Below are 70194 nucleotides of genomic sequence, written 5' to 3' on the forward strand. Positions count from 1 at the left end.
TCACAGCCACACATGCATGCCAAACTGTGGGGTCAGGGTTTGACAAAAAGGGCAGGCTGGATAAACAAGGATTGAGCCGGACTGTCTGAACAAATAACAAGCATGGCTATGGATGCCATGTGCTGAAATGCCCTCCCTCCCCTCCCCCCCCCCCCTCTCTCTCTCTCTCTCTCTTAAAGCCACCTCGAGCTCACGTTGAGTGATGATCCAGCAGCCGAGGAAACTCGGGAGAAATGAGCGGCGGAAAGAGCGGCGGTCTAGTCTCCCCTGTAAACGTTTCATATGTACTTCAATGACGTTGTAAATTTGTAAAAACATGAAATGATATATTTTGTATTTATAGAAAGTAAACACTTTTCCTTGTCTGCCAGTGTACTTTACTTTTGCACTGTAAGAATGCCACGTACTGTAGATCTAGACATGCTCCTTTCAAAAAATATATAATTTCTGGTTTTGAATTACGTTGTTTTTGAATGGATTAAAAGAACATTTCAGTCTTTTTCAGAAGCTGTTTTTGTTTTAGCCCACTGTAAAAAAAAAAAGAAACATGTGCTGAGACTCAGTAGAATGTGTGCAGATATAATCAACTAATCAAATGCTTTGATTTCAATTTCCTTGTTCAATGGGAAAAACTGTGTATTTCTTTACTTTTCCCCTTCCTTATGTTGAGTATTCTTTACTGATTAAATAATATGGTGTTACTTTCTTTGATAACAGAACAATCGTGCTGTTTTCTCTGGGGGGGGGGGGGGGGGGGGTCTTGTCGCACCTGGACATCTGTTGCCTCAGACAGTAAAATAAATCATTGTCATTCCGAATGGAATCAGACTGTAAACCCCTCTCTCCGAAATACAAGGCTGTGAGTTTCATACCGGAGACGATTGGACACACCTCGCCTGTTATGTATTCCGATACGTTCTGAAATATTTCACATCCAAGTGTCTGGTGACTGGACAAACTGGTGCCAACCTGCAAGAAATGCTTCCTCACACATGTCCACCAACATCGCCTCCGAGTGCCAAACAAAACAAGGAGCCTCCTTTTTATTAGCCTGTAGTTGGAGAGGGCCTCGGTTAAATCAACACAGGAGTCGTCTGTCGCCGAGGAGGTCCGCGCTGTTGCGATAATTGTGAAAAATGTCTCGGCCTCTTTGGCGAAGGGAAAAACCGGGGTGTTCTGGGTTTTTTTTTTTTTGCCGTAGTGTTGCTTACTACTCGGTGCAGTGCTGCCAAGTTGTTGGAGGGCCCCCCCCCCCTGAGGAACAGGCATGGCTGAAACTGAACCTTTCTCTGCGGTGATGTCATGAAGCAGATGGGTGTGTTGGAGAAAGTTGATCCTCTTGCCTCGGAGCGAAGGCTTCGGGGCAGGAGAGCATTGCACGCACATACAGCACAGTACTGTGCATTCCTATTGTTACTGCAACGCTTTACGGGGGAGGTGGGGGGGGCATAATCACTATATTGAGCTGCATCTCTCTAGGTCTACAGAGTAGTTACTGACATGAACACGTGGCAGCCAGCCGTACTGTCAGCGCAGCTCGTGGCCTCTTGGACAAGTTGCTGTTTTGTCTTTCTTGCATCTTTATCTGGGGATGAAGAAACGTAATAACAGGCAGGTAAGAGGTGGAAACTGATCCTCTGAGAAGGGGGTGGGGAGAGAAAAAACAAAACATAAATCTTCCCTCTTACACCCCGTCTGCCTCCACCCTCCTCCCCTCTCTCCCTCTCTCTCTCTCTGCTCAGATGATTGGGGGGGGGGGGGGGGGGGGGGGGGGGGAATGCGGGTGAGTCAGCGGAGCGGCGCTGGGCCTTCGCCCGGTGACAGACAGTCTCCTGTGAGCTGCTCACTTCAAAGCGCCGCCGAAACCTGACTAGCTCCTTGTAAACAGTGCCGCCTGGCCCGAAGGCCCACTTCCTGCGCTTAACTCAACTTAATGGCCGGCTTGTTTGGCTTTGCACCGGAGCGGAGAGACGAGTGAAGAGCGAGAGGATGAAGACAAGCGGCTTTGGGGTGGGGTTTGGAGGGGGGGTAGAGAGAGGGAGATTTTAGTCTTTTTTGATGGGGTGAGGGTTTGGAGAGCGTGATGGAAAGTTTGGTTTTATTCGGTTGCTTTTGTCTTCCTCCAAGGGGGGAAAACAACAAAGAAAGAAAAGAGAAGGAGAATCCAAATGAGGAGACGTGTGTGTGTGTGTGTGATTTTTGTGAATATTTCACTTGAAACCTTGGACTCAGACCGTTGAAACTAAGTGGAATCAGATGCTCTGCATTCAACTCTTGCCAGGAAAAACAGAGCTTTTCACAAAGTCATTTTCTCACGGAAAATCTTGACGTGTGTTGTGGAAAACTTTTTTTTTTTTTACAGCCTTTACCTGGTGGCCTTTTCTATTACATGCAGAGATGAAAAAAACAAAAACAGTATGAAACTGTTAACTGTGCAACGAGGTGGTGCCTGTCTAGAGTAAATCCTTTCCCCTCTTTAATGTCGGTGCCCAGTTTTTCAGTGGCAGCCGTCTCCCCTGTTGTTGATCTCACATCTTAAATCTCGCATGCAGCCGTTTCCTGCTTGCTCGAAGGCAAGAAGGGACAAGCCGAGGATCGCGGCGGGGGGGGGGGGGGGGGGGTAAGACAGGAAGAATGCTCCTGGAGTTGATATTATGATGTCGCTCCTGCAGGGAGGAAGGCCTTGGCATGTCAGAAGAGGATCATGTTGTTAGTCACCAAGTGCCAGTGTTCTCCCTGCTGCTGTGAAACTATTTTTAAGTTTGTGTGAATGTACCGTGAACATTCTTTCTTTTTTTCTGGATAAGAATGACATCAGGCCTGTGAAGGGGCTCGCAAACGGACAAAGGAAATCAGGAACGAGGTAAAGAAAAAAGTGGGAAAAAGGAAAGAAAAAGCTATAGCCAGACATGAAGTAAGTCTGGTTCGAATCAAATCTTGGCACGAACTCAAGAAGAACTCTGAAGGCTAACACTGGATTAGTTGCAGTCATACATTATCCTAACCATAGGAGAGCAGCTGAGATTTTCCAGAGCACGTACTATAACTATCTGTCTCGCTCCCCCTCGAAATCTCAACAGGAAGTGCAATATGTTCTTTCTCCTCCTATCGTTGCTCTCAGAGTGGGATGGAGCGTAACAAGTTGGCAGGAGGCCGAAGGTTTAAATGTGCATTTCAGTCTCTGACTTTGATACGGGGGCCTCCAGCCACAGTCACCGGGAGGAGGTTGTCCTGCTCTCCTCCATGTATCGTGCGTCCACTAAAAATCCCCTTTTCTTTTTCTTTTTTTGTAACTTGTTGAATTCAGAGCCGTATCTTTTTCACAGCAAAAATGTTGAAGATAAAACACTGAATCCGAAGGATTTTATTGTTGTTCTAATATCACTACGGCGCCTCGTCCTCCTGGTCTCGTTAAGGCTTGCGTCGTGCCTTTACAAGATGTCCAGCTGCTCTTAAATCACCAAACACAGCCTTTCCTACCTCATTGCCCCACAAATCAGGCCAACGTGTGGGCCTTGCAGCGAAGAGCAAATACAGTAGGGATTGTGGAAGGCAGCTCAGCCCAACGAGCTTCCTAACTTCACATTCTCTGTGGCTCATTCTCATGCCTCGCGCACACCATTTGTCTGTTTTTTTTTTTCTATTGCTCATAAGTGCACAGGACCACTCAGGAGTTGCTTTGAGAAGTAAACAAACACTGGTGGGGCCTAAAACTCTGCGATGTTAGAGGGGGGTTTATTTGCCCAATTGTCCTTCAAAAAAAAGTGAGGGAGTGCCCCGGAGCCTCTCCAGCTGCTGAGCAGAGAGGTGCCGACAGCTGCGTGACAGATATTTTGGGAGCCTGCAGCACGCCTGGGATAATAATGGGCTTGATTGGGAGGAGCGCGCGTGGAGGGGAGGGAATGGTTACCGTGCATCCAGGACACCGCAGCGTGTACACAACCGTGCCACTCTCATAAACTTTCGGGGTTGATGGCACAAGTAGCCAATGACAACACGGGGAGGGATGAGGTGTCGGGGGTGTTCTAAAGCTCCTGGGTCATGGCCTTGTTTTTTCTAACGTTTTACAATTATTAAAAAAAGCCTGAGGATGGTTTATTAAGTTGCAAAGCTTGAGCTGAGCAGCCATCGAAACTAGACAAGCTTTTTTACCTGGTGGAATAATATTACCAGGGAATATTATCCTTCACAAGAGTCTGGTAGAACAATGTCTGTGGTTCTCAGACACGGAGCTACACAGAGATGGATCACCTTTCAGAGTGTGAATACACTGACGGCCCAGAGCGTTCTGTTTAATGCGTCGTGTTTCATCCTGGTCTTGTAATGAATACTTACAGTAAGTTTACTACTACTTAGTATGACTTTTATGCATTGACCATATCAGCCGATACAATGGCACCTTTGTGGACTTTTATTTTGAAACTCTTGGACCTGCAACCCGACCTGATCTCCTCACCTCCTGAACAGTGTCGCTGTATAATACTTCAACATTGTTTTTTTCGATGAGTAGGTGGGAGTAAGAGATTGTTATTTCTCCGAAAAACAATCAGCCAAAGGGAGTTTTGTTCCTGTGCAGCAGAGGCTAAAAACCAAAAAAAAGCCTCCCAATCCAACAGCTGTGCGAGTAATCACAGAGCTTTTAATTGACGAGTCAATCAACCCCCTACAGATGCACCACGAGGCAGGAAAAATAATTCTTTGATGTAATGCTGCGGCGCTCTCAACACCTGTATCTCCAGGTGAACGAGGTGTGTTGAACAGGGGACGGCGCAGTCTGTGGCTGTGTAGTGACTCTCCCCCGTGGGCCCCAGCGAGGCCTCCAGGCTTTTCGGCGATGACTTATCGAGTCGGCTCCTCTCTGGCGAGCGCCTCCCCCACCCCTGTTTTAATGGAGGCGCTCTCAACAGCACTTTCTGAGGAATTTACAGCCCCACTCCCGTCCAGGAGCGGGAGGGAAGCACACTGTGGCCTTGTCCCAACAGAGCCAGCAGTGGAAACGCACAGCCTCAGGCAAGGTGGCTGCAGAGCTCCCGTGTGAGGGCACGTGTGTGTGTGTGTGTGTGTGTGTGTGTGTGTGTGTGTGTGTGCCCATCTGTCTCTCCGTATCTTGTGTGTGTTCACTCGGCTCTATGTGCTTTCGAGAGCTTGCGTTCATGTGTGTAAAAAAAAAAACGAGCGAGTGGTTATAGGAGGGCTCCAGTTGGGTAGGTTCCCCTCTGTAATTTCACTCTCTGCGCGGCCTAATCGCTTCCATGTGGGCCCTCACCGACAGCAGAGCGGTGGAGGGGCCTCATCGCAAAGGTGGGAGTTGAACACATTGACTCACAAATGCACTCCCTCATGGAAAAAGGACTGCCAAGCCTGTTCACTAATGGAACAGAGGGCCAGGAGGTTATTTGGGGAGGTTTTTGGAAACAATATGCGGCTGGGTGTTACTTTGATTCTGTGTAATGTCGTGTTTTTTTAAGGGTTTTCAGAGTCGGAATGGGAAACTACTGTACATAACTGTTTTTTCATCGGCGTATCGAACCACAAATGTCTCAGTCCTGCATGCAAACAAGATAAAAATCTTAATATTCCAATCCCTAAGTGAAATAGCAGGAAGGCCAGCGGTCATTAGTGATTTCCTTTAGAGATATTCAGGAGTTCGGTGGTTTTCCTCTGTATCCTGTGTCTTTTGGCTCCCTCCACACATGGCCAGCTTTCGGCCTGGGATGCCCCAAGGACTGCTGGCTCAGAGGGTCACGGTCAATGTGTGAAACCAACAGAGCAGAAAACGACAGCACCATTTTGCACAACAGGGTCAGCATTTAAAGACACCTCTACGGAGCTCATTTGCTCCTTTCAGCGGCAGGAAAGAGAAACAACAAACAAAAAAAAGCTACCAGGAATCCCGATAGAAAGGATTGTATTTAAAAGGAAGTTATGTGCTTGTCGCCAAAGGTAAATACACAGACTGCGTAACGTGATCTGAACTGAGACGGAGCGCTGAAATCAAACATTTCATTCAAAGATCTGATCACAGTTATGGATGATGTTTATATTGTGATGGTGAACAACGCCCCCTGCTGCTTCGGCTCATTTACTGCTACAATACACACGCTTAAGAACACAGTTAAGCATGCAAAATAAACATGAAGATATGGTCCCTCTGCTTTGAAATATAAAGTTATTTCTGTGTTGGTTGTGACCTTGTGAGTTTTAGTTTGACAGTCTACTAGATCCTAAAACGAGGCCCTTTGCAGAAACACATCCTCTTTAGTGAGTGTTGGTATGGCCAGCAGGCCTCTCGGCACTACAGCCCGTGGCAATGTACGACTTTATTGTCCCGTCAGCCTGGGAGCTGCTGTGGGAGAAGTCAGGGGTCACTGGTCAGCTCAAGTGTTACATTTTTCACAGCGCAAAGCTTCATTACATTCACACCAGAGAGTTGCGTGTGTGTGTGTGTGTGTGTGTGTGTGTGTTTTACCGTATAAAGTCAGCACAGAATGTCAGCAAGTTCTTCAAGCCACAACTGAGGCGTGAGTAGAAGATGTATATGTGGTGCAGGGGTGGAAGGAGCATTGGTTACTGAAGCAACAGTAGCAATACAACAAGTAAAAGTCATGCGTACACATTTTGACTTCAATAAAAGTACAAAAGTATTACTATCAAAATTGTATATACAGTATATATACATACATATACATACATATGTATATATTTGTCCGTTATGAAGCACCAACTCGTACCTTTACTGCTGCAGGTAAGGTCACTTAACATGCCGCCTTCAAGCAAAAGCGTTGACAATTATTGGAGCACGTTGACAGTGCAGAGTGAAGCACATGAGAAATGTGACGAGCCCTTCTAGTTTGGCTGCACGTCTTTATGTTTTGCGTTGCAGATGCCAGTAGTTGTGGTCGGGTCGTCCATCAGGCTATTGGGAACAGCTGGGAACATCCCAGTGGTATAAGAGCACACGTCCTGTACCGCGGGGGAGAAACTCTGGTCCTTATGTGCTCCATGCTCACCATCTCTGTCCTTTCCTTTTACAATGCCACTCTCCTCTCATTTCCCCTTCGTTCATGCACCACATACACAAGCACCGCGGATTTACTGACTGTCACTGCTCATAACATTTCTAGCCGATTGTGTTATCGTCAAATAAATGAACCGTTGTGTCATCTCCCGTGATTTGATGTTGTTTTGAACCGGCCCAGAAACACTGTGTTATTAAGACGATAAGAGTTCACACAGAGTGACACATCTGGGGGGGAGCTGAGGAAGCAATGTCCTGCTTGCATGCACATAGTTGTCCTCCAGGTGGAGCCAGTGTCTTCATTCTTAATGTGAAGGACTGACTGGTGTAATCAGCTGAACATGCGCGGATCAATAATATCAATTGGTTTCTTGTTTGACTGCTTTATTCGCTAAACGGTTAACCACATTTTACTCTCTGTACTTTTAGATATGTCTTGATATCAGAGGCTGCTGTTTGTCGATGCCATTTAATATTGATGATGTCATAAATATTCGCATCATTCCATCGTAAACTTGTCATCGTAAACTTATTTCTCTGCCTTTTAGTTCCCCATTAGTGTTAGAGGATGATCTATGATGTTGCAATAGTCAGATAGAAGCATGTCATGTAAAATGAGGAGATGGCTAAAGGATCAGCATAGCTTTATTATTTTTATAACCAAAAGATAATGATGTGATACAAATAACACACAATGTATTGTTAAATTCCCCTTTTAATCTACTCTATTTATATATATTTATTATTTGATACGTTCTTTTGCGTCCACTTCCACTTTTTGTTTTATTCAAAGAATTGTGTAACAAGCTTAATGGTTTTGTACGTTTTGTATCTGCAACAACTTCCTCAAACAGGTCCAGAAACGTGCTCACATGTTTTTCACCAATCACAAATAATAGGCTGCCCAAACTATATCTAACTTTCTGAGTTGTATTGACGGCACCCAGTTTGCCTTGTGTACTGACGCAACATGTGATATACCTGCTCGGCATACAACAGCTTCAGATTATTTGTGACCTGTCTTAGTCCGATGATGCCAAATGAATCATCATTACCGTTTGTTTTGTTTTTCCAACGTAACTGTTTCATGTCCACTCACGTTGCACCAGCTTCCCTTTTAAAGCTCTACAAAAATTCCTCTCCCCGGACCGAATCCTTCCTTCAGGCCGCTGTGTCTATCTCCAGTCTACATCTACCCCCCCCCCCCCCCCCCCCTCATGTTTACATTGAGGAGTCATGGTAGAGCCGACCAAACTACCCACATGTAAACCACAGACTGGTAAAAGCTGCAGCATGCAAATGTGTCCTGTCCCCCCCCCCCCCCCCCCCCCCCCCACCTGCTCTACACTTCCTTGTGTGTAGTAAGTGGCCCCGCGCCTACATTTCATTAATTATGCTCCTACGGGCAAAAGGCTCTGAGGCAGAGATGCTTACGGCCTCTGCCAACTTTCTCTGGGTGTGTTTTCTTTCTAACACGAAGCTGACACAGCTTATTATAAGCTTTGAGTCACACCTAATCCTACAATGTGTCTCTTGTGATGTGCAGCACACATACTGTAATACTGTGATTTGGTTTTATAGGCTACTGTGAGACTCTCTAAATATCTTATTTGCTTCATTTGGAGGGCCCATTTTGCAGCCCTTGATGGAATCACTTCTACAGTGCGAGTGGTGTAAGGTGGCATGATTATTTTTGGATTATTTTGGAGCCTGTGGCTGCGTGGTGATCCCAAACGAGGCATGGCAAATGAGAAAAGAAAAGGGTATGAACTGTCTCATCCGCAGTTTTCACGCGAGCTTGGTTTTCTGTTGAGTAACTTATATCATGCTTTTCCATTTCACCAGTGAAGTTCTAGTGGATTCCAGTGGTTTCCACCCTTCTCTGGTTTCATTGTCATCTCAGGACACGTGACCTGATATTTAGCAGTGACAGGGCCGGGAACGCTTTCACGGCAGCAGTCACCGAAAACACGCTCCACAACTTCTGCTATTTTACAACAGCAACAGATTTGTACACGTTTGGCCAATAATACGCATTGGTATGCAAATCCACATCATCAAAATGCCCTCACAGTGGTGTGTCTGTGTGCGCGGCCTTTCGGTAAATGTTTGTTTTGGGAATTCTTCCCTCACAGAAACTAAAAACAAGCCCCTCACAGTGCTTTTTCTGTGTGATCACTGATGTGGAATCCAGGGATCACGCATGGGAAGAGATGTTATAATCACCTCAGTGGGCCTCGCTTGTGTTCAGCGAGGCTGATATTTCTCCCCTCACGAGTGCACATCCCATCATACTGGAACGCAGGTTGTGCGATCTGTTGGGTCGACACGACATCATGTTCATCATGAGAACAGCAGCAGGCCTCCCGCGAGACATCCCCTGGTTTCCATAGCAGCAGGTGGATCTGTTGAAGTGATGCTGCTACCCAGTCACATCGGATTTACGAGCCTGCCGCTCACAATCAGTGCTTTTTCTTTTTCCTCAATCCGCAGGCGTGAGCTGAACCGTTGTGTCACTGGTGTCACAAAGTTCAACTGCAGCATTGATAAGTGAGAGGGGGCAAACAGGGAAATCGATAAGCGGCAGCGCAATCGACAAACAACACACAATACGACCTTTGGCTGGGCGGGGAGATAAGTCCTTCCTCCCCCACCTTCCTCCCGCTCTCCCTCTTTCTGTCTTTCCTTGTTTATGTGTGTCTGTTATAGCCTCGGTAATAAAGACCGGCGTGTGAGCAATGTGGTCGGGGGGGGGGATCAGGCATCAGCGTGTCTTTTGGAGAGATAAGGAGGTGGCCGCCCCTGACCCGAGGAGGCCAAAGTAAAAGAGAAAGAACTGTGATGTAGGTGGAGTTAGAGCAGATCCGGGGGAGGGTGAGAAAAACTGAGTTGGAACATGTGCAGAGAAGTGTGAGCGAGAGGGCAGAGCTGCACTGGCTTTGCAGCGAGTGTGCTGGTTTTAACAGAGACGGAGACGCACCGCCGTGACAGAGGAAGGAAGTGTGATAACCAGCTTGAGAAATGACTGCGTGAATTAATCGTTGTTCCGTTCAGAGGCCTTTCCGGCGTCCTTGCACAGCAATGAACGGCGAGGGCAGCGACCGGCGTTATGTGTCAACCTTCAGGATGCACATCGGCCCACGCCGAGCACCGTCTGCACCGGGGGCTGGTGACACCAGAGGCAGATGTGCTCACACAGGTACGGTTAAGCGCTGCATGAGATCCAAGGGGTGTGTGTGTGTGTGTGTGTGTTGATGTTGTCAGGAGCTCCACTGGTGGCATTCATTATGGTTTTAATGTCAGTGCTCGAGTAGGCAAGCCTGAACATGGTGATGCCTCCTGATAATGTTTGAATTCACTGCATAAGAAACTTTGCTTTCATTTTTTTTTTTTTTTCAAAGAAACAGAGCACACACACTCTAAGTTTGTTGCTTTTAAAGTTGATATCTGGTGTTATGTTTGATCTGATTGTTTATTGTATTCAGGCCCCTTTATTTGCACATCACACTGAACATCATTCTGGCTCTAAAAGCTTAACAGTAAAACCTTTTGGAGGCTTTTGCCGTGAAACTGAAAGGGTTAGTTTTACAGGGTTACACACTCAGGTTTAATCTTTCGGATAGCTGCATGTCATTTAATGTCTGCCTAATAGAAATAGTTTCAGTGTAAATTGTGACCCAGCAGACATGATCTCACACACACACACACACACACACACACACACACATCTGTCGATCAGATGGCCATCTTGTACAGTAGTCAAAACATCAGGAACAGATAAAAACTTGGCCACGGTGCTGTAATGATTTCAAAGTCTCATGTTGAGCCGCAGCGCAACGTTTTTACAGAAACCTGTAAGCTTTTGGTTCAGCTGAGTTTTCACTGACTTGCTAATAAAAGCTTTCGAAAAAAAAAGGGGTGGAAGAGTGATGACGTGTGAAGGGTGTGATAATCCACCTCGCAGTGCGTGCAGCTCAAAGTAGTAAACATCTGGCTTCCCAGAGAATACTTGAGGATTGTAAATGCGGGCTAAAGGTCGATGGTAAAAACAGCCATTTGGTTAAACCAAAGCAATCTGTAAATGGCTTTATTACACACAGTCAGGTCTGCTCCACTTTCTCACAATGTGGAGTTAAGGCACTGTACTACACCTGACTGGCCTAATAGCAATAGTACCGGTGATAATGTCTGCATTAGGATTGCACGGAGGACAAGGGAAAGTAGTGGCAGCACAGCAATCAAAGACAAGAGTCAGAGCAGCTGTTACCAGGGTCATCAAATACACTCACTCAAAGTCGCACAAACAAAGCAGAAAATCTAGCTCAGTCAAGAGCCTCATTACCAAACTAGAACAAATATCTCCGCCCCGGGCCGCTAGCCGACTTATCGGTTCCAACTGTATCCAACACACTGGAGATCTTGGGGAGACTTCGCTCCTCTCTCAGCATCTCACAAGATCAGCTTCCCTGATTGTCTTTTGTTCACCTCCCTGATAAGGAGATCGGCTCCAGGTCTGTCTCTTTGGCTGGAATGTAGGTGCCTACCCCTCAGCCCCTTACAGTCAGCCTGCAGTGCTGATAATGTGTTTTGGATTTATTCAACCTTTACTGGATCAGGGGGGCGTGCAGTTCCAGGGAATATCCAGCACCAGGCTTCAAGCCAGCACCCAGCTCATGATGTCAATAATGCATGTAAAAACAAGACAGAAAACAAAGGCCCTCTTATCATGAATTATGTATTTTATATCATGGAGGATGGATGTCATTGATGTGGTTTTCTGGGCAATGATGACCCGAATTCATGTGACATTTAAGAGAAAAGAAAAAAAAAAAGGAAGGAAGTGGTGTGAGCTGTTCGGGTAGCTGAGAGGACGGAACATACTCGCGTACCATTTCATTTAGCACTTCTAGCAGGTGTTACTTCTTATTCAAGACAAGGCCGAAGACATCAGTGGGAGGATACAGAAGTTAAGTGCGTTTATTAATTTAAAAAGACAAGTTTCTGGTCAAACTTTGCATTGTAAATATATACTGAGGACAGAAATAAACAGGGGGTTGATATAAATGTGTTGCCCTTATTCCGTGCATCTGACTTCTTGGGTCATGGGTTTTGTTTCGTAGGTTTCCTTTTTTATTTTGAATTTCCCTGCCTCTTGTGTTCACTTCACTTCCCGCCTGTGTTATTGTCTGGTCCCGCCGATCATGTATACATCCCTCGTGTTTGTTTTCTAATGACCTTATCCTGTTTTGCCCGTTCCTTGTTTTCCTTGGATTCTTATTGTTACACATTGTTGGACTCCCCTGCTCTGCAAGTTTTAGTTTTGGACATCGTTTATTCAAATCACAGTCAAACATCCTTCTGCGTTTGGGTCCATCCCCTGCTACCATTTATGTCTAAACCCTGACTGACTTCTCACCTCTTTCCAGGGTCTGTTGAACTCTCCGCTCGTAAGCGCGTGGATCCCCCCGTCTTCGTAGAGCCACTGCAAGACTGCTGCGTGGACGAAGGAAATGACTTCACACTGCGGGGGGTTCTCGCCGGAAGTCAGCCCATCAAAGTGTCGTGGTTGCACAATGGTGAGATGGGACAATTAACACCGATACAGCACATTAGATAAACAGGTCCTTATCTGACCGATTAACCCTCTTGAACTCTTACATTTTGCAAACTAAATCAACGTCATGGGACGTTTCCCATGACCGTTCTGTTTGTGCTTCCCCAATGACATTTATGTTCCTCCTGTATGTTCTTATGTCATGTCACTTGTACATCAAATGGCAACTTTCTCGTTGTCTTTTGCTTAATTGTCTGCACATTTCTTCCGAACTCAGTCGGACTATTTGGTATTATTGGAGACTTTGGGATATTCTTTATTATTAAAAACACAAGTGTGGGTTTGACCAATGCCCGGCCAGACGACCAGCATTTGTACCGACGGATTCACAACAGGGTTTGAGAGGATATCTGTCTTCTTCTGTCAGCCCTTCCTCTCTCCCCTGGCTTTTCATGGCTCTTTCTTGCACATGACACCGGCGGGAGAGAGAGAGAGAGTGAGAGAGAGAGAGAGAGAGAGAGAGAGAGAGAGAGAGAGAGAGAGAGTTTCTAGTTTGCTTGTTTACTCCTATGGGCAGGTGAAGTGGCCCGTTTTGGGAATCCTTCCTTCAATGGCAGGGAGACGAGTTTTGTGGTGCGTGAGTGCTTGCCAGAAGACGCTGGCGCCTACACCTGTTTGGCGGAGAACAGCGCAGGAAAGACGTCCTGCTGCGCCGCCGTGTTCGTCAGAGGTGAGGGAGACACTGGGACACACACTCGTCATAAGTTTGATTACAACAAAGTCTGCTGCTAGTTTCAAACTCTGCCTCTTGCAAGTTGTAATACGATAGGAGTTTCATTTCGGATGCGTCTCTTCTCCTCTTCCTCTTTCTGACAACCGATCCAGACTTTGAAACTATCTGCGGCGTGCAGCATCGCGTCTCAAATGTCCCAACTTCTGCTTCCAAGAGCATTGTGGGGAATGGAAGGTCACCGCAGTCTACCAAAGGCGAGCTGCTGAAGTTCAAAGAATCTGTCTGTACTTCCCCAGCAGGCTCTAAGCTTAGCCCAGTCTCGGCTCCAAGAGGTAACCAGATAAATACTCATATCTCATATCGATACAAAGGATTTCATCATTCTTGATATTCTAGGAGTCGATATAGCGACACAATGCAGAGCAGCTTCCTTCCTTCCCTACACACCAGGAAATATCATAACACCATTGTTTTAACTTCTTCGGGACGTCCGTGTTGTATTTATACATCAATAGTTAACGCACCATTTCCCGTGTGTGTCTGATTGGTTGTCGGGCAACCCACTAGAGGTTCTCGGTCCCAAGTGAACACCATGTAGGGAGGTGCACAGTGCACAGGACAGTAAAACTGTAGACTGATAGCCGTAGAACAGAAGAGCAGAGCCCCGCCTCTATCCCACTAAAACCTACCTGCGCTTCACCTGTCTCTGCAGAAGTCATCCCAAAGAAGAGAGCCAACTCGAGGACAGGTGAGAACAACTTTTCTCCTCTCTGACAAATGACAAAGCTATGCACCTGTCTTTCTGTTTGTCATCATTCACTGCCATATTGTCTGACTTCTGCTTGTTCATTTTAATGCTATTTATTCATTAGAGTCCGTTTTTGTGTGTTTGAGTTGCTTCTGGCGCTGCTGTGGTTTGCCCGAGAGGAACTACACCTATTTTTTGGCCTTTGTTCTTGATATAATGTTGTCTGGCTCTAAGCTATTGTGCTCCACTATACTGGGGAACTTTACCTTAGGGTGTAGGCTGCAACAATAAAAGCATGAACAGCTTATATAATGTCTGAACTTCTGCTATGAGTGCACAGGATATGTAATACTGCTTTTTATGGTTTTATGAATTAGATATAAGTGATGTCTAGAGCTTGTGAGGCAATCATTTAGAATGCCCTTTTAAGAAGGTGAACAGTAAAGCCTATTTAAAAGTCAACTTTATCAGATTGTCTCTAGTCAAATTCCCCATCCTGATGCCACAGTATTTGACTACTGATAGCTTGAGGGTTGATATTGACTGCAGCTCTCATAAGGAATTTTCCATACTCATGTAAATGTATGGTAACGTTATACCACAAGAGTACAGTACAGACTTCAAATGTGTGTTTGTTCCTTTTTTTAAAGAACATTTGTCTAAGTAAATATCTGAGTGTGAAACCTTTTGAACTGAAATGCAACAGGTGAACTCGATTAACATTAACACACTTGAGTACACAAGAACTGGATGTACTTGTGTGGAGTAGGTCATCGATGTTTTGCTTGTGTTTACAGTTGAGACACTTGGTCTTCTGTACGCTACAATAATAAGGGTCTCGGGGGAAGTGACATACTTCCAGTCTTGGCGTACAGCACTAACTACCGATTATGTAATCCCACAGCACGAACTCTGTCTTTATCTCACACTCACACACTGGACAGTTTCCTTTCCAGTCTAACAGTTTCAGGCCTTAAACCGGACCGAGAGTCAAAACACTCAATTCTTTTTTTTTTAATTTAATTTGCAGGTGCAGCATTACATTTCGAAAACCCTCCACAGCACTTCGAGGTGAAGGTGGGACAAACTGCACGAGTGGCGTGTTTTTTCACCGGCATTCCTCCTGTAGTGTCGTGTTGGATCAGACACAAAGAACAGGTGTAATTTTAAGCCTAATCTACAAAGTATGCACTTTCTGCAATCTCATCTTTATTTCTCTCCGTATTAACCTGCCTGTATGTCTCTCTCTCTCTCTGCAGATAGTGGACGGTCCAGAGCTGTGGGCAGAAAGCACCGATAGGAGCAGCACACTGGTCATAACAAAGGCTAAACCACAGCACGCGGGCCGCTACGCTGTCGTAGTGAAGGACCGCAGGAGCTCGGCAGAACACACGCTCACCATCTCTGTCATAGGTAAGGCAACAACAACAACACACACTCTGCAGCATCTGGACCATGAAGAAGCAAGTTTGCGGTTACTTGAGTTCGTCATTCATTATCATCCTACCCAGAGAGGCCTCAGCCTCCGGCCTCCTGTCCCGTGGTCTCCCTCGTATCTCCCGACAGCCTCGTGCTGTCCTGGTCCGGCCCCTGTTACGACGGCGGCAGCGCCATCCTGGGTTACGTGGTCGAGGTAAAGAACCAAGGACGTGTTGGGTCTGGGGATTGGAGCGAGCTCACGTCCCAGTGTAAGAGCACCTCATACAGAGTGTGCTCCGGGCTGCAGCCTCATCGGGAATACTGTTTTAGAGTGAGGGCCTACAACGTAGTAGGAGCAAGTGAGCCAGGACCAGTGTCGCCAGTGGTCAGGATGGAGGAGAAAGGTGAGGCAACATGGGTTATTAAAACCACAAAGTCAGAGACAAATATAATGAGCCTTTATTTATTTTTTTGTAGGTGTAGAAAAACCCAAAGAAGAGGGCCCGCAGACGTATTCCTGTGTCACTATTGACTCTTCTCAAAAAGTCACAGATCACTACAGTTTGCAGGAGAGACTGGGAATGTGAGTATCTGTCAGGAACAAGCATGTTGTTCCAAGTAGCTTCAGAAAGCGGTTTCTTCAGAATTGCTGACGAACAAGCAAGCTTGACCTTTCCCGAGAGAACATCTTCCTTTCATCATTGTGGGTTGCATGTAAGAGGGGCAGTCTGCCAAGTGTCAAAAAGAGGGAGGATTCAAATTCATGCAAGTAGAGACACAGTTCTGCTCAATAAACAACAGATGTACACCAACGCAGGTTTGAGAACGCCAGCAACTTCAGTTAATAATGGCAAAAAAAACAATGTTACTTCATCTGTTACTTTGACAGATGGAGGATTAGAATCACAGGTGTCGGATGAAAGATTGTTTCACATTTGTTTCTTAAAGTCTCAGAGATAAGAAAAAACAAATACAAAGCTTGTCTCTTCATTAGGGGAAAGTTCGGCCTGGTTTACAAGCTCACCCACAAAGAGACGGGCCACGTTCGCGCAGGCAAGTTCTACAAAGGTCGACGTGCCAAGGAGCGGGAGGCTGCTCGTAAAGAGATAGAGTTGATGAACTACCTCCACCACCCCAAACTGGTTCAGTGTCTTGCGGCGTACGATCACAAGCCTGAGATGGTCATGGTCATGGAGTTGTGAGTATCCTGGTGGACGTGTGTTTGTGATCCTGCAGTTTCTGGTTGCATGCAAATAAATGCGATAACCATTTGAGGTCGCTGCGGCCCGTCTGTCTGCAGCATCGCGGGCGGGGAACTGTTTGAGCGTATCGTGGACGACAGCTTTGAGCACACCGAGACGGCCAGCGTGCGCTACATGCATCAGATGCTGGAGGGGCTCGCCTACATGCATCAGCAGAGCATTGTCCATCTGGACCTCAAACCTGAAAACATCGTGTGCGTTGACACCACTGGCACCTCCATAAAGATCATTGACTTCGGATTAGCCAGCAGGCTTGGTATGTGAAGTGAAACTCGCTTAGTATTTACTTGTCATTTCTAGCGAATGTTCCAGGAGTAAATTCGGCGATTTTCTGTTCAACAGATGGCAACACGCCTCTCAAGGTGATGCATGGGACTCCAGAGTTTGTGGCACCTGAAGTGATCAACTATGAGCCTGTGTTTTTTACCACTGACATGTGGAGCATAGGAGTCATCTGCTACATATTGTGAGTCTCACTGTCGCACCCGTAGCTCTTTCTATGTTAAAGGCGGATTTAGATTCCTTTTGGACTGAAACAAGTTAGCGGTTTCCAGTCTTTGTGCTAAGCTAAACTAGCCTGCTGCTGGTGGTAGTGGTTTCATTCATATATCATTTATCGCACAGGCATAAGATTGGTTCTCATGTAACGCTTAGCAAAAGAAATGATAAGTATTTCTCCCAAAATGTTGCACTATTCATTTAAAGATTTGTATTTGTGTGTGTCAAGCACATCCACATCTACTCTGAGAGACATATTTTTTCCTGTTGTGCTTCTTATCAGTCTGGATTGTTTTAGTTTTCGAGATATCTGTCATAGAGATGATCTGAAATATAATGGGACTAGTGTCCCTATAATAGACTGATAGGACTGTGCTGGTGGTAATAGTCATGATGGATCAACCGCCTGTTTGAATGTTGACTTGTAATGCCACCTAGTGGTTCCAGCTTGAAACGGTTAATATAATGACACTGCCGTCTCTCGTTCTCTGGTCTTCAGACTGAGTGGCGAGTCTCCATTCCAGGGTAACAACGACGCGGAGACCCTCGCTCTGGTCACAGCTGCCCAGTGGGAGTTTGATGAGGAGAGCTTTGAAGAGATTACAGACGAGGCCAAACATTTCATCAGCTCCCTGCTCAACAAAGACACCAGGTAATCTCATAAATGCACAGATGGCTCCAAGACACCATCTCCACTCAGGACCGACTATAACGCTCTGTGTTCCCCAGGCGCAGGATGTCCTGCGAGGAAGCACTTGCCCACCCTTGGATGGCATTGGAGTCTGGAGATCACGCCGCCACCAAGAGTCTGTCCAAGGAGAAGATGAAGAGGTTCTTAGCCAGGCAGAAGTGGAAGGTAACACCTCAGCGCGGTACTTTTATGTTTGTCTTTGAGTTTGAGGTGTTTTGTGCTTGATACTTTTTTGTCTTTTTTTGTGTCACATAGAAAGCAGGTAAGGCCTTGTTAGCCCTGAAGAGAATGGCTCTGCTGTCGAAAAGTGACAGTTCTGCCTCTGGATCCCCGACCAGCCCTGGAGAAGGTAAGACGCCAACTTTCTTCTATCATTTTCCTATCAGGAACCTTTCTTAGTTTTCTGGTTTAATGTTGCTGTATAGGGTTTATTCCCCCTCTTTCATCTCCTGCCTCCTTCCTCCCTGTCCCAGAGCCACCCCTGAGCCCGGAGGCAGAGCACGCCCTTCAGTCTCTGGAGCGCAAGATGCAGGGGCCGCCCAACTTTACCCAGAGCCTGGAGGACCAGACAGTCAATCAGGGATCCAGTGCTCGTCTCTCGTGTCACCTCACAGGTACACACGACTTCATTATGAATGTTTTGATACTGTCATTTCCCTGCAAAGACTTTAATTTGGCCTCCCGACGTGAACTTCCCCCAAAACCCCTTTGCTCTTCGTTCATTTGAAGAGGTTCTGCTTTATTAAACCTGCCCTCACCCCTCCATCTATCTTGGCAGGATACCCTGACCCAGAGGTTGTTTGGCTGTGCGGTGACGAGCCCGTGGTGGAGTCCCCCTCTGTGCAGATAGAGTACGAGGAAGATGGCTGCTGTGCTTTGGTCTTAGTCAAAGTTGGCCCAGAGGACGCCAACGTTTACACATGTAGAGCCAACAATGACCACGGGGAGGCTTTCTGCTCAGCCAAACTCGTGGTTCAAGCGTAGATCCGTTAGATCTTCGTGTGCAGAGATAAAACGGATAAACGTAGAGTTCTTGGGTGCCTTAAATAGTTGTATTGTACATTGTTGTTTCAATAAAAATGGGGATTAAACTGTACATGCTTCACTGTGGCTAGAAATATATAATACATGTATTATTGTACAAAATGTATGAACAGATGAATATTGTTACAGAGCTAGTACAAGCATGTATAAAAGTTGATATTTCTATATGGGACTACGGTATGCGTTGCAGAAAAATCCACAAATGTATCTCTTACTTTGGCTTGTGGGTGAATGATTTTAAAGCTTCCCTATAAATATTCCAGCTGGCAATATGAATGGACTGAGATATCTCTTATGAGGAGTAAATGTGCCAGAGATGACGCTGTTTGAATCACATGATGAAGATCTGACTTGTGATTTCTGATGTAGCTTTTGTTGCGTGAACTAAACAACGGTACAGCTATGGCGTTAACTTGAACATGCAATGCGTTGGCGAAATGTGCATCCAAGTGTCTCTGGATCTTCCTTCTACTAGTTGGCTGAAACTTGGGGACACAGGAGGCAATGAAACGATGTCTTGCTGACATTTGGGGGACTGTATTTGGAACGGGCCCCCGGTTGACGGTTGAATCTGTGAAACAGCAATACATTTTGCAGTGACAATTTCTATCAAGCCTTTTTTTTCTCCATTTAATTGTATCAAAATGTTTCCTTATCCTTTACAGAGATTTGTTTGGAATGCAAACCCATTTTCAAGGTAAATCATTTCTTATAAATATGAAATTGGGATTTTGTTTTTGTTCTTAATTTATGAATAAATCTTCCCTCGCAAACAAATATGTTAATTACAGTCATCAAGCGTTCTGTTATCCGTACGAACGCAAAAAACAACCTGTTAGCGGTTGCTAATTTGTTCACACACACACGAGAACAGCATGAAACATATAAGCACAAAAGTGCATGGAAATGCCCTGTTTAACATTGAGAAGTCCACCTCTGATGAGACACTAATGTCGTTTACAACATTTACTTTGACCATGATGTTTCGACTTTAAGAATTCAAGTAAAGAAATTCAAAATGAAGTCTTAAAAGTTGCTACAAGCAAAACGCTCAATTGTAGTTTGTTTGCAGCTCTACTGTGCGAGCGTGAAAGCCAGTTGGATGAAATCAGGCCTCAGGGTCATGCATGGTGTCATAGCCGTGTCATGTTTTATACATGGCAAACGCCAGTGTTATTGTTAGCAGCAGCGACAGCGATGCTGGTTTTCTTTCTTCACCTTGTGAGTCTGTGTGTGAGTCATTGTGACAAAATGTGATCCTGGAGATCACGCCTGTTCCAGGAGCAACCACAGGGGCGGTTTGGAGTACTTTGCCTGTTTATATTTATATGTCTGTCTGTGGACACATTTCTTCACCACGACAGCGTCGCCACTGAACAAGATGCTGTCATGAAACTACATACAGGAGTGTAATGGAGAGCAAATTGCCGAGTTTGAAGATGGCTCTACGGTCTACGGTATTATTCTGTATTTTCTATAGCATTTTTACCCTCACAACTAATAACCACACTGTAAGTAAGCTTGTTGAAATGATGAAATCCAAACATCATGAGAGGAAAATAGAGACAAAGGCATTGTGCCGACGAAGCTTGATATTTATTAGTGATACAACGTCTCAAACAAATTACTGCTACGTTTCCAGACACATCATTACACTGTCGTGTCAATCATTTTCACAGATTGCACATCCTAAGCTGCCAGTTAGCAGTATGAAGAAAGTGAGATATTACTTTTACTGCAAAAAGTATGAAGACTCTTGCAGATTATGCAGCAAAGAGCAGAAAACCAGTGAAGGTGTTGTAGTGACCGGCGTCATCATAGACCTTCCGGGTTGCCTGGAGCTCCACATACACGTTGTCTCCCACCTGGAGGGCGATGACTACGGCATTGCTGCCCATGTCATTGACGTCACTCTGTGCAACGTCCCAGACACATACCAGCAGTTCGGTGTTCTTCTTGAGGCACACAACAGAGTTGGCAACATGACTGTTGTGCATTGAGAATCGAAAGAAGTACGTCCCACTGACAAGTGCTGTGAAAATGCCTGCCAGAATAAAGAGACTGGTTTTAATTTCACGAACCCTCATATAGTCTCTCTCTCTCTCTCTCTCTCTCTCTCTCTCTCTCTCTCTCTCTCTCTCTCTCTAACACACACATACCTGTTGAAGGATTGTAGCCATTGCCAGTGTTGGAGAAGACCTTCTCATACTTAAGTGGGGTATTAGTGTTGAAAGGTCCAATGTCTCCAGAGCCAGATTCCCTGAGAGCTGCAGAAAAGGCCACCTGGGGTTTGCCTGAGAGCATCAAGTTACCTCAAACACATCAAAAGTAAGAATTTATGCAGGGAAGAATGACAACATATGAATATTACATCCCATAAAATCATGTTTTGTCTTTGTTAGCCTATACCTGCAGTCAGGCTCCGCAGCTCCAGGACTTCTCTCTCAGCGTTTAGCAACTTTGATTCCAGTAGTGTTATTTTCTCGGACATGTTTGCAACCTTCTCCCACACCGCTCCCAGGGTTTGACTTATGGAAGTGAGGGATAAGTTGTCGTCATTTTCCTGAGCTGCCACTTGACATACGCAGCAGCCGAACGCTAAAATCAGGACCGCAATCTTCTTCATCCTTGTGGTTTTGAGATCTGCGCCTCTCTGCAGTCTCTCTGTCAAACATCCCCCTTTTATACTTCACAAGACATTGTGCAAAACACCCATTTATAAATCACTGTTTAGTGATTTAAAAATGGGTATTTCCTAATACTGGTATAAACCTCTTTGAGTGAATATATTCATAGAGTTGGGGAACTTCGAACTTTGAACATTTGTTCGTATTTACTTTATTGTAAGGTAAACTTCACAAAGTGCTGTTGAACCTGATTAAACGGGGCATCGTGCAATATGTTAGCCTTAACTCTTAAATCAAACTGCACCCTGGTTATCAGGAAATTAAAAGATTTACAGAAAACAAGCACAGGAAACAATGTTTTTAAGGTTATCTTGATAAATATTAAAAGTCATTAAATATTCTTCTTCTGCTGTGTTTATTTGAAGACGTTACCTTTGAACTCAATGATTTGATACATGAAAACCATCACTCTCCTTCCCGTAGCTCCACCTCAAACACACCGTATGCCACGCTGCTAAAAATGTTACATCTTTAAATTGTATTCTTCTATATTGCCTGTGTATATTCCTGCCAGTTGTCTGTAACAGTAACCTCTGTGCAGACAGGAACTGTTTAACATTAGTTAACAAACCTCTGTGAGTGAAACCTTCTGGTGTGGTGTGAAGAGAGACCAGACCTGTAAGAGGTCACACCTTAATGTAGCGATCACCTTTTGTTTTGTAAAACAGACCTGTATTCAGCACATGCAAGTCCACTACTACGGACTTGTGAGAAGGGTTTCAGACCCAACTCTGAGAAGTTGTTTTTTTCTTCATGACATAAGTTGCTTGTCATCTAAAATATTTCTCATATTGTATCTTTGAACAGTTCTGAGCTTCTATTGTCTGCGTAAGCACTGTGACATGACCTCATCTGTATGTCTCTGCAACACCAGGACTTAACTCCTGTTTTTGTTTACCAGGATTCCATACATGATTTATTTTTCCTGCTTGTTTGAACACGTTTTCTTTCCTTCATAATCTGGCACAAACACAACAACGAGTAAACAGATATTGATGCAATCCACTACACTGGAAATCCTTGCTTGCAGCACATAAAAAATAGTAACGCAATAAATGACGCTTCGACATAGATTTACTAAAACAAAAGCTTTTTAATTCCACAGACAAGAAAAACGATAAACAAGAAATGGCTCGTAACCCTTTTAGATGTTTTAGTGTTGAGCCCACAATCGTACAAAGAAACACAATTTCAAACCACGCATGTATTCCTGACCTATAAGTAACTAAATATGTACAAGGAAGTCAATAAATATGGACGTGTGCAAAAAGAAGAACCAGCTTCCTGTAGGACAAGTGTTGATAGGAGGTAGAGCAGAGTTTGGTTGAAGGTCTAAGGGAGCGTGGAGGCCTCATGTCGACCGCCTCCTCGATGGCGCCTCCTGCTGGCTGCTATACAGCGTCGCAGCTCGTGACTCGAAGGCATTGACCATCTGTTTGACCACTTCGTCAAAGAAGATTCTGGCCAGCTGAGAGTGCAAAAGAGACTTGAACTCAAACGAAACCTACAGAGGACACAGGAGGGGGACAAACAAGTTGGTGACTTTATTGTATAAATCACAACTAGAGACGTCTTTGGCCGAGTTCAAAGTCGCTTTTGACCGTCAGACTTTCACTTCCTTTAAATGTCCATCTTATCCAACATGTTCTACTGAAATCCAACTGCTTCCTGGTTGACCCTGAGGTCACCTGAGCCAGCATCTTTGCTCAAACCGCCTCCCAGCAGCTCCTTTACACGGTTCCCTGACAGCTATTTCAGGCCTCCTGGGACACCAGCGTGCTACTGGAGACCAAATTTAGAGCATAATGAGATTTGACCCAACACTTCCTTTGAGTCAGTCATCCATTCACAACAGTACAGGAGCGAAGACCTGGAATTAGTCTCTCTTTAAGCAAGCGATCTGATCCCTTAAGTCCCATGGGAAAGTTATTGTATTTTGATCAGTGGGTTTGTTTACGATAATAATGTCGCTGCTATTTGACTCATTTTAATTGTTTACATTACTCTATTTTCAGTGCAGAATTCGACTTCCAATTCCAACGACTGTGGCTGCTGCAAAAACTGGATTTACACTTACATAGAAATCCACTTTGCAGGAGGCTGGTAGGTCTTGGTCTGCAGGGGCAAACTTCCATATTGTTTCAAGATGGCTGAAGAGGGATCCGTCAGTACACACGGCCTGTTACAAAAAAAAAGGACTCCTTCATCATCATTGACTAAGGCAATACGCTGGGTATATTGTTTTTTAGAGAATAATATTTGTAATGGTTGTTTTCTGGGGCTTACCCTGACTTGGTGGTTTGGGACGACGGTGACCTCAGAGGTGTAGCGCTCCACAATGGGGGGGAAACCTATTTCGAGGTCCGCCCGGACGTCACCGCTCTGTCCCTTGGTGACCCGAGACTTCTTGCACCAGGGAACAAAGTGCTGGTACTGGTCCACGCTGGCCACCACATTGTACATCTGCTCTGGAGAATACCTGAACACACACACACAGGCACATCCGATGAGACCGTGTCACCGCTTCAACATCATTTCACGTATTTAATTCAATTCCAGTGGTCTTAAACACATTGCACGTCATTTCGGGGCACTCACCCTAATGTCCGGCACTCGGTGTACTCTATCCTGCGTGTGCTGGTGGGAAAAGCCAGGTTGATGAAGCTGCGGCTGGGTGTGCTGACGGGGAGGCAGAGAGGCAGGCCGGCCCTCCTCGACGCCGGGGCCCCACAGGAGCCCCACGAGTGTCTTCTGAAGGGGGAAGACATCAATGAGTTTGTGTGTTAATACAGTGATGGAGACCTGTGCCATCTGAGCTGACCCTCAGTATTTTAGGTTGTAAATTCCCCAAAGGGCCGTATGAGCATCTATTCAAGTGAAAGCAAAGCATCCCCCCCCCCCCCCCCCCCATGCTTCTCCACTGAGGAAACGTAGGTGCATAACTACCACAAGAGGGAGAGAGGACCGAGTCTCGTGACTGCAAGTTGAACCGTCGACCCGTGACCCTTCACTCGCGCACATCCCCCACACACTACATCCCGTGAATACGGTAACGAGAAACCAGATTCGGGAAATGACGAGAAAAAAAAAGTGAGTTTAACGTCTAAAATGACACCAACCGCCACATTTCGATAAACGCGTGACTCATGACATTCAACCGAAACTTCTTTCGTCAGTATTTCCCCGAACGTCACGCGCGCGACGTCTCCGCTCGTGAAGTCCCATTTTTTCACTCACAAGATATTTGCTCTCCTGCCGTTTCCTCGCACGGCTGTAGCGGAGTGGGCTGCAGACATCTCCCGCAGCGCCGCGAGGAGAAGCGGGCTCGTTCTCCTGGTCATGCTGAAGTTTGTGTGTTTGAAGACTGACGCAGGTTCTCAGGGGAGACGTCCGTGTTTCTAACCCGGCGTTGTTCTGACTGATGACTCTGCTGCACTTGTCCCATCAAGAAAACAGTGACGCAACAGGAGGCTCTAGCCAATCAGAGAGCCGGATCCAGTTTAAAGCATTAAATTGATCACTTATTTGTGAATTGAAGTGGAGCTGGACATCAGTGAGAGGACAGAATCATACTTTTTTTTTTTTTTATAGACACATGTATTTTGTAAATTATTTCCATGATTTCTAATAAAAAAAGGTATCACAAGTAGTATTTAGTAGTAGTTATTACGGAATGCACAATGAGTCTACTAGTTGGATCTCTTACTCTGAGACAGACAAGTTTCAAATACTTTTACTCTTGTCACCCAAAAATAGATAAGGAAATTGTTTTGCCATGTGTTGCTGCTTTTAATGGTTTTATGTGAAGCACTTTAAATTGCCTTGTTGCTGAAATGTGCTATACAAATAAACTTGCCTTGCCTTGCCTTACTGTAAGGACATTTGTTCCATATGATGCATTTGTGATTAAATCGCTGAAAATATTTGACTCCTGGGTTCACAGGGTTTTGGGAGGTTTCGACTGAGTGATCCAAAGGTGACTAATCAAGCACATGCTGTGCACATGACTCTCCTGGACTTTGCTGCTTCACAGGAATCAAGATCATCATCTATCAAATAAACTGTGTGAAGCCAATAGTCATTTTAAAACCAGCATTAGGCTAAATGAAAATGTTTACATTATGATAGCAGTGTGATAGTAAACTATATTTCATTTTAATACACCAGCTCTTAACTCCCTTTATTCTGCATAATACTGCATGCTCTTGGAGGCTGACACCTCTGGGTGCTGCAGCATTCAGTGTTAACACAGTCCGAACAGGTACAGCAGGATCCATCTCAGGATCTTCATACGGGAATTAAGTCACTTGATCAGGGAGGAATTTAAGAACCTCAGACATGCCATCAAAGGCCAGAAATGAAATGTGTTTAGAGACATGCCATTGCCAACCATTCAGGTTATAAGACAACATACTCATGGGCTTACCAGGCTGTTCCAACGATTACACAGGTGGCTGCTGTTCCAGCTGGTCCTCCTTCAGTCTGATACAGTTCAGTGATTCAAAAGTCCAACTGAGGCAGCTAAACGTCCTCTTTACAATTTACTTACAACAACTCAGAAAGACATTTCTTAACTTTTTGTTGTTTTTGAATGACCTCTTTTAGATTTTTACTGAAATAGAAAGGTAATAGAGGACTTACAGTAATAACTATTAGATTGTTTTCTTCTGTTAATGCAATTTTTTTGTCTCACGACTACGTAGGAGTCACTGCAGTGATGTCACTGGTATACAAAGACGTCACTGAGCATGCATTTTCAGTTCACGTGTATTAATCATTGACAGGCCGTCATTCAATCAGCCAAAGAACTTAACTGTGAGTCTACATATATGTCGCCCCACAGTAGAAAATATAGAAGACGACTTGTCTAAAGCGTGCAAACTTCTCCGCTAAAGAGCCTTCCTGTTAGATTTCAATGAGTGAACCACAGAATATATGACGCCATCTGTTATATTCTGACAATTTGTTAAGAGGACCAGAGGACAGAGAGATGATACATTTCTAGGTGAAAGGATATTTCCAGACTAAACTAGCTGTTAACAGTGATTTTTCCACTTCAACAAAATACCGTATCTCCTGATTATCAATCGGACATTGCCATAAATACATATTTACTGGGGAAAAATGTAGAATTTGATCGGTATTTCCTGTGTTCCCTATAACATACTCCCTGTGACACTTGACCTCTATCATGAAGTAAGTAAGGTACATAATGCACAACGTCGTTTCAGTTCAGTTCAAATGCTTTATTCATTTACCCCTCAAGGGACATTTTAAGACAAGCCGTTCAGCAAACACGAGAACAGAAATGAAACATTTCTTCGTTGCATGCTTTAGAGCGAGGAAGTTGTTCTTGTTGCTTGGGCGAGCCGATTTGAAAATGAAAGAGAATTCTTGGAGTGTTTTACATTTATCAGGGTGGCAGGAACCAGTCGAGAAGCTCGCCGATCCCTGTGAAAATATGCCAACCAGTGCGGCAAGAACACTATCAGAAGACAGGAATGCACTCAAAACCCTTTTCAAATGTTCCTCCACCAACCAGAAAAATGATCGATTTTCATTTTTATAACTTCACTTTGTGATAAGGAATATAACTTTTGATAAGTGACATACAAAAACAGATGCATGAAGTCATGTGAACGAACAAAACTGAACTCACAGCCCTTAGAGAAACCGGTGAGTCACAGTGCGTCATCTTTATTCCAAGTAATCTAAACTGAAAGAGCAATAGAGTTGACCTGCGCACATGAAGAAAGAGAAGAGCAAGTGGTGGCTTGAAAATTATTGTTCCTCAGCTGAGAACATGATTTTGCTCAAAGCACTGATGTACTGCGAGCCATCTGGATCTGTGATCTTCAGTTTGGTGAGAGGTGGCACCCCTCCCCCGGTGAAGTATCTGAAAGCAGGGCAGTGTGACTGGATGGCCTCCAGGAACACCTTGGAGACAAAAACAAACACACCACAGGCTTAAATGTAGCAGCGCTCCTAAATTGGCACACTAACTTTTGTCAATTTGCTGTGATAAACTCAAACTATCGCAGCATTCTGATCCTTTACGGAGAAGAACGAGTACATCTTGGATATCTGTTTATTGAATCTTGCACTCTCTCTATTTGCACTTTTTCCAAACTGCTGCAAACTGCTGCAAACCTCTGTCTAAATAAAACTTGACCTCATCTTTGACGCACCTTCACGATGTCCTCGGTGTCCTGCGCTGCGTTTTGGAAAACGGAGCCGCAGTGCTGCAGGTATTTTTCATAGAGGCTGAGGGTGAGGGCGTCCACCTGCTGGAGAGACGTGTCCCCGAGCTCTGCCCTCTGCAGGTTGACCAGGAAGTCGGTGTTGACTGGACCACACTCGATGAGACTCACGCTGCAGGGATGAAAAGCACAGTCAACGTTTACAGTTAACAGCCTCTAAAACTAAGGGGAAAGAAGATAAGCAAACATTAAAACTCACTGGATATTGAAGTGTTGCAGGAGGACAGCCAGGCTCTCACATGCTCCCTCTATCGCAAACTTACTGGCACAGTACACCTCATTAAAGGGCAGACCTGCAAGAGAGCGTGAAGCACGAAGATGGCTTGTTTAGGCAATTTCATGCACGGCAGCGAGCATCGACTGCGATTTGTTCTTGGGATTCCCGCCAAAATCATTAGAAAAACTGCACGTGCGGAAACACGCTGTTGACGTCCAGCGATTCCTCGACCCATGTGCTCCACTCACCTTGAAGCCCTCCCGTGCTCCCGGTGACCAGAATGCGGCCTTGGCCCTGAGCCTTCATGTCTGGCAGGAAAGCCTGGATGGTCTGGATGGTACCGAAGAGGTTGACCTCCAGGATCTGCCTCATCGAGTCCAAGGACTGCACCTCCAGCGGCCCCGTCAAACCCACTCCGGCATTACACACTGCGGGCAGCGAGGGTAAGCCCATCAACGCACACACACACACACACACACATTACAATCTTAACGAGAACACGCCGACGACACGGGAGCGTACCCAGAATGTCCACTCGTTTCTCCACAACCCTGTCCCTCGCGTCCAGGATGGACTGCCGGACGGTCACGTCCATTTGGAGTATGTCCAAGGTGTCCTTGTGCAGGCTTTTCACGCACTCTAAAAGACGCTCCTTCTTGGCCATGTTTCTCATCGTGGCATACACTAAACAGAAAGCATGTAGTGGCGTGTCTTGATACAGATTTCACTTTGAAATGTTTCGCTATTCATACAGATCACATACATCTTTCAGAAAACCTCTGGTTGCAGTGTCAAAGTACCACACTGTACAGTGTCTCCCTGGGCTTAGAAGGTCTTTAACGTCAACAGTTCCTGACCCAGTGCAGACACGAGGAATGCGATAATAGACAGAGACAGCGGTGGTTACCTTTGAATGTCTTGTTTGGGTCGGAGGCTAACCGGACAGCCAGGCTGAGACCGATTCCCGACGAGCAGCCCGTGATCAGCACCACCTTCTTGTCCATGGAGCCGCCGACTGTCTGCTTCAGGAGAGAGCAGCTGGACAGCAGAGGGTAAGATGGAGGCATGTGAAAGCTCTCCTTCTCAGTGTTTTCACATATTTCTCTATCACAAGGCCAGTCAATCCTAAACATCTTATCGGCCACCTGGAGTCCTCCCATCTTTTCACACGTCCTTGTTGGTGTAGTTGATTTTATTTTTATATTGAGACACGTGGGAAACATTGGTGGCTTTGTCGGGGGTGCTTGTGTAAACTTCCACTGACGTCAATGATCGGTGGTGTGAGAGTATATTACATTTTTGGAGGTGTCGACTGTCCTGATTTAGTTCAAATAAGTTTAGCTTTCATGGGAACAATTACAGATCATGCACTCCTTTTAAATTGCACTACATGTATGCACCAGGTGGCAGCAACGCATCATGATATCGGTCACACTGGCCTCTTTGCTGGCTGCTCCATTGACCGCATCGAACAATGAGCTGAGGACAGCCAGCAAGGAGCACAATGGGCGTGAGTTCAAGGGGTCGAGGAGGGAAATTGTCGAGCGCTGTTCTCATGAGATCAGATTTGGAGACCTTGCATCCTTTCCCCAAGCTCGGGAGAGAAATTGTTATTTTAGGTTATGTCTCACAGAGAGTTGTCGTTTGCTGATGCCTTCTTTAAATGTGTGACGAAGTCATTTCAATTAAAAAGTCACATTCTGAGCTTTTGACCACATCGCGTGGTTTTCGTCAGACGATGAAAGCTCTGAAAAAGCTAGTAAGCGGAGCTTTGATCTGAGATTATTTCCCTCTTACACGCTGTTCCCAAGATTAGGAATTATCTTCCATGTTGGTGTTGACCTCGAGTGTTGCTATTCGGTCACTGTCAGACATTTTATTTCAGTAGTCACAGCACTTGCTAGTCTGAAGTTCATCTTGCCCTTTCAAGATTTAATCTAATCTAGAGCACTAGGATACGGCAGAAAGGGTTAGTAACAACTAACATGATGTACTTTACTGTTATTGATTCTTTAAGTAGTGGAGAGGCAGACCTTACCACTGACGTTACCTGAGGGTCAAGTGTTGGTAAGCAAACTGGTCTTTCTGCCCTTTTTAGGAGGATTAGAATTCCAGAAGCAATATCCTAATGTAATGGCAATGCTGTGCAAATTACAGTGACTACCTGTCAAGATGTTTTGTGGTAAGTTGATTTGGCATTTTGTGTAATTCTGTATAGTAAACTTACTGCAAAAGCTAACAGTGTTGCGTCAAGAGACCCTAGTGCTCAACTAAAGATGCTTTTCAGTGTTTTTGAGAGGAACCGTGGCCCATTTTAGAGCAAGAAGTTCTGACCAAAGCCAAGCTCCAGAAGTGTCTCTTAATCCACATGAATCCATCGTGCAAGTGCTGCGCAGTAACTGGAAAATAAGTTGTGTGACAACAAGATGCCATTATATGCAGTTTTCACTGGGTGGCGCCAAATCCTCATGTTCAAACCACTCATCTGTCGGAGCTTGTGTAAAGTCTAGCAGAACCATGGACTGACTAGAACATTGCATCTGATCAAACTGTCAAGAAACACTGGACATAGTGCTGGGTTTGGATGAATTCTTAGGTAAAAGAAGTGTGATTTCTTCTCAGGAAATATAAAATATAGAGTCTAGAATATGAATATGAAATTTGACTTTATTCTATGTCACGGTCCCTCTCCTATCTTCTTCCTCTTTTGTGCCTCGTTGCCATGTTTCTGCATTTAAACTGGTTCTCCGTCCCACGTGCGTACTCCTACAGCTGTGTTTCTGACCGGTCAAAAGAACTCGCATATTCGTGCGACATTTCAGCGGCCTCATTTGAAAGAATTTCTCCCGCTGATGAGAGCAAACCAAGTAGGAATTTCCTGCCATTTTGCTGCGTTCCTTCTCTGGAGATGGCATCGGCTTGGCCGCTGTCCCAGAGTCTGTGGGACAGATAACAGCAGGGCCTTGAACCTCTCTCGAATATCTACGACTCCCAAGCATTGTTCAAAATCTTGAACCGCCTGACCTCAGACGTTGCTGAGTTTGAGCTGTTTTATGGTATCCTGTGTGCATCCATTCGGGGTTTTTTCATTAAAACCCTTGTTCAGGGTCATGAAACATGTACCCGAAAGTAGAAATTCATCTTCTTTTCTCTCTGTGAACCATGCAGACACTTATGGGCTTCACCTCCTCCATCAGTTGTCTCTGTATCCATCCTGGCAGCATGCTGCAGTCTATGCTACATGGTCAATGCAGTATAGGGAGCTTGCTGCTAAATGGGGCCATCGTCTCCCTGAGGCCCAGTAATTACCAAGAGAAGATCGAAGGGAGGCTTTTAAAACACCTCCTGGACAAGATTGACCCAAATGTAAACAGACTTCTGAAGACCTTACATCCCACATGCACAGCTGTGAGTCCTTTTTGGGAGAAAGGTGCAAGTGTTTGCCGGAAGTTGTGGATTCTGCGCCATAATAGCGAATAAGATATCTGCTGCTGCTTCGTAACAGCTCTCCAGTGTCAGTTCGTTCATGTGCTCACCCTGGTGTGCAGGACCAGGTCACATTAGGCCGTGCTATTCCAGGACAGACACAGGTAAATGAGTGCACGATGCAGACACAACACGTGGTCTGGCAGCCCGAGCAGATGTGCTCGACAGGATGTCCCGTGTGAGAGTGACGAGCAGAAGTGAAACCGTTGAAGACGTGCCGCGGTGGCTGTGGCGAAGCTGAAATGTTACGCTGTACCTGGCAACAAAGTAAAATTAGGCTGTTGTTTACTCAGGGCATTTAAGGCCAAGCTGAATTAATGCAAATCGTTTCTCAGAGATGCTGCCTCACTTTTCAGGTGCAAAATAAAACAGTTAATTGGCCTTTTGAAGCTGATAATATCAAACTTGTTCTTTACCGAAAAAGAGGTCAGTCATTCTTGTTATCAGCAAATACAGTAGCAGCCAAGGTTGGATCTACATCAGCCGGGTAAGAGAGAGGAGACAGGGCTATCTCTGATGGAGGACGTTGAGAAAATAAAGCCTCCCTTTGACTTTAGAATAAGATACAGCGTATCTGGAGCAAAACACAAGATTTAACAAGAACTATCTACTGTGTGGTACGGTATCACGTAACTTCACATGTGTTGTTGAAGATAGTACGAACGTGAGACACAATTTCCAGTAAACTCTACCTCACTGATTTAATACTGTAGTTGCCAGGCGGTAAGTGTGATAAAATCCAAATTGATTCAACAAATATGTCCGCGTTCTGAGCACCTTCACGGAGTGTGTGAAAAATAGTCATATAGAAACTGTGAGCTAAAAGTACAAACAAATAAAACAGTTAAAATAGTTAGCTAAAAGTAATAGATAAACAGTCGATTCAATTGATAAATTGATGAAAATAGCTCTAAGCAATGGTTGAAATTGTTGTCTGAAGGTTAAAATATTAAAATAAGGATATAGAAGACAGAAATGTGACAGAAATGTCATGTTTGGATCGGTGTTGTCCCCATGCCATGGAGTTCATACCGCAGCGTTCACATTATCGAATGTATTCCTCTCTATCTGTCAGAGAGGCTTTTGTTTCGCTTTGTTAAAACCTCCGTTTGAGTTCTTTGGTCTGGACTTGATGGATTTTATGATTATAACGGTGCGTCTGCATCTGATGAGGTAGAGTTACTGTGTCTGTGACCTTTTCCTGCCTCTCTTCTGAACACACACTAGATACATTTCATATTAATCTTTTTAGCTATCATATTTTATCAAACTCTGCAGCCTCTCGACTCTTTTGCTTTTTTTTACCAACGTTTTGTCTGGAGACATGTTATTTTGGGGCCTCTAGACTTTCTTCTAGTATGTGTGTGCATGTAAGCAGCTCTTTGCTCACTGGTATGGCAAATGTCCAAAGTAAACTGTTTTGAGTGAAGATATTCCTTTGTGTCTGTTGCAGTTGGATATAGCATGGCAGGGATATGTGGTACAAAATAGAACCTATATCCAGCCTCCAGGACAGCCGGGACTGGAGCGAGAGATCGGAAGAATTCCCTGCTCTGAGAATTTAATCCAGGGTGATAAAAAAACGCAAACCAAGGAGCTGTAACTTAAGGTCCTTATAAACCGCCGCCTGATGAGAGATGTGGCTCCGACCGCTCTGACGGCGAATGGCAGCTTTACTTCAATAAAGGGTAAAGGGAGAGCCTGAGAAATGCACCGAGCGTGTTTCACAAGGCAGCATATGAGGGAGTGGGATGGTAAAATCATCACGGCTGAAACAGGAGAGGATGTGTGGAAAGTATGACCACACCGACACGGAGGCCCGAATCAGCACGTTTTAAATGTCCAATGTACAGAATAGAATTTCCTTTGATAGAACAAGCTCGAACTTTATTATTGTTCCCTCCTGATCCTTTTAGAATTGTACTTGCCAGTTATATTCTTAATGAGAGAAATGCAATCTGTCTGAAACTGTTACTAATGACAGAGCTGCAAGACCATCATTTGTGGTGCTCCATGAAGACGGGAGAAAAGACAAATACTGTTTAGTCGTCAATATTTCAAGTGCGAGTACATTACAGTGTATCCTGTGGGCCAAAGGGAGGGGTCTGGCCAAACTTCCATCCCGAAGCAAGGTGAAAGGTCACTCAGGTCGTGTCCTGAGAGGGGATTAGGGCGTCATGTCTTATGCACGTGTATTTCCCCAGAGTTTGTTGGTTGATATATGGGACGCAGGGTTAATGGTTGCCTGCTGGACATGCAGCTTTACGTCAGCTGTAACCCTCAGGGCCACCGCCTGACCTGCCAGGGTTTGCATTCCACAAGGACCAGTTTGTGTACAAAAGCCTCAGAGCTCCAGGAAGTAGCGATGATTGTGTCATGGGAAATGGCCCCTCCGTCTTCAGTCAACCGCTCGAGGCATTCTTTCCCTCCGGGACATCCTGTTCCTGCTCTTTTCTCGGCCTTCAGGCGCTCGATTCTGTCCGGAGACTAGACCTGACCTGTATTTAGCTCAGAGCGCCGAAGTCGTATAGTCGCGGCTTCAGCCGGAGGTCAGCGCGGGACAGAACCAGCGTGCATGCATTTGCTGGGTCAAAGCCCCGTTCTGGCTGAGTAAATAGAGTTGGAGACAGCAGACGAGTACGGTCGCACTGGGCAGCTTCAGGGGGCTACAATGGTTGAATGTGAATGGACAGGGAATCCTATCTAAAATCAAATATGAATACTGGGTGTATTAAATATTATTTCTTTACTGTGAAATTGTCCAATCACACACATTCCAGTGATTTCACATCTTCTTTCCTGGCTCTCCGTCTCGCCGCTCCAGGTGCAGCCGGTGGAGAATGCCAGGCACTCCATGCATCGGTACCTCACCTGTGATGTGGTGAACTGAAGTGATGGGTGGTGTGTTGGGGCACGGCAAGTGACTCAGTCATGCTGGTATTTACCCGCTATCACATCAACACGGTTCTCTGGAAGTAAATGCAGGCATGTTTTCGCACTAGCCCTCGCACTCGGCACAGTTCTCACGCCAAACGTCTCCTTCTCCTCTCTCTCTGTGTCTTCACTGTCACTTGCCCTCTAACAGACACTGAAATCAGTGGCGCGCTCCGCCCACCACCTGGTTACCAGGAAACCATCTGTTTACATCTGGTTCTGGACACACTGTAACTAAGTGAGTAGACATAACATGCGGCATTGTGTGAGCATGCATGACAGTAAGTGACAAGACTTCCTCAAAAGACCTTCCCACAAACACAAACACCACACCATTACAAACATTTAAAAAAAAAAAAGATTAGCATTTTTTTTTGCATTTTGCTGTTCATCCTGTCTCTCTTATTCTGAAGCTCTTTCCTGTGTGCTCACAGCAAACCCACTTCCCCTGGCTCTCAAATGTGATATGCAGTGCTCAGACCTGAATAATAAATTCTTGATCTGATATTTGTCCAAACATCTGCATTGTTGCTGTTTTCTTTTGTTTTCTGCTGCTCGAGGATACCCCACCTATATTTTATTAGCTTGCATAAGCTTGCAGTTAAAAGGAAGCTGCAGTGGAACTCTGGCAGGCAGCCTGTCAATAGATGTCCCCTCAAGAAAAGAACAAGAATACAACACAGTTTTTTTTCCCCCAGCCCATACCACAGCTGCATTAACGCTGCCACGCCTTTCAGTTCCCAGGAGCGAAGAACACAATGACTTAACAATTTACACCTGCGGTATGCAAACCCGCTAAACGCCTATTACCGCCTCTCTCCTCGGTTAATCCTTGCTATTGCTACTCAACACTTCTCTCACACGCCCGAATAGAAAGAAATGTCACCTGTCTTCATTCCTAACATACCTGTTCCCGGGTTGTCATTGTTTGGTGTTTTTCCAACACGGTGGCGTTCTCATTGGTTGACTCCTCAATGGTTTCTGTTTATGCTACATTTCAAAAAAAGCTGCAGTGAAACAGAGATTACCATGGACTGCATAAACACAGAGATAAAACTCTACCTTGAATCTCACACATACAGTAAATCGCATAAGTGCTTGGAGTATCTGGGTAACGCGTTTGCTTGATTTCTGCTGTAATTCCTGTCAATTTCAATTAGTCTGTGGTTAGAACTGCCAGTGAAAGAAAACTACATTTCATGGCTAAATGACATTTTAGAAGCAAAACTTCATGTGGCAAAAAAATTACATTGTTTACGTAGTTCAATGTGTGCAATAGTTCAGTTTATTCTCACGCCAATAGGTCAGATCTCTGACTTCGTGCCTCCTCTCTACTTGAGCTACATTATGCTTGATCAGAGGTTATTCTATATTTTCATCTCTTCTTTTTTCGTCTGGAGCTGGATGATTGACATCTTGACTTAAACCTGGTTCTTTGAGGTCACCTCCTGGCTTTGATACATGCTTTCAAATTTCCATTTGGTGTTTGCGCCAGAAACAGAACTAACGTGCTGATAATGTTGCGCCGCATGAAAGAGTGAGCACAAGTTAAAGTCAAATATCATAAATTCTCATAAAAATATCAAATGAAAGAGAAGAATAACATGCCTCTTGCAATCTAAAACACTTTTTGGCTCCCTTCTCACCAGAGAGAGTTATTTATTATCAGGAGCTTTCATTCCAAATAAACAGTGGATTATGTAAATGCCTTTGCTACACAACCTCCCGAAACGAGCCGCAGATGCAGATAGAAAACATTCCATCTGGGTCTTATCGCCTCTCAACATCATTTCCTTCACATAAAATGACCAAGACCAGGAGCCAAGTCCTTAAAGTGTGCTTGTGCTTACTGTAAACGGTGCTACGTGCTAATCACAAATCACTCCCTATTTTGCCGTGTCAGTGGCCCTTCATTTTATTGCTAACGTAGATCTGTCTTCCTCCTCTTGTACCCAATACTCTGTTCGACAGAGATAGAAGGGGTCACAGTGACATGCTGGCGGATTTCTCAGGCAACCCTTAAGACAGCCGTTGAATCTGTCCTGCATTTATGAGACGACAGAGCAAAGGTCAATAGAAAGCTCTGGGAAACGTGCTGTGCTGCATGATCCTCCGGGTAGAAGTCCTCCAGCAGCTTAGTAATTATTATATAAGAACTTTTTGTCCTATAATTTGGGTTCAAACAGACGTTCTGTGGCGGCAGCAGATAGCGTCAGAGGAGGAGAGAAGCCCAAACGCACGATTATTAGCTGCTGGTTATGTAATGATGTTTTGTTTTTTCCGTGACTTCTCATAACCAAGAACTCAAGTTGAATTCTGGGAGTGACAAGCGTGGCAATCTCCATGGCGGGCATGAGGGGAATGCCATGGCGTTACGGCCTAATATGGGCACCATACTGAGCAGATGGGCCAGTTTGACTCTCAATAGCATTCCAGCTGCTTTTAGTTTCTGCTCATCGAGCTGTTGTGAACTCACCTTCACATTCCTGCCTTGTTTACGGCTCATTTCAGGAAGGTGACGGGATTAGTGTGTCGGAACACATTAGGCGTTCATGTCCTCCCCGCCCTTTCACTTACAGTAAACTGAGACAGTCAAATAACACTTTTGTTTCTTGACTTGTGAGGTTCGTAAGTGTCATTAGTCTCTTTAAGGGAGGCTATACTGTCCACGGTGTTTATAAGTTATAACGAATGGCTTTAGTAATGTTAACAAATCATCTTAATGCTTTTTTAGATAAGTGATCCATCACAAAGGCTCGACAGGTCGACCACTTAGCTTCTGGGTATGTGCTGCAGAGCCTCCACTGACGGAAGAAGTAGACAGATCCTTTTCTGATGTGAAAGTGATGTAAAGATACTCAATTACAAGTAATTACAAGCATTCAAAATCGTACTACTGTAAAAGTACAGAAGTATCGTCCACTAAATGTAATTAAAGTGTCAAAAGTAAAAGTACTTTTAATGCTGTAGCTGCTCCAGGTGGAGATACTTTATATGCAGTTAAGTCGTTTAATCCAGTGGTTCCCAACCTAAAGGGGTCTGGCCCCTCTGAAAGGTCACAAGACACATTTGAGGTCAGGTGATGATTAATGGAAAAGGAAAGAAGAAAAACTGGAAAAAATGCTGAAAAACTCAAAGACATCTGAAACAAAACAAGAGAGCCCAACAACAGAGATAATTCTTGTCAGGGGTCGCAAGCCAAACAGGTTGGAAATCACTGGTTTAATCTTGTGTGTTGTTCGGAGATTATCACAGCTTTCATGTTATACTTGCACTGACAAACACTGTTTCTTTCTGTCAGAAAATCCTTTAAAGATGACAAAGAGATATACTTCATCTTGAATACATGTGGAAATGTATTTTTCTGGAAATGTAAGCGCATAATAGCAGTAAAGGAAACACACTTCTGGACCTCATCATTGAGAGCTTTGAATTGATTTAATTCACGAATCGTCTTGGCTGTCTTGAGTCTCACAGTCGACTCAGCCAGATCATATGACTGATCTGTCTCTAAGCTCTTTGATCAGTGCCTTGGATCACATACTGCAGTGGACATGTGCTGCTCTCCTCATTAACGTTGAACGTCCAGACAAAGGTGAAATGACATCAAAGGTGCTGGAAAACTCTAACATGAGAGAGATGTCAGACTAGATTTGGGGTATTCTCCTTTGCATGGGAGTTTTTTCTTGTGTCCTTTGTGTGATTATAAAACCATCTTTACACAACCTACCATTGCTGAGAAAATCACATCTTATCCAATCATTTAGTAAAATGATGATCTTTGAACAAGAACCTCATTTAGACAGCTAATTCTTAATAATGAGAGCATGTGACATGACTGTAAGGCTTCTGTTCACACGTTTCTTCATGTGGTAAAAAAAAAAAAGGCCCTGAGGCCGGTCTTTATTTAAACAATGAAGAGATCTGTAGTCTCAAAATGATTCATCCGTCTTCATCGCTGGAGTCTGAGTCTTGTCTCTGGTTTAACGTTGATGTGGCAGCAGATTCCTCCGGCCTGGCTTTGCGTCAGCAGGGGGATTCCTCGAGATCCAGCAACTGGGTGCTGCATTCTTGCCATCCCTACACTTTGCCATCGCAACGCTCACGAGACACAACAGCTCGACGACGGTCGCAGTCGCAGACAAGAGGAGGCGCTTCCTGTTCCCCCAGCTGGAGTGAGGGGTGTGAGAAACATGCTCGCATGGGCTCAGGGTCGTGGCCACAGAGGCGAATGGCAGCAGAGAAGCACATTACCCCGTCCCACAGTGGCGATGGTCCGCTCTTCTACGGACTCAATAGACCAGGAAGAGAGACAAAAGAGTTATTCAGTGTCTGTTAACACAAGAAGCCCTGTCTATAATAAATACTATGAATGAAGATAAAGATGTGTATAGGCTTTGTGACCCAATACATGGAAATCCAAGTCTGGTTTCAAAGATCATAAACCCAACACGTCTCACCAAAATCATAATCCCAGACAAACAGTTGGAATTGATCAGGGAGAAGTTAAAGCCAGATGGTGCTAACCCTTGATTTTATTTGTGGGGTTTCAGGGTTTCGAGTTAGAGGAAGGCCCGTCTAGGGCGGGTGTCCCATCAAAGCGGGGACACGCCCTCAGCGTGGCCACAGACGTTGGGCTGGAGGGCGGCTATGGAGGGTGTTTTATGTTCCCATTCAGCCTGAGGAAAGAGCTGCAGCCCACTGGAAGCTGGACACCCTCCAGCTCTTTATCCTTTAAAGATAAATTCATTTGACTTTGACACCTTCTGTTATCACCAGTTCAACATTGCAGGAGTAAACCGGAGCGCTCACTTCTGTTTAAAGGCAGCAAAACAGATTCCTTCCTGTGGAAAATTTAGACTGTCGGAGTAAAGTAATGTTTGATTCATTGGCAGCTCGTCTGATTTGTGATGTTATCGGCTGAAAAGCTGAGGGGTGTGATAAAGAGGGCAGTTTTAACAGAGAGGCCTGGAGGGACGCATGAATAACTGGCTGTCGACGTGAGCTGTAAGTCATAGCCGTTGGGTCCTCGAGTGCCAATCCAGTGGAAACACACACATATGAGTGCACACTTAAGTCTAGGTGTCTCCGTGGGAGGTCTTGCAAGGGCAAAAGCAAATGAACTAAAATGATGGGAGCGAATGAGCTGCCGGATTCTCGTTTAAGTTCATAGGGGGAGTGCTCGAGGTGGCCTCTTGATTTACTGAGGAAGTATTTGTTTGTGTGGATGGGAACAAAACACAGGATAACAGTAGCAGGCTCGTAAATGACTCCGTGGAAAAGAAAGATGATGGTCCAAACCCTCCTCATCACTGTTTCACCTCTCTGAGGCTTTGAAGGAAGTAGAAAATAAATAACAGAAAATAGATTTCTGAGCTGTGGATCAGCTGCAGTTCACGAAAGGAAATGCAGTTATTATTGTTTGTATAACTCAAGTCCATTTTGTGTGTGCTTTCGGTGTTAAAGTTGGTTGTTACTGGCAAATATATTTTGGACGGAGACATTTTTGGCTCTGCATGGTCCCCAGAGGATGATTCCTATATTTTGCGGACCCCCGGACCCTCTACCAGCACCTGACCAACACTTTGGTCCAAGTCTCCAGGTACATCAAAACTTCATGGCTTGATTTTCAACACATTTGCTGTACTTATTCTCTGCTCAGAGGGTAATTCCCAGGGACTTTGGTGACCAGCTCACATTTCCTCTAATGCCACCATGAAGTAGAATTCACTACTGGAACACAATTGATTTCATGATTAAATGGGCTGTGAAATGTACTCAACAAATTCATTGTTGAGATGCTGTACTTTCAGTCCAACTCTCTTGTATTGTACAATCTTAAACTGCAGCCATTATTTGTTGTACTTGTATCTAATTTCGGTGAACCACCTTTAAGGAAGTTTTCCTTCATTAGTTTTTATCCTTACCGGCTTTGGCTCTCTAAACATATATCATTCTGAATAAATGCAAAATACTGGGATGCGAATAACTCACATCAAAACTATTCATAGCAACAGCTATGCAAATTTGCAACACTTTTTATAAATATTTTTAAAAACACGGAATCCTATTGAGCCAGAGCAGCATCTGGCAGTCTGGAAACAGTCGGATGTCAAATGGTTGAGAAATTCACCTTCTACCTAACGAGGACAATTAGCAGTTTTATCTCCTCTCCATATTGGCTCTGAGCAGTTGGCTGGCTGTTTCCAGTATCTGTGCTAAGCTAAGCTAACCGGCTACTGGCTGTAGTGGACAGATGTGAGAGCGTCACAATCTTCTTATCTGCCATGATAACGGATAAGCGTACTTCCCAAAGTGTCAAACAATTCTTTGATGCACAAAGACAAAGAGCATTACCGTGGTGCACCTGTTCACAGTATGAATGAAAGAGCGGCCGTGAAGTGTGACAGTTGCAGCAAAAAGAGAAGGTTATCCCCTTTGTCAGACCTTTGACCCACACCTCCCCTCAACTCATTCCTCATGCGAGTCACAAAGGGCCACACGGTGACAGAGCAAGCTGCCCGCTGATTACAAACACAAAACACCAACGCACACACACACACACACACACACACACACACACACACACACAGGAAGACTCAAACACAAATCACACATATGCAAAAGCACACTCACAGACAAAACTCCGGCTCCAGAGTGAGCTGGTAAAAATTAGCATTGATTAATACACAGTGGGATATCTCATGTGAACCTATGTGAGCTTTTAGCTCATGAGACCGACTGCACCTTGTGTGGTTTTTTACCTCACAAAATCTTGACCGTTTCTGTATTTCTTTATGAGGCTTGTTCGGATTTTTTCACCTCATTTTAAGTTCAGACCTTCCCATAAACCCCAAAGCACAGAGCTCTCCCTGATGGCCTTGTGGTGGGACAGATAAAAGGCGAGGCTAGCCTCTTTAAAGATCTTCTTGGCTATGGTCTAAAGCAAACTCCTCCTCCCACACACGCATTTATTCTCAAGGAAAGACAAATCTTTTGAATTGAAGCCCTAAAACTATTTAGCCAGCTTTATTTGATCATGAATTTTATTTTGTTTCATCTTAAATATTTTACTTATTTCTGATCTCATGGCCAGTTGATGATAAAACTGGCATGGGGATGCAGATGGGATGTGCGTGTGCAGCTTGTTGCACTGTCACCACGGCTACGCAAACAAACACGGAGGACCGAAGCAGCACGCTTCAGCAGGTAATCACTAGCAGCGAGCCGACCCTTGACCCCTGCCATGCCTCAGATGACATATGGTCGAGTCTACCTGCTGTTGCTGGAGTCACTGGGCTGTGTTACCCAGTGTGATGCAAATGCAGTGAGCTGCCTGTTTGTAGACTGCGCATTAACAGAAGGTGCAGGTTTAAGCGACAAAACATTGTTTTTCAAGTAGAGCAGGAGTACAACTTACTTATAATCTATCAACATTTTGTTCCCCAGGGGTATCGTGTGTCTGTCTGCCGTCTCCAGTAGCTGTGCGGGTGAATATTTCCTTGCATGAAACAAACCCACTTTTAAAAGATAATCAGGAAATTCCCTTGGCAAGAGCCTGCCACAACAAACAGCGTGGAACTGAGAGTCAGGCATTCAGCTTGTTTTTCTGTTGTCTTCATTCCCCTTTTCAATTTGTCTTTGTTTCTTCACACGTTCTTCCCCCCCCCCCCCCCCCCCCCGATGCATCTGTCTGCTCGACTAACACTACACCCGTTTCTTAACGCTTACCATTCCTCCTCCTCCTACCTCCCCATGCTCAGCTGCCAATTAAAATACATTTTTTTTTTCCATTTCTCTCCTGAGTCAGACATTCCAAATGGATTTCTCTGCTTCCCCATTTCCTCCGTTTCATTCTCTCGTCCTTCTTCTCCCCACCGGCACGTCTTCTCCTGTTACCCTCCTTCACATTTGCGCCATCAGCAGCAGCATATTCTTCCATCCCGTGCTAGTTTTGGTTTATCTGACCATCTCAGAAAGGAGTGAAAAGCCAACACCCCCCCCCCCCCCCCCCCCATCATCATTTTTATCTGGGATTACTGGAAAATCATGTTTATTACCATTAGACTGCAAATGCAGTCAACAAGTGATTTGTTTTGGCAACCGACCCACACAGATAAGCTTTTGATGGATGGCCACGGGTGCAGGACTGTGTTGGCCAGTAGTATTTCATCTGGTCCAAGAAGAAAGTGTCAGCTTTTAAAATGTCCCCAAAGTTGTGTTTAATCCCGTCTGATATCGTCTGAATAGTGCTGGTATTGTGTCGGCACGGAGCACGTAAAGTGAATTGAGCTGTGGAAGGCTTCGCGTCGCCTGTTGTTGGATTAATGAGACACAATGATGTGGCTGTGGGGGGGGGGGGGGGGGGGGGGGGATGGAGACCGGAGACGGAGGCAACAGCTGAGAAAGCCCTTTCAGTTTCTAAAGTTGGTCTGTCTGTCTGTGGTTCAGCCCGGCTGCATCTGTTAATGCCCACACCCCAATGGCATTTAGGGTGGTGCAGTATCTAAATCTGCATGCAGCTATTTTGGCCAATCTAGACACGCTTTGATGAGCCACTCGGAGAGTTCTTGCATGTGGAGTCATCGAGACAGAGCTCAACAACGCGCTGCCTCTATTCTCTACTTTGTTGAGACAAGATGAAAAGATGACCGAACACTTTTCATGCTATGTGCTGCATGGCTGTAGTATAGCTTGCACAAGTCTTACTCATTAATCCGGCTGTGTTGAACATGTTAGTTCTGTTGTTTGGTTGTTTTTTTTTGCCTGAAGAAAATAAGCACATTACCACAATCGCTCTGCCCTCACATGCACGGTGTCTAGCAGACGTGTGTGTGCTCAGCTATTACGAATTCCTCTGGTCTGGGAGGTCACGTTGCCAGAAAGCGAGGCAGGATGTGGCAACATGTCTCCTCTGATGCCTCCACCTGAGAGCTGCTGCTTTCATCTTCTCTCTTCTGTTTCATCCTTCTCTTCCTGTGCCGCTGCTCTGCAACAACCCACACAGTGTGAGATTGAAGAAAACAAATCAGTTGCTACAGGGGAAAACATTTAAAAGTCTATTTCATATTTGTGGGCAAAAGAAAGATGTGCAGTATATTCAATATTTCCACTGCAATCAGCTGGTTTGGAAACACAAGTGCTCCCATCGCCCAACTCTTGGCTTTCCCATGCATTTATCTCGACACGTCATGTCACTTTTTTCCCCATTGGGTTTTCTGGTCAGGAGAAATGAACCAAAACCAGCTGCTCGAATTTGATTAACACCCGGACTGGCTGACCTCGCTCCAATTGCTGATTTTTGCACCCGTGGTGTAAAACGTGGCTGTTGTTATTGGCTGATTTGTAACACAGCATGTGTGTTAGCCTGGAGGGAGATGTTTGACAAATGAGGCCCGTGTAGTCTTTGTTTGTTTTTGTGTGTTTTAAAATACTCATCCTTCTTCCATTTCATCCCACTTTGCTTCCTGCCCCTGTGTGTTTCCCACCTGTGTGATTGTCCTGATGAGACTCACCTGTTGCTCATCAGAGCCTGCTGTCACCTGTCCCTCGTTAGTCCTCGTTAGTCTTTGGTCAGTTTGCATTGTTGTTTCTTGGCTACCTTCTTGTCATCTGGTTTCTCATTCCGTCAGCTTCTTTTTTAAGATGTACCCACAGTTGAGTTGCTCAAGATGAAGGAAGTTGGGATTAAAAAAAGACTAACACCACCTGTTTGATCTTATCTTTGTTCAAACACCAGAAATAGCGATTGACTAAACATCATGGGGGGGCTGTTCTATCAGAAGCTCTGACTCTAAAGCCAACTTCACATGAAGAAATACTGTGATAGCTGAAATCCAAATGGAGGATTCCCAACAAGGCCACACACCGCTTCCCCTCCCGGCCTGTTTGCCAAGTGTTGTCTTCAGATTACAAACAAGGCAACGAGATCTCCAGCCTATTCTGATGTCTTATTTTTATCCCTCCTTCAGTGTTTTTTTTCCCTCTGTTGCCAAAAGGATTAGGAACTTATCTTTAAATACCGCTCGAGCGTCAGCCCTGCACGTCATCCTGCTCTCCCGAAGTGAATGACTTCCAGCCCCAGTGTTTGGGAGCCCACTGATCCTCCTCCTCCGTCAGGCCACAGAGGAGATGTTTGTCCTTTTTTTTTGTCTCAACCACAGCAGTCGATGTGGCTGAAACGCCAGCAGCAGTATAGAGGCGAGAGAAAGGGTTAAGACGTGGGTGGTGTGTTAAGCATTCAAATCGACCGGAGCTATTGGGCTGTTTAGCTTTTATGAGGTGCCAGACCTTTGGCGCTCCATTCAGACTGCTTTACACTGAGGTCACCGCAAGCAGGTTAAAGATCGCACCATTGTGTGACCTAGGCTCGCCACCGTTACGCCACTGCGCGAATGATTTATGGCGTTAATGAAAGCGTGACATCATGTATTACATCGGCTGACTGTTAGCCTTCCCTCTAACCCTGTAAGTGGTAACATGCACGCTATCTGCGCAAGCAAATTAGGGTCTGCCAGTGCAGAGACATGGAGCTTCTTTTTTTTTTTTTGCCAAAGCATCAGTTGCTTGTTAATTACAAATTGCCCAACCGAAGACGGCAGGGAACACTTATCGACTGAGGTGAGATTACCAAGTAGCCCTCTTGAGTCTGAACCCGTTCATTACATGGAATCCTCTTTCTGCGTAAACAATCGTTTGCAACTAAGAACCGTAAACAGAGAATTTAGACAGTTTGCAATCACGCTCTGTAAGGGTTCAGCATTTTGCAATGGAGCAGATGTATAGTCTTGTTAACAAGGCACATTTCCCAAGAACGGTTGATGGCTTTTTGTCATTCTCACGAAATGTTGCTCTGTTTGCTGTACGCTGCCGTCGGCAGGTGATCTCAAAACGAGGGGAAACCTGGGAGAGGAGGCAACCGAAGGGACTGAAAAACATTTCACCAGTGAGAGGTGTTTCACCTCAAAACATCGCCAAGCTAACAGGGACACACACACAGCTCATCTGTCAGACGTTGGCTGGTGCCGGATGATTGGCATGCCTCCTCAATCATACCTCCTCCATGCTCTAAGTGAGGGGTGGAAACAGGTCATTGTGTTCCTTCAAGCAGAAAGGAACAGTCTGCGATGTTATCAGAGTAGGAGATCTTAACATAACTGCACGGGCCTCCAGGCGGAGTCATAAAGGACCGGCAGCTCATTTAACAGCGCAGTGTCACAAAGTCAAAGGGAAAAAAAGAACACTTACATAATGAGACCCCCCACCCCCTTTCGCTCTCTCTTTTTACACCCCCAATGGCGACAAGAACGAGAGGAGAGAAAGGGCATCTTAGAAAATGTGGACAAAAGACTGTCTGTCTCTCCCACACGTTTACCTAAGGGAGTCGTAAGAGAGCTCAATAGCGTATACATTTACCCTGGTCTCTTCTTTATCGCCGAGAGCTTATGAACGTCTCTGCACTTCACAATCATAAATACAAACTCAGCCAAACATTTTCACACACCTCCCTGTGCCCTAGTTAAAGCCATCGAAGTCCCTCTTTCGCATCAATCAGATCCGTACCTTTTTTTTTTTTTTTGGACCGGACACAGGGAGTGCTGCGTCCTCTGGCCGAGTCATGACAAGACCTATTTGTTCCAGTGGCTCGGAGTGTTTGCGTTCCCCAGGTCACGGCTGAACTTCTCATATTTATGTTTGCCTAACTGCCTAACTGCCGGCTAATTCGCTGGTATGTGTTTTCATTAGGTCTCTGGGGCCGGGTAGAGCTCCCTCGCTAACGTGGCTCCTCTGAACTCTGACCCCGTGCTTTAATGGGGAAGGCTGGCAGCGAGAGAGGAGGGTCAAGGCCTCGGAGTGGGCTCGCTTAGACTTAAGGTAACAATTTGAGGAGGCGAAACAGGTTATGTAACCTTGTCGCTGGACGCTAATGACCCGGTAGGGCCTGAGGAATGCCCCCTCTCAATAGGTCTCTTTTACATCAGTTGCTGTGTATGGCAACAAAATTAGCTTTGGTATGGTAAGATTGGACAAATCCTGCTCTGTGTGCTAGATAACAGCTATGTAGGGCATGTGACAAACTACTGGCAATGTGATCAGCATGAGCCAGAAAAGCAGTACAGAGGGACCTGACATCCCTTCTTGTTCTTCACTCCTTCCCTTGCCTCGAGGCAGCACACACACTCATGTCCTCGTTTAGAAACATGAAGAATACAGGCTGGTATGTGTCTCACCCATCTTCAGGAAACATCATGTGGCCATGTGACATGGTGCTGAAATATTGAGTCAACCCTCTATAAGGCTTTGGGAAACTACCGATCATCAGGTTTCAGGCAGCTGGTCAGACAAACCAAGCCATTGGAAGTCATCTCATAATCTAAATCATAATCAGCAATAAAAACAGTTAGATGGCAATGGCTGATGTCCAGCGTGAGTCTTTGCCTACTGCCACGGGGTACAACAATGCTTTTAAAGCAGGCAAAGGTCTCACGCTGTCTCATATGGTCTCCTTTACGCCAGTCGCAAACTGAGGCAGAAACCCACAGCTTACACCAGCAGTTCCTTTACCATCTCTGTGAGTGTGTGTGTGTGTGTGTGTGTGTCGCTCTGTTTGTTCAGGGTCAGCCCGGACCTCCTCTTTCTAACAGCTTCACAGCTTCACAGTTTCACAGTTACAGCATCAGCAAGCCTCTGGAGCTTAGGTGACACATTTCTCATGGAGTCCAGGTCACCGCCAACTCCGCGGGCCATAAATACCAATCCCTATCCCTCACTGGTTTGTCTTTATGTTCTCTGACCTGGCTCCGGAGTGACTTGTGATGGGGAGGTTTCTATTTCGGATTCAAATAAAATATGACATGTAATAAAACAATAAGAAAAACACCCTGAGTCACCTGTACGTGGTAATTCCCGTAATCTCCATTCCAAATGTGCCACGCATGCTGATGAGCTGTCTAATGAGATGTTTTGAATTCCTCTCCTCGGGATCAATGGGCCGATAAACAACCCTACAAGCTTTGGCAGAAAGCTCTCATACCCCAAGGGCAGCTTCCCACTCCTTCACACTGAGCGGGGCTGAGTGTGAGAAAAAGCCTCACGTGAAGCGCAGCCAAGCCCAGATACAAGCGGCACGAAAACACATGCCAACGATGACATACACGCCTGAAATGTGTGTGCTTGTGTGTGTGTGTGTGTGTGTGTGTGTGTGTGTGTGTGTGTGTGTGTGTGTGTGTGTTTGAGTATGAACGCGCTTGTTTCCTTTAGGAGTATATTTGGGCAGTCAGTGGGTACAACATGGGATTAGATGTTAAGACAGAAAAGGGATTAATCAAGTACAGTCAATTAGTTAAGTTGCCATTTAAGTTCTTAATAATAAGACTTTGCAATAAAGTTTGAACTTTTTGCCCACCTCACAAATCTAAAGTGACACATCATAACTATTATACTGCTGTAAATTCTAAGGGGGTAAAGCAGTTATTATTAATGTGTGTGTGTCATGTTTAATAATTACCATCCTTGTGTTACTTTAGGTCAACATGAGAACTATTCAACTGAAACTAATGATGTAACAAAAACAAAGTCTTTGTTTATGTTTGTGTACCTGCACCGATTCGCTCCTGTCAATTGAAACGCACCACTTGGCCAGCTGACTTGCACCGCCTCTTCAGCGCGTTCATTGGCTTTCCACTGCGGAGCGTCAGCGCAGGGTAGGGGGGGGGGGGGGGGCCCGACGAGGAGTTTATTGTCAGGAATGTGTAGTAGCACTCAAACTAATTTACCGCACCGACTGTGCCGCACTCCCCGCAGAGCATCATCCTCTTGTTTGTCGGTGGAACGCGCGTATACTGGATTATCTCCCGGTGGTTTGACACCGCTGCTGTCGGCTCTATAAGCGACGTTTTTTTGTTGTTATCATGCAACTGTTTGCTTGAGAAAACCGTCTTTGTTGTGTGTTATATTTGGTTGGAGAAAAAAAAAGACCGTTTCAAATCAAGCGCTGACTTCAATGCCAGACTCAGCGAAGATGAGCAAGAACGGAATGGTGACACAGATCCACACGAGGATAAGAGCGGACCCGTTCACGGACAATTACGAGCTGGTGGGCAGAGAACTGGGCAGGTGAGCGTGTTTGTTGTTCCCAGCGGTCATTGACCAAACGCTGATCCGCGTGCTGACTTTGCTCGTGCTGCTACACTATCTTGATGCGCTTATGTAAAGCTGGTAATCATATTAGACTTTGTTCTCGGGTTAATGGGAAACGTGCTAATTGGACATTTCCAATCCCGCACTCCATCCTGGGTAAAAGCGCAGAAGGTGACGCGCTTTGGCACGCGTAATGCGTCTTGTGTGGACTTTTTTTGTAAAGTTTTTGGACTTTGTGATCATTTTAATTTAAATTAAAAAGGGGGGCAGAGTGAGATAAGTGTAGATGCCGGAGCCCAAAGAGTCCTGTTAGATGAGGAGGGATTTTAACACACTGTTCGGGTCACTGTTCTGACATCCAAAAGGTGAAAGCAAGATATTTCACTTTTTGAAACTCCTCTCCTGCGCTATTGTTTCTGTGGATGCTCACTTGTGTAGTGTAGTAGTTTCTAGTGTCAGTGGTGGTGAAAATGTAAACTTCCTCAAATGCCATGAGCTGAACTTCAGAATCAGTTTGGAGTCATATCACAGGAGCGGTCACAAAGGTAAAAGTGGCAAGACGTACAGTAAGTACACCAAGGTCCGTGAAGGAACGGTATCTGAAAACACACAAGACCTGTTGTATGTCTTTCTAGTGTAAATCAGAACCTGTGTGTGTGGTATAGACCTGCTCTCCTGTCTCATACCTGCTTTCCCCAACATGAAATATACCATTTTCCTCCTGTCTCTCTTCAGCCAAATGCATGTTGTGGGTCACCCACTGATGTGTGGATCCCAGTAACAGAAGTGCACATTCCAGCCGTGTTTAAGCGGGGATTCCCCAATGTGCCAGACACTAAATGACTTTCCTCCAAAAGCTTTCTGAATTCTTGGGTTTGTGCCAATTCAGCATCTGTCTCCAAAACTCAATTTTCACTGTAAGTTTGCTGCTCTGCAGAGAGTGGTGGGACAGCCTAAATAAAGAGTCAGTTGGTAGCCAGTTTTCCTTGTCAGACACCCTTGGACATCCTGGGACAGCAGCCAGGACCTATGGGGGGGGGGGGGGTTGGCTTGAGGCTGCAGCCTCTAAAAGCCCCCTCTTCCTCCTCTCACCCCTTCATCCTCCTCTTCCCATGAGTCCGACCCAACAACATCCTGGGATCAGGTCTCATAATCGCATTAAGTGCAGGAATGTATGCCGGCAGATCAGTCTGTACATTAGGAGGGGTGTTGACCATATTAGAGCAGCTTGTGGGTGACGGAGTTGAATTCTTCCTTTTAACAATAGGACTCATTGGTCTGCATTTCTAAAACCATTTTCATCATCAAGCTTCGCATTGTGACTTGTGGTCCCCTGCAGAACTGTGCGCAGAATACGTTGTGGCCAACTGTACTTCAGAAAGAGGAAGTAATGCTTTGTGTCAGTCCGTCTGTGAAACAGGAAAACGAGAGCTGTGAGGGCTGTCATTTCTCATCGCGCTCCAGACATGAGTCAGCGGCCCGCTGAGGGAGACAAAACGCAGACTCCGCGGGAAACCAACTTCTCAATCGAATTATCACCATCTCCAGTGGTGGCGAGGAGTCAGTTTAATGTGTCACAGTAGAGTTGGTGATTGATGACTGACAGCATTTACAGAGCTGCAAATGAGCTGATCTCCTGTGGAGTCAGACCGGATGTTTGAGAAAGAGGTTTTCTACTGTAACACAGCGAACTGTGGGATTTAATGCAAACAAAAAAAAAAAAGAAGAATCTCAATGTGTAGAATATAACATTAAAGCACTGTGACGTGATGAGTGTGAACGCAGCCGGCTGGGAGATGGCCGCGTTCCATAACCTCTGACCTGTCGTCAGCCTTTATAAAAGGCCTCCTGTTGCTCCTTTTCACTCCATATGTAGTTCCCAGCCCACAGAGAGCTGCTCTGAACTTGGCTAATTAAGGATGAAAAGCATCTGACGAGGTTTGCCTTTTCACTTTGAACAATGAGGCGTCGCCATTCTGCGAGACTGTGGTTTGGGGGGGGGGGGGAGAGAAGGAACAGGCCTTGCAGCAGCTCGAGGGACGTAGCCAAAACAGAACCAGGCTCTGGCCAGAACAGTTGCTGTTTTTGGTCGGCGGCAGCACAGTGGGCTTGGAGTAACGCTGTGTGGGAAAAGTGACCGGCACCATGCTGACCCGGCCGCTTCATTTAGATTCAGGTCACAGTCATCTTTGTCCTCAGCCCCCAGCAGCGTATTTGTATCGTGCAGCCCGTTGAAACATTGAGATGTTGGTTGGACACATAAGACGCTGAGGTTACACGGTGTTCATTTTAGCCTGCTGCCGAGGCTCCAACCCGACTGTAGCAGCAGTGACCCCCTGCCTGGCCTGCCCAGCAGCGGTCTGGTGGGTGGTCCCGGTCTCGGGGCTGCTTGTATCAGCCGACTGGTCAGCTTTTGTGCGATTGTCAAAGGAGAAGCAGGCTCTGACCGAGGGTCCGGGCAGGAGGTGTCAACACGGTCCCATTTGTCCCCGCCGCTGTCAGCTGTGAAAGAAAGGGAAGTGGACAAGGCCTCATTATCGGCCTGGGAGCGACGGCTGCCGATTGTGGTCGGCTTGACACGGCGAGGCAATTCTGCACACATCGGACATCCTGCCCACACCCACGGCTGACCCCTTTACACCTCGGATGAATCCATCAATGTGTATGCAGAAAAGAAAAGAAAAAAGATTGGTAGTGATGACGTTAAAGAGGATCCGGCAACTGAGCTGTTTGTGATCTCTTTGCTTTAGCTTGACCTTAGCCTTATCACATCCCGGCCTGCTAGTCAACAGCCTTATCTGCCTCCTCTCAGACCCTCCTGAAGGCTAAAAAGAGATGAGGAGAAACTTAGAAATCTCTAATGAACGTCTAATGACTCATCCACAGCTGAGCATATCAGTGCTCCCTTGCACAAATTCAAATTGATGCCAGTGAACCTTCTTATCTGTGAGCTGTTCTTTAACCTCGCCTACAGTGTTGCACTCGTGGCCGACTAGCGGGCTTTCCCTCATGCCTTGCACTGTAATCTATGTTTCGCCTCATGGCAGTTTAACTGTCATGAGTATGTCCAGTAATTTTAGCCTTTCATACGCTGCAGCTTCAGTGACCTAAATGTATTCCAGCGGTCCCGTTGGCTACTTGGGGGGAAAAGAGCAGAATCTCTAAACCAAATATATTTGAAAAAGCCAGTAATGTGGTTGTGATTATTCTGTCTCATTCTGCCTCTCGACTCACTCTCTCCTCCTCTTTTTTTTAATTTATTTTTTTTTTCTCCCAGGGGAAAGTTTGCGGTGGTAAAAAAGTGCATTGAGAAGGCGACGGGGAAGCAGTGCGCTGCAAAGTTCCTGCGAAAGCGAAGGAAGGGCGAGGACTGCCGCATGGACATCTTAAACGAGATCGCCGTGCTGGAGTCGGCCAAGGCTAACCCCTATGTGGTGGAGCTGTACGAGGTCTACGAAACCAACAACGAAATCATCCTCGTCCTGGAGTGGTAAGACGACACTGGACGTTACATAAACAACACAAAAGTTCACTAAAATGGCCTTTTAAAGCTTTCCTCTGTGTTTGAGCCATGCCGGGTAAAATAGGGGATAGAATCATCAAAATCAATTTGAATGATCACTCGCTAAACTTTCCATGAGTGGATTTCTTTCCCCCATACAACATGCCTGAGTGAACAAACCTGAACAAACTGGCTTTTAGAAAACTCCCAAACACATTTACTCATTTCTACTGAACAGGCATCAACACAACTTCACATCACAATGCAACATCCTGTGTGTTGCATGACGAGAATGTCACCGCTTTGGTGTTTTCCTGTGAATTGTCAGCTTTTATCTCAATCTGTCTGCTCTCGCTTTGAGTTATGTGCTGGTTGCTGAGGGCACAGCTGCAAGTCACTCAAGTCTTTCTCACCTCACCTCAATGGAAAAAAAACACGCACGCACGTGTGTGAAATGCATAGCGCTCGCACTATTGTGACATGACTTCAGCCTTATATGGAAATTCTCTCTCTCTCTCTGTGGTTAGCTGCTCGTCTTGTCGTAGCCTCGGCACCTCGGTTTCTTGTTATGCGAAATGTCTGTCAGGAACTGTCACTTTAAATACCGACGTGGCAGAACTGCACCGAGCTCACTGTGTGAAAAATAGCAATGTATCTAGCCACGAATGAGTCAGTTACAGCCCACTGTGAGAACATAACTGCTCAGTGCTCGAGAATCAACACACCTGGTGAAGTTCAGTGATTGTTCAGTGATCCGGCAAAGTCACCCCGGCTGTCTGGCCCTGGTTCTGTTGCGGTTGGGTGTTAACTGACATGATGCATATCCAGTACGTGTTCTCTGACCGCTCTAATGACGGCCTCTAATTAGGAGTTCGGAGAAGACACTTGGCATCTTAATTACCTCGCTCGCCTCATTACAGGGAGATAACGCGGGGCAATTACGCTTCAGCCACGTCCCCCTGACCCTCTTCCTGAACTGCTCGCTGCTCAGGCAGGAAGCCCTCCCCTGCCCAGTCCTCGGTAGTCATCCCAATCCCAGACATGGAATGCCTCCTCAGAACAAAGGTCTATCTGTGGGGGGGGGGGTGAGGGGGGGATGTGTTTGACCTCTGACTGAAGTGTGAAAGGGGAAGTCGCACCACAGTTCACCCCTGCATGCCTGCAGAGAAAACATAGCAGGAGGTCAGTCGGCAGTGGGCGACAGTTCCTCTTTGGCCTCCAAGTGGAGCTGCTCTCTTTGAGCCTAAGATCAAGCAGCTCGCACATGCACAATATTTTTATAACTTAAAGAGCTCCGTTTACAAATGCCAGCTCGTGCTTTTTTTTTTTTTTCTCTTCAGTTTTTCCCTCTTATCGCACTGTACGTTTGTCCTAAAAGCTGCAGTGAAACTCTCAGCGAGACCATCGGCCGCCGCAAAGCTGCATCTTCAAACTGTCTGACCTCAGCATGAGTTTCAAGAATTGCAAACCATTTTCCATTTCCTGTGGGTTTAAATGCGAGCAGCAAGCAAGGCTCCGAAAAGTAGCACACACCACCACTCGGGTATAAAGTGTTATGCACACATGCGCGCATACACACACACACACACACCTACACACACACACACACACACGCGCTCTTCTTGTAGCCGCAACCACATCATCGTAATGTCAGAGAAATGGATGCTAGAAGCTGAATTCTAATCATCTTAGAGAGCTCCAGCGTGCGTCAGTACCAGAGAAACCCCCAGCATAATGACTAGTTAGAGAGATGGTCACTTTGATGAAAAATGAAGGTGCATCATGATTTTTTTTTTTTGTGCACAGTAGCTATGCGTTTCTGGAGAATTAATCACTGTGACCCTAATCCAGGAAGCAGTCTTTCGTTTCCTGCTCTAAAGGAAAGTGTACTGTAAAATAAGTCAGCCAAGAAGGGTTTTTGACCAAACAACCTCTCCTTCAGAGCGAAAAAGGAGGTTAACCTGGTTTACTGCTGAAATGGAGAAATGCTTAATATGTTCCCAGCTCGTGCCTCCGAATGGTTGTTTAGCTCCTCCGGGTCCTCGCTAATGTTGGCAGCAACGGGTTTTGTCTCGCAGCTCGGTGCAGGAGGGAAGGGGTCTCCCTGCACACTGAAGTAGTGTGTACATTAACGCTCTTAGAAGGAAGGGGAGCGCAGAGACTGTATTCAGACTTCAGGGGAAGTATGGGATCATTCCTAAGTGCTTGGCCAGAATGTGTGCCGACTGTTGAATTTAAACAAGATGGCCTTTATCAAGATTTTAAACCCTCTCGTGCTCTCTGTTGACAGCTTAACGAAGCTATTAAAACACGTTGTCACGTCAAGCAATTCATTGTTCAGACAGGTACGGTAATGTCCGTGTTAAGTTGACAGATTTGTTTTTTTTTCTATTGCAGTTTTCGACTTGCTCATTTCCTCTCCTGAATGAAAACACTATTGGCTCTTGCTTGCATTTCATTTACACATGCAGATCAGTGCAGTTTCACTGTCTGTCTCCGCTGCTCTCATGTTAGCAACAAGCGGGGTAGGTGGCAGGTCAAGTAATGTGTGCTGGGATCAAAAAAATAAATAAGAGGAAGATTATATGGACCAATGACGGATATCCTCAAAATCCCCCCAAAACATGGGTTGCTATTTTCACAGCTGAGGATAGTAGTAGAAGGAGGGGGGAGGGGGGGGGGGGAGGGGGGGGGGGGGGTTGCTGGTTATGTAACAGTCGTGCCCAGGGCCTGCTCACAAAAATGTCCTCTGAAGATAAAAAGCATCTGTGCCATCTAAATCCCCCACACATGGTCCTAGTTTGTGTGGGTGAACTGTCAGCTTCGGGCATTGATCTGACTGATGGAGCGTCCAACGTAAATCCACCCTGTCTCCGCTTTACTTAACTTTGTTACACACGCGCAGCAAGACCAGGCAGGACTCCCGACTATTCCTTCCACAAAAATGTGAGAAGTTTCCATTGAGTTGTCTAACTACTAAATTCCACACAATAAAACCCGGCTAATCCCTGACATTTAATTTGTTTTGAACAAACGGGCGAAAAACTATGCAAGGCTGAGGCGCACACAGTATCTAGTTACCAACCTGACACAACCCCTCTGACACCCTTCTGTGGCTAATTTATAGCTTAAGATTCCTTTCTACTTTTAAGAAAAATGTGTTGATCAGTTATTCAGAGTTTGCTTCTGTTTCCCCTGGTTTGGTTTAGTAAGTTAACCCGCAGTACACCAGGCTGTATAGGCTTATCTGCATCAGCTGTAAGCTGATATGACCTTTCTTATCTCCGGTAACGTTCTCGCTGATGGGAAGGCACATGTAGGAATTCTAAAATTATATTGATTCACATTGGACTCGCATGCAATGCGTGGATGTGGATGGACTTTGTTCCTCCAAGTCAAAGTACACTCATGAGGAGACGGGGTGTCACGTAATTTTAAAGACACTGGAAATGACTTAAGGTATGTTTATTAAGACTGTTCAAATGGGACGAGTAGGAATTTGCTATTGTGAGCTTGTGTGACTCAAACTGAGAGGAAGGGCGTATGTGTACAGTTTTTAAGGTGCAATTTATTATAACAAGTTAAAGAGAATAATAAAAAAATGAAAGTAAGCCAAACTGAACTCCACTGGGTGGCTGCGCAGCTCCTTTTTCTTCCCATCCTCTCCGCGTTTTGTTTTCTCAGTTTTCCTTCCTCTGCTTTCCTTCCAGCGCCGCCGGTGGCGAAATCTTCAACCAGTGTGTCGCCGATAACGACGAGGCCTTCACGGAGAAAGATGTGATCCGGCTGGCCAAGCAGATCCTGACGGGAGTGGCCTTCCTGCATCGGAACAATGTGGTGCATCTGGATCTGAAAGTGAGCACACTGAAACATAGGGCGGTCTATTCCCCCCCCCGAGTGGCAGCCTAAAGGAGATATGAGATTCTGTTACGCAACCTCGACTCATTCACTGTGTCACGACCCCGTTCCCACGAGGAATCAAGTCGGTGAAGGAACCTCACTGAGCCGTCGTGTTTTCTTTAATGGCCTCCCCTGGGGGGTAACAAGGCAGTCATCATTGAGGTTTTCTTTCTACATCGCATCTCGCAAATTGACCAAGCATCTGGTTTCTCAATACATGTTATACAACCCCTTTGAAAGCCAGTCTGACCCAGAACAAACAAAATCAGTCGCACGCACACTCCAGTCCCTGGACTCATGCCAGCGTTTGGCACGGGCATCCTACCTGTTCTCCGTCTCATCTGATTGGCTCAGAGGATGAGCTCAAAAGGAGCAGCTAGACGCTGTCTGACGAACCCCAAAGACCCCAAAATCCTCTTTGAACCAGTTACCTCGACTGCTTTGACTCATTCACCCTGCCATGTGATTACTGACCTCAGATTTCACAATGTACCATACCTCCTGTCTAATTTGTGTGTGCGTCCTCCTCTCCAGCCCCAGAACATCTTGCTGACCAGTGCCCGACCTCTGGGGGACATTCGCATTGTGGACTTTGGCTTGTCCAGACGCATGGACAAGGTCACAGAGGTCAGGGAGATCCTGGGTACCCCCGAGTATGTTGGTGAGTCCTGATTTAAGGCCTTAAATACCCAGAATCACCTGTGTCTTTTCAATGTGAGGGCCATTTGTCAAGACTAATTGGGGCCATGTGTTTCTCTTGCAGCACCAGAGATCCTGAACTATGAACCCATTAGCACTGCGACAGACATGTGGTAAGTGTGCTACAGTAGTTAATGGGACTATTTCCACTCATTTAGACCACGTTAAGTCAGTTTTGCGTCAGAGAATGAAAGACTTATTGAAGAAGTTGACGTCACCTCCCTAATGTGCAACAGACAAGTCTAGACCTTTGACCGCGAGACCATCTTTGCTTCATTCTACATTGCAGTAAATTCATGACTGACCGCAGCGCAGTGACAGACAAATGTGTCCCAAAGCAGATTCTGCAACCATCAACGTGACAAACGTGCCTCGTAACTTCCTTCCCTTTCTTCCTCCCCATCTGCCAGGAGTATCGGGGTCCTGACCTACGTCATGCTGACGGGCGAGTCGCCCTTCCTGGGCGAAGACAAGCAGGTGACCTTCCTCAACATCTCCCAAGTCAACGTCGACTACTCGCAAGACACGTTTGAGGGGATCTCCTCCCTGGCTGTTGACTTCATCAATACCTTGTTGGTTAAAAACCCCAGGTGAGCCGGTTCACTGTAAAGACGCAGATATCATCAGGAGTTGTGATTATGGTTCAAATGAAAAGGTTTCCTTCAGCATCACTTTGAGCTGATTTAATCACCAAGGATGTGAGTCAGGTTCACACCGGCACGGAGGTGCATCCGCATGCGTCAAAATGAGTGGATGTGGTAACAAGATTTACGTCACTTCGACGAAATTTTGCTTCCTTTTTTGCAGACTGTGGTTGTAAACTCACCTAATTTTAAAGAAAAAGAAGGGCCACTGTCGTCGTGTTTTGACATTACACCGATGTGTCGGTTTTGTGTGTCAACATGTTGACGAAAGAATAGTTAAACTGAGGTTATTTCCAAGGGAAGCTTTGTAACCGTACTTCTGATTAACTTAGTTCTAACCCTAATTCTGATTGATGGCTCCGAGACTGAGCCCCGTACATTGTCGCCACAAAGTTGATGAAAAGTAGCAACGGCCTCTGTCTCACATCCAGAGCCATAATCTCCAGTCAGTATCGTTTAATTGCAATAAATTACTGGTGGCGTTGGAAAAAAGTGGAAGATTCCTCAGTGTTTGAGTAATCGGTGGGAGATGGAAGGGGGGGAAAAAACTTGAGAGCAAAAAAGTGCTTTTCTTTTGTGGTTTTCCAAGCCAGATTGAGTGAATCGGAAGATCCAGGCAATCCGTCGGTTATGTAAACTCTCCGGGAATTTCCAACTCATCCGCAGTGTTATTGTGTTTGTGTGTACAGGAAGAGAGCCACGGCAGAAGAATGCCTCAACCACCCCTGGCTGAACTCGCCTGCCCATCCCATCTCCCACCCGCACCTCCACGCCAGGTCCTCTGTGGACGAGCCGGAGACGAGCCAGTCGGAGTCGGAGCCCGAGAGCCCGGCTCCCTCCCCCGAGCTGGACCTGATCGGGTCGTACCTGGCGTGCCCGGGCCAGGGGGGGCTGAAGACGGGCCGCGACGCCTTCTCCTTCAGCGAGCCACTCTTTCCCACGCGGCCTGAGATAAAGCAGGAGCTGATCTGCTGAACGGCTTCTTGGCAGGTGGCGAGAGACTGAGCGAAGTCTAACTTCGCGGAGCAGACGCGGAAAGCCAGTGAGCCCGCAGCTTCTTGGTCTTGATCTGACTCAGGGCCACGCTATACGGACGCTGTACGCCTGCTGCTGGCTGCTTCTACTGCTGTGATGTCTGTGAGGCTCTGTGTGTGTGTGTGTAGTCCAATACCTCTGCATGTGTTTGAATAATCCTCGCTTCTCCGTGCTGATTTATGATTGTACGGAAGGAATGTGAGAGGAATAAAGATGCAGGAGATAAAGGGGGTGGGAGAAGAGACTCAAGGACTTTGTCGCAGGACTGCACCGCTGCCTTAAAAGCGACGTGCTTTACACTGTGGCTAGTTCACCCCTGCACGCACACTGGTTTCTCTTTTTACCCAATTAGCCTCTTGAACTGGGTTTCAGCGAGGAGGCAGCCTTGGGAAATGACTTCACTCACTCTCATCAAAACACGTTTTGCTTCGACTGACCCAGACATACCTTCTGTGATGAGTTTTGTTGAAGGATTTAAAGGGTTTTAACACATGGTTGTACTTAACTAAAGAATTAAAGCAAAGGACTGCTCCACTGTTTTATATGTTTATTTATGCGTGTTTTGTCATGCCACTTCACCCCCTAAAAGACACAAAGCCACATCAATGCCTGCGTTTTGAAATAGTAGCATTGTTTTTTTGTTTTTTTAAGGACAATCTGAAGCACTTTTTATTTTGTTATAGTAGGAAACCAAAGGCTCTTCAAGCACAGTCAGCTGCCACACAATGTACTGTACATGTTAACCATTTTACACAATCTACTGTTTTTGTCACATTACCTTTATTCACAACGTGCCACCTTTTTTTCCCAACATCACTTCTGTGTTAATATTACAGATTTGTATTGTTTTGTTGGCTATTGCACAAATTGCACAAGTTTTTTTTTTGTTTCGTTTTTTTTGTACTTATCTGCAAGTTTGCCACAAGATTTCAGGCTCTTCAAATATTGTGAAAACATCAGTCTTGTAAAAAGGGGATGGCAGGCGTTGAAATTGTGATTGTGCTCAACTGAAGATTTGTATAATTATGGGATGTTTGCCTTCAAATGGTCGGGAGCAGAGAAATTGGAAGGAATTTCTCAAACAAGTACTGAAATGTATATTGTGAGTTAGTATTAAGATGAATCTGTAAAACAATTGTTGCGTGTTTTTGTTTTGTTTTTACATATGAATGTTAACATCATTATATCATTTCTTATCTTGTACGTTAACTTTTACTTATTCCTGTTTTCAGGCAGGTTTGCACTTGTCCTTGTGGACGCTATGTCAAAATGAATAAATGTTGATGGCATGCATTACAAAATGTAACAAAGAAAAATACAAGTGCATTTTGTATCAAACTATTATACTTGTGTGTGTGTGTGATTTGTTTTTTGATTTATTATTATAGCAACATGAAATTTAACATTAGCAGCATTACTTTATTTTACAAGCAGTTAACTTAGCTCATTATTTAATTTAAGGGATCAGTTACATCCAAACTGCAAAACTGAAAAATTATGATTCTAGATTTGGAAAACGACAAGAACCATGATGTCAGTCTACCATTTAGTAAACTATCTCAACAACTCATGGCTGCCAGAGGATGTCTCCTATGACTTTGGCTGACTGTTACTCTAGTCCCTCCAAATATCTGCAAAACGTCTGACATGCGCATCAGGTTTTGCTGTACTCTGTGTTTAGCATTCATTGGCAACCATTAACACGCCAAACTAAACTACAACATAAGCATCATACCGGCTTAACGTTTAGCATGTTGGCATTGCCACTGGGAGCATGTTAGCATGCAGATGTTAGCGGTTAGCTACACTAGCTAACACTAGCTCTAGATAGGGCTGTTCCCAGCTTTCGCACCGGCCACTGTACTTCTCCTACAGGCTTGGCACGTGGGAGAAGTTTCAGTTGGTTGCAATCTGCAACCTCACTGCTGGATGCTGACAAATCCTGCACATTAAAAGAGCCGACCGTCTGATTTGACAGTAGGACAGCCCTGAACCCTCACAGACTTAGTGGGAACGCGCCTCAGAGTCCGTGAGTGAGGACATTGGGATTGGGCCCCTCTACAGCTCAGCTCTGCTTACGAATGGAATACAGCGGAATCCTTCTGTGCTTTATGGATTTCAAAATAGTGAATTACAGAGATAAGGAATTGCCCGCCAATATGTTTTCATGCAGAGTTCGTGCAAACTCCTAAAGGAATGTCTTCAACAAAAAAAAAAATTGCTTTTTTTTCCAGAAACCCAAATGATAAAGATATAAATGTTAGATAACTATGTCCTCATGGAGCCAATTCTGATTTATTTTGCATTAGCATGTCAACATTATCAGTGGACCTCTGATGGATTGCGGTATGCATGTGCTTCAATTGTACTCCTTGGTATTTAACAATCTAAACAAAACTGAGTTTCCTCTAGGATAGTGGTTCCCAACTTTTTTCATCTTCAAGTGTCTTCCTGAAAGCCTCCTTCACACGTTGCAAACATCTAAGTAAGCATAAGTAGTTCAACCACAGAGCAATATTCCATACTCTGATTGTTTCATTTGAATAGTTTTTGGAGGCTTTACATGGTTAAACTCTAGTATTTCAGAATAAAAAGTAACAATAGACAAAAATCAAACTTGTTAATAATCTCGTGACCCGTCATATTGATAAACCCATTTTTTTGTGTTATCTTTTTTTTTTATCTATCTTTTGTCTCATCCCACCACATGTTCTCATACCAAAACAAAGTACCCACGTGTGGACCAGATGACATGTGAAGCATCTGCTTTTCCTCTCAGCGTGCCTATTTAGAGAATCATAAAGAAAATAAAAGTCCATCTCTCGGGCCAGTCTTCCATAATTATCCAGCAGACTCTCTGAACAGGAAATGCCAGCATCCTGTGAAGAGGAACACAAGAGTAATGCTTTCCACCGTAGTTCAGTCTCTTTCTCTCTCATGCACGCGCTCTAATGCTTGTTTACTTGTGTCAGGTTAAACAATATCCCTGCCCGCCAATATCCTGAATTCTTGCTTTAATGTGCGCTTCCTCTCGTGGTCGGCTCTGGGCCAGGTCAGCTCTGCTGTGGCCAATGAGGAGAAGGTGACTACTTCCCCTAAAGAGAATCCTGCTGCTGCATGGAGCTGAGGAATGCCAGAAATGTTCACAACTGGCCTCCTTTCTTTTTTACAAACCTCGTCCTTTATGCCTCTTTTCCCTTCTTATGGGGTTTGTTTTCTCAGGGAGAGGTGGTATTGTTTCCATACAGCAAACACACACACACACACACAAAGTTATTGAAGTGGTTGATTAAGTGTCTGTTTCTCAGAAGGAATCTCAGGATCAGTTAATGTGTCTTTGATATTTAAGGTGACCATTAGAGGATGATTTAATGCAGATGTGGGAATGTTTGTGCTGTGAAAGTGCACTTGGCTCCTACAGATCCAAACAAATACAGAGAGTATAGTCAAAAAGCTTATTGTGACATCCAGATAACCTGCTGTCAACGATCTCCGTGGAATGGAACTAAGGTCCTGCTTAATGGTTTCTGAGGGTTATCCGGCAACAGATCCTGCTTTTAAACGGCCCAGTGAGGCACATGACTTTGTACAAATCCATTTGTCTCTCTTGAGTCTGTGTAACAACAGTCAAAACAGATAACATTAATAAAACAAATATTGGCTTTTCTCGCACGATACAAAACCTGGATGTCTGACATCTGCTGGGCTGTAAGATGGGTTTTTTTGCTGTATGGAGCTCAGCAGGCGTTTCATCTCGTGCTAACCAACCAACGGGCCAGTCTGTCAGCGCCTCCGGCCATGACGCATTGATCCCTGGAGGTTTGTGAAAATCCAGAGCTGGGATCTCAAAATGTAAACTTCTTGGGAAGCTGGAAGGGCTACATTCTACACTGTATAGGTCAAAACCATCAGTTATATAACCAAAGATTGTTTGACAGCAGTGCGACATTTTTCCCTGTGGCTTTTCCCATCTGTGTGCCACTGACAGCTAAGGAGCACGCTACAAAAAACCCGGTACCATGACCGTAATCGCATATTTGCTTATATGTAAAGCACTTTTCTTCATCATATTCAAATGTTGTTTTTTTTGTTATCTGACTCAACGAAGAGAACATGTAACTTCATGACCGTGTGTGTGGCAAATCGGCCGACCCTTTCACGACACCTGAACTGGAACCCATCTGTCTTGTTATAGGGTTGGATTAGATGCAGAGACACTTGCAGCCCATCCTTATTTTCTCGGGCCCAACCAGCGACCCGCTTCCATCACCAGGTAGAAATGAAGTCTTCCCAGCTCCTCGTAGCATTCCTCTCTCTCCATCCGCCTGACCTCCTGCCCCGCTCGTCTCCGTTTGTCTCTTCTGTCGTGTTTTTCTCTCTCCATGTCTCTCTCAATCTCGCTATCTCTACATCTCTTTCAGTGCACCACTGTGCACAGTTTTGTCAGTAGTTGTCAGTAGTTCCCCTCGCACCTTACATGATGGGGAAATTCCTTTACGCTCAGGTTCCTGATTATACTGCGGAATGAGAGTACACTGATGTCAGAGAGCTCAAGAGAATGTGTGTGTGTGTGTGTCTAGTATGAGCTCACCTTTACATTGTAGCCACAATGATCCCGGTGACACAATGTACCGCAAATAAAAAATAACTTTAATTTCATCCCTTTGGGTTTCTGCTCAATTGACATCCTCTCAGTCACTCTCTCCACATCAGTTCACTCCTGCTACATTCCAGCGTTGACCCTTAAGATCTTTAAGATCCACATAAAGCCTGCACCACATGCAAGAGCTTCGGCCTCTTGACGCTGACGGATATCAGTTGCTGGTAGAAATGGACCTTAAGTGGATGAAAACAGGGAAAGGACTCCCAACGGTCGCCTGGGATTCTGTCTCTTCGTCCCACAACGCTATGGCAATGGAAAGACCGACCATGACAAATCAAAGGCGGCCGCTGAAGTTCTCCATGTCCGCTGACCAGATGTTGACCGGGACAAACAATGAAGATGTCTTTCTTTCCCGTGCCCCAGCAATGCTTGCAACAGAAAAACAGAAAGAGAGGGGAGAGAATTTCCAGAAACACTCGTAACCGCTGGTAATATGTTTCTCATAGTGGTGCATTCATAGCAGCGAGGGAGGCAAATGCCTTTGGTTAAGCGCAGCTATTTATTCTGGAAACGGTTGAAGAACAACAAAAGCATTCTCAACGAAGAGCAGCACGACCTGATGCTGCTGCCTGTTTTCCTCTGTCTGCGGTGGCTACATCCTCCCTCAACATGGGGGCACTACTGGCGCACACATCGTACCCCAAAAAGCCACACAATAGGCACACTCACCTCGGAGAGAACTTTTCAACTCGAAAGCTGTGTAAGGAACCCAACCAAAGCGAGGGACGCTGCTAAGTTGAGCCTTAAAAGGTTCAATTTCAATGCGGGTGAGCCCATGGAAAGAAACAAAAACACTGCCAGTTCTGTTTGGATTTGCGGGACGCGGTGCACGCGAATGCGCACTCGCATGTACTTAAATTGTAGTTGATACACACACACACACACACTCGCCAGAGTACCCACGGTGAACTCTGTCCGCTGACTCGTTACAAGCTTGGGAGGGAGTCCAGGTTTTGTTTCAGACTGACAGGGAACAGATTCTGTCGGTCTCTTTTTCCAGCGCTTGATTTTCGACCCACAGCGCTCTGCTCGTTTACTATGGTACTGGATTAGGGAGTTATTTGGAGCACGCACCCACACACACACACGCACACACACACACACACACACACAGGCAAGTACCTCCATCCAGGACTCAGACACGTGCTTTAGGGATACGTTTGGATAAGACTCTTTCACTCATGACAGTTCCGCTTTCTTATGGCTCCCTACATCCATATTTGTTTGTGTTGTTGTTGCAAGTTTTGAGTTGCATTTAGTGTTAAGCAATGTTATGAACATTTAATATTCAACACCAAAAATAAGAAAAAAGTCATGGATAAAGGTACGACTGTTGACTTTATAAAATGAATCTGCATTACCGTTTTCGCAACCAAACCATATATTTCCATTATTATGACGTCTTTCATTTTTTCACTGTCTGAACACATCTTGTTGACACATTTACAATCCTGCTCTGCATACATTGTATATACAGTACAAACACATGTCACATTCATCGACGACACCAGTCTTTTCTCGATATTTACGACCGCTGATAATTCCAAATGTCACCCAGAAAGTAAGTTGGAGTTGCAACACTGTCTCTCACTGAATATAAGTTCATGAAATTGGACAGAAAGGAGAACAAAATTCGTAACAATAAATGGCCTCAATGGTCGGACAAACAAGCAAGTATGAGAAAACTGAGCATATTCTGACTCGTTTGTCGCGATGGTTCCTGGTTATTCCTGCATGATGTCTCTACATGTTTATCTCATCTGGCTTCATGTATTCCACTTGTTACACGTTCCACTTTATACATCCTGTCTTGATTTTGATCACTTTCTATTGTATTTTTGCTTTCTTTCTAACATAAATTTAAAGGACTTACTCTGCCCATTTTCCAAGTGCATTGGCCTTTAGATCAAAAACTTCTCTTTGTAAAATCATTGAATCAAAAGAATTGTTTCCAGCTGCGAGCGAGCACGGGGATACACATGACATCCATCTCCAAGCTGGGCAACATTTCATCCTCACTTTTTGACTTGCAGCTGTTAAAAGCTTCTCGGGTAGGATTTCCAGACTGTTGCACTTCAGCCAAACAATCCTTGTCAACAGCGTCTGGGTCGCGGTTGAGATTTACTATCAAATCAGCGGGTGTTGTTCCAAAATATGCTGGATTTAACCAGGAAAAAACATGATTTGAGGCAAACATCTCAACTGTAGAGTTGATGCGGCCCAGGTGAAGCGTCAAACGGCCTTGCAAAAAAATGGTGACAATTTCCTCGCAATTTGTCCAAAGATCGGAACTCGATCTTGAACCGCATGAGGTACCTTGGTGAGATAAACAGACAATAAAATCACACAAGCTGAACTAGAGTGCACACATTCAATAGTGGCACAAGTACACACATGCACATTGTATATGTACACCCCACCAAGATTGACCTTGCTCTCCCTGCCAAAAGTGGACCTCGGGCCCCGGGTGACGTCCTGCAGCTGCTTTGGGGTCAGGGAGGTCTGCACCGCCGTGTAGTGGTATCTCAGTTGAGTTGAAGACTTGATGACAGCATTTTGCCATCAAGACAACTGGGGTTGTAGTTTGTCTCGGGCGACAGGGGGCGCGTGGGCTGCGTCCTCAGCAGTGCACATTCCCCACGTGGATGTGAGTTCATCAGTTGATGCCTCTGTGAAAGAGATTCAACCAGACAGCAGTACCTGTGTGTCTGACAGACTGTCCCTGGACATCATTAATAAATACAGATGTCAAGTCTGTAATTAATTACCATTAAGCTGCATCCTCCAATATGTCTGCCTGTCTCTTGCATTAATGTTTGATCTGTTCGCCATCTTGTCCAAAGCATATCGACTAACCGGCTGAAGGTTGCTAACAAACAAACTTCCCCGCAGACATGTATTATAGATAAAGTGTGCAAATAGTAATGGTATTATTCAAGCATGTTCAAAGTGTACATAAAAGGTTCATGAAGCACCTGTAGAGCTCTCTTACAACAGAAAGGTGAAAACAACAGTTTTACACTCAACTACATACAGGCTAAACTATTTCTTGATGAAGAGCAGCCTTTGTTTAAATCACCCAGAATTTCAGTGCAGCTTCTGTTTCTGTATCTTTGTGATGGAGTCTGCTGCTGGCTTGCATGGCTCAGCTCACACATCCCTGATACGTGGATGGCTTATTGAAGCGTGAAGTGTGTTTTTATTTTTTTTTACTGGAGATGTCTTCTTTTTCCAAGAGGGGGCAGCAGATGTTTGTGGAAGAGATAAAAACCAATGTTGTTGTGCCATTTTAAGCCATGTTGAATCACACATAGGAATCATAATGTTATCAAGCATTTAAATGCACTCAGTCTCTAATAATCATTCAATCTCTGGACTTTACCTGGTTTCAACCAAGTGGAATAACAGTGAAAGTGGTGACTTACTGCACTGACTAAAATTATTGTTATTACCTATTTTGCAAATGACAAATAGACTGCTGTTTATGAACTCATTTCAATTTCAATAATCATTTAATAAGGGGTTGTTAACGCCAAATCTTTTTGGCAAAACCCTCTATTAGCAAAATGACCAAAATGCTTACTGGGTGCACAAGTTTGTGTTGTGTTGTTGCAAGTCAACAAACATTTGCATGTACATATGCAAACATTTGCCAGTTAGCACTTATCAAAACGTACACCTGAAACTGATGTGTAATACGTTTTGCAAGTATTTGATCATAAAAAAAAGTAGGCCAATTGGTATAATTAAAATTTTGACGAAGTAAAAGCGCTAGATGAAAAGTTATTTCAATCAGTGAATGAAGAAAAGTCGTCCGATCCCAAACGTCAGTAGGAAGAATCCTCTGGGGACCATGAATATCTTTACAAGATTTCATTACAACCCATCCAACAGCTGTTGAGATATTTCAGTCTGATTTTATTTGTAATAAAGGCTCTTTCTGGTGGCAACAACTGTCTTTCTAAGGATTGTTGTTTTATTAGGTTTACTGTGGCAGTGCCAGCTGCCGCTTGTTGATTTGTCAGTATTATGAGCTCTGTCAGCGTGATGGAATTTTTTGTGAGAAAGCGGAAAGTTAACATGTCCTTTTCAGTGGAATTCTCCTCCAGGAATATTTCAAGGTTTCTTGGTGCCCGGAAAAATGAATTAGTGAAAAGGTCAGCTGTCACATCTTTTTACGTGATTGTCACTTGATTTTTTTCTTTCTCCTTGTTTTCCCTTTCTCCCGGCTTTATGTGTTATGTAACTCTCTTCCATAGAGTTATGGAGATTTGTGCATGTTTGTGTGTGTGTGTAACATTGTGATGGCTGTCAAATTGTCATATTGTCTGAAGTTCTTGATGTAATCGGCCAAATCGGAGTGTGAAAAAAGAGTCTGGAAACAATAGCTGGGGGTCAGACAGGTCATGTGGTAATATAATCCCCGGGGTGTAGAAAGGTACAGGCCCTTTGCTTCCACTTTCCCACACTCACCTGGGCCGTCTATTAGCCGAATGGACCTGCTTGTCAGTCACGTCTGCTTGAACAAGTTTACCTTCTGTGTCCGTCAGCAATGATGATTCCTGATGTGACAGCCTGAGGCGCTCTATTTTCAAGAGGGTTCAAGAATTAGGAATATCATTGCGGACAGATTGTCTCAGCACTTTGAATACTGAAAATCAAACAAACTGCACATCTTCCATTAAGCTTCGCCGCTAGGTTGGTTGGTCCACCACTTTGGTCCATGCAGACTAAAATATCCCAAAAACTATTCAGATGGACGGCCATGAAAGTTGGACCAGACATGCATGGTCCCCAGAGGATAACTGATAATGACAGTGGGGATCACCTGACTAGCACCATCATCAGAACAACATTTAAATTTGTACAGTACTTTATCGATATAGTTGCTCCCATCTTCCTGGGCTGTACTTCATGTTTAGCGCTAATTAGCAAATGTTAGCATGCTAATAACAAGCTAAAAGATGGAGAACATTATAGCTTTTTAAACATCGGCATGTACTATATGTCATTATGAGCATGTTAGCATGCTGATGTTAGCATTTAGCTCAGAGCTGCGTACAGGTAATTAAGCATAAGCGTAAGTGCAGGTTTAAAGTTCCGCTAGCATATCTATAGACTCAGTAGTAGTCTCGTGTTTTGAGTGTGTGCAAAATGTCACATATTTAATGTATGTTCTGAAAGTCAAATGTGTCTTCTGCACAAACAAACATTTCTGACATTACTTTTAAGCTGACTGGATGCTGGGAAAGGTGGGTCCCTGTAAACCACTGTAAAGTCACATTGGTTTCATAAACCTCATCTTTCTGTATTTGTCTGTGTTTGTGTATAAAACACTGGGTTCATTGTGGAAAGTCATTTTAAACTGAACCAGCATGGGGAAAGTGCAGCTTTCTCTGATCAACTTTTCCATATTCTTGTGAATGCTTTAAGGTGATATTTATTATTATTTTGTGATTATTAACTTATTGGACAGAAATTACTTTCAGTTTGTTCTCAGCTTGTTATTGAAAAAGGACTTAATGTCACACAATATTAATGATTTCCTCCATAACAGGAGTACTGTGGCACGAGATGTGAGCGGCTCTAAAAATGGTATCATTTGTTTGTCTGGAAGTCTAACGCTGCTTGAAAATGTGTGTGTGGGTGGAAAACAGTTGAGAAGAGAACATCAATATTATTCCACAGCGCCAGAACGCACAGTGCCATGGAAAGAGGGGGAAACAATCCTTCTTATAAATCCATCATCCCACAGAGATGTTTATGTCATAAAGCGAATCCCAATTTCATGCAGATCGAAGAAACGTACCGTAGTTTGTGTTCTACCGGCTGCAGAGACTCTGAAACACACAGCAATGTAAAACACTACAGTGATATTTCGGGATAATTAGTCGCCATTGGTGTAGCTGTTGCTTACGTTGTCTAACATCCCAAACCCACGTTTCTCAGTGCCTGGATCATGTGGACACTGAGGCCTACAGCACGAGAACAGCTGCAAAAGCATCTCTGTTATCTCAAAGACAAAAAAAAATTACGAGAAACACGACATTCCTTGAGACAGTTTTCTGCCAAACCAAAGTGCACTCAATGTTTGCCTTAGATAAAGGAGCTAAATAATAAGCTCAGTCTCGTTGGGGTTCATGCTTTGAAACGGCGGAGTAAAAGTCCCGGGAAGTGTAAACACGACAGGATTTCTTGCTCTGTTATGAAAGCTTGCTCTCACCCCTGGTTATACATGACACGCTGGGAAATATCAAATAAAATGAGCTTTGTCCAAAAAAAATGTTTAGATAAATAAAGAGCTCTATTATTACTTTGGGCTGTTGTGGCTAATAGCCGCCGACCCCCTCGAAAAAAATATGCCGGATAGAGAACAAGATGTTCCTCATCCCAGAGAGGCTCAAGGTTTTAATAGTGAGGGTTTAGACCTCAAGAAAAGAAAAGGCAGAATCACGGTGGTGGATATATGATAGATTAAACAAATATTATTTTGATGCCAGTTTTTTTACTTTTACTTGTATTAGAGTATTTCTGCTCTGTGGTATTGCTACTTTTACTTAGATCTGAGTACTTCTTTCACCACTGCTGAATATGTGAAGAGGTTCGAAGCTGAAAGCTGTGAAGTTTCCTGTCGCTTTTAACGAGACTGAGAAAGTCAAACCCTTTCGACATGGGTGGAGACACAAGTGGATACTTCTGTTTGGACTCATTATAACATGATTGCCTGTAGACGGCTAGACTGAACGAATCCAGTCGATAAAACAATGATAAGCGACATGTTAAAGAAAAGGCCCATTGTGCACAAAACACATAACTGTAAATCAAATTACAAGTGCCCTTATGAGTAGTTTCCTGTTCGTCTGCCAAATAAATGGCCAGGATTATGTTTCAGGCACAAAGTTCAGCAGGTACTCAAGATAAATTCATCTGTCCCAGACAATGGTCGGCGCTTTTATTACAAACGTCTAACATACAGGGGGAAAACACAACTCTCAGTTCTCACGGGCCACTGCAACTGCAGAGCCTGTTCAATAGCACCACCGTGAGGAGTGATGACACAT

The 70194-nt window shown here is 45.0% G+C and overlaps 6 protein-coding genes across 6 annotated transcripts in view; 3 read left to right on the forward strand and 3 right to left on the reverse strand.

Annotated features, from left to right (window-relative positions):
* The window catches only part of LOC306709687 (frizzled-2-like), a 2466-nt gene extending 1758 nt beyond the window's left edge, over positions 1-708 (forward strand). The window contains exon 1 of the mRNA XM_079177934.1: positions 1-708. This exon is cut by the window's left edge and continues 1758 nt beyond it. The gene's annotated coding sequence lies outside the window, so the exon portion shown is untranslated.
* Positions 709-9936: 9228 nt separating this feature from the next.
* On the forward strand, positions 9937-19696 carry mylk5 (myosin, light chain kinase 5). The gene is made up of 17 exons (XM_079178005.1): positions 9937-10217; positions 12445-12594; positions 13150-13302; positions 13458-13637; positions 14018-14053; positions 15084-15211; positions 15313-15466; positions 15565-15876; positions 15950-16055; positions 16467-16670; positions 16773-16990; positions 17077-17200; positions 17732-17884; positions 17962-18088; positions 18179-18272; positions 18397-18537; positions 18702-19696. The coding sequence occupies exons 1-17, from the start codon at positions 10100-10102 to the stop codon at positions 18905-18907; spliced, it is 2604 nt and encodes an 867-aa protein (XP_079034131.1). The 5' UTR covers positions 9937-10099; the 3' UTR covers positions 18908-19696.
* Positions 19697-20730: 1034 nt separating this feature from the next.
* Positions 20731-21504, reverse strand: LOC306709215 (complement C1q-like protein 2; the record flags this gene model as incomplete). The annotated part of the gene is made up of 3 exons (XM_079177277.1): positions 21377-21504; positions 21127-21261; positions 20731-21011 (listed from the first exon to the last, which is right to left on the reverse strand). Exons 1-3 carry the CDS (start codon positions 21456-21458, stop codon positions 20731-20733), a joined length of 498 nt encoding a protein of 165 aa, XP_079033403.1. The 5' UTR covers positions 21459-21504.
* Positions 21505-22760: 1256 nt separating this feature from the next.
* On the reverse strand, positions 22761-25081 carry LOC306708867 (coenzyme Q-binding protein COQ10 homolog, mitochondrial). The gene is made up of 5 exons (XM_079176826.1): positions 24892-25081; positions 24253-24405; positions 23941-24133; positions 23732-23833; positions 22761-23158 (listed from the first exon to the last, which is right to left on the reverse strand). The coding sequence occupies exons 1-5, from the start codon at positions 24993-24995 to the stop codon at positions 23006-23008; spliced, it is 705 nt and encodes a 234-aa protein (XP_079032952.1). The 5' UTR covers positions 24996-25081; the 3' UTR covers positions 22761-23005.
* A 2354-nt stretch (positions 25082-27435) lies between these two features.
* Positions 27436-29135, reverse strand: hsd17b1 (hydroxysteroid (17-beta) dehydrogenase 1; the record flags this gene model as incomplete). The annotated part of the gene is made up of 6 exons (XM_079178082.1): positions 27436-27591; positions 27843-28026; positions 28114-28207; positions 28380-28559; positions 28654-28815; positions 29039-29135. The coding sequence occupies 6 exons, from the start codon at positions 29133-29135 to the stop codon at positions 27436-27438; spliced, it is 873 nt and encodes a 290-aa protein (XP_079034208.1).
* A 19200-nt stretch (positions 29136-48335) lies between these two features.
* stk17al (serine/threonine kinase 17a like) lies at positions 48336-59808 on the forward strand. Its single transcript, XM_079176791.1, has 7 exons — positions 48336-48666; positions 51968-52180; positions 55903-56047; positions 56627-56753; positions 56856-56904; positions 57202-57381; positions 58125-59808. The coding sequence occupies exons 1-7, from the start codon at positions 48554-48556 to the stop codon at positions 58408-58410; spliced, it is 1113 nt and encodes a 370-aa protein (XP_079032917.1). The 5' UTR covers positions 48336-48553; the 3' UTR covers positions 58411-59808.
* The last annotated feature ends 10386 nt before the right edge of the window (positions 59809-70194 follow it).

This window comes from Pholis gunnellus (genome assembly GCF_910591455.1).
Source record: "Pholis gunnellus genome assembly, chromosome: 17".
Taxonomy (NCBI): Eukaryota; Metazoa; Chordata; class Actinopteri; order Perciformes; family Pholidae; genus Pholis; species Pholis gunnellus.

What these genes read in the sequence shown, in the direction of transcription:
- mylk5 (XM_079178005.1), top strand. Translation starts at nt 10,100, where the DNA reads ATGAACGGCGAGGGCAGCGACCGGCGTTATGTGTCAACCTTCAGGATG. An exon ending in GAGAGCCAACTCGAGGACAG is followed by an intron (nt 14,054 to 15,083) that starts GTGAGAACAACT and finishes TTTAATTTGCAG; the next exon opens with GTGCAGCATTACATTTCGAA. An exon ending in GGATCAGACACAAAGAACAG is followed by an intron (nt 15,212 to 15,312) that starts GTGTAATTTTAA and finishes CTCTCTCTGCAG; the next exon opens with ATAGTGGACGGTCCAGAGCT.
- LOC306708867 (XM_079176826.1), bottom strand. Translation starts at nt 24,995, where the DNA reads ATGACCAGGAGAACGAGCCCGCTTCTCCTCGCGGCGCTGCGGGAGATG. An exon ending in GGCAGGAGAGCAAATATCTT is followed by an intron (nt 24,406 to 24,891) that starts GTGAGTGAAAAA and finishes TTCCCCCTTCAG; the next exon opens with AAGACACTCGTGGGGCTCCT. An exon ending in ACCGAGTGCCGGACATTAGG is followed by an intron (nt 24,134 to 24,252) that starts GTGAGTGCCCCG and finishes GTGTGTGTTCAG; the next exon opens with GTATTCTCCAGAGCAGATGT.
- stk17al (XM_079176791.1), top strand. Translation starts at nt 48,554, where the DNA reads ATGCCAGACTCAGCGAAGATGAGCAAGAACGGAATGGTGACACAGATC. An exon ending in GTGGGCAGAGAACTGGGCAG is followed by an intron (nt 48,667 to 51,967) that starts GTGAGCGTGTTT and finishes TTTTTCTCCCAG; the next exon opens with GGGAAAGTTTGCGGTGGTAA. An exon ending in TGGTGCATCTGGATCTGAAA is followed by an intron (nt 56,048 to 56,626) that starts GTGAGCACACTG and finishes CCTCCTCTCCAG; the next exon opens with CCCCAGAACATCTTGCTGAC.